Genomic DNA, 72089 nt, shown 5'->3' with positions numbered 1-72089 from the left:
TCATGGCATTGGCAGTCCCACAATACACCATGGCCAGCCGCTTTTATTTCAGCAGACGAGCCGTCCCTGCCCTGCAGAAACATGTGGAGGCAAACATAAAACATGCGCTACTAAACGCCGTCAGTAGCAAGGTCCACCTGACCACTGATGCGTGGACCAGTAACCATGGACAGGGACGATACCTTTCCCTCACTGCCCATTGGGTCAATGTTGTGGAGCCAGGTACAGATCTGGAGAGTGGCGCTCTACGTGTTCTGCCAACTCCACGGATTGCAGGAATCCAGTCTGTACATATTGACTCCTCCTCCTACTCAAGTTCCTCTGAAACAGCGCAGCAGGAGCCTGTTATGACCGATATGAGCACAGCCGTGGCCAAACATCAACAGGCCGTACTGAAATTAATTTCTTTGGGGAATCGAAGCCACACAGCGCTGGAGCTCTGGAATGCCATCAAGCAGGAGAGCAACATGTGGTTTGTGCCAGCGAATCTCCAGCCGGGCTTGGTAGTGTGTGACAATGGCCGAAATCTGGTGGCAGCTCTTGGCCTAGGCAACCTCACTCACATCCCATGTCTGGCACATGTGCTTAAAGTATAGGAGTAACCCCGGCACACTAATAACATTAAAGTAAAGTCTTCTCAACGACAGTCTTTAATTGTTGTGATTTTATTGATTATGAAAAAAAAGGGTGGTGTTACAATCCAAAAAAGGGTGGTGTTACAATCCAACGTTTCAGCTCTACATCTCGAGCTTTCATCAGGGATATGACTACAATATATACAATAAAAGAACAAAAATCAATAAATAAACTTTATAAAGTATTATAAAACCAAAAATCTAGTGATAGGTGATACATAAGGTGGGGACAGTGTCATACATCCTTTGTGAAGGTGTGTATGGATCTATAATGATGTGAGGCCAGTGAGTATGTATTGTGGTGTGATACGGTGAACATGTGAGAGGTTGAACAGAGGAATAGAGTGAAGGTGTAAGGAGTTGAAAAGCATGAATGTGTAGGTAGTGTTGAGAAAGGGCATTAGGGGACAGTGAAGTGGAGTGGGAATAAAGGTGAGGTCATCTAAGGAGGCAGTGTGTAAGGGGTGCTCTTGGAAATGTTAAGGCATAAAGTATAAATACCTAGATCCTTGGATTTGAGGTGTGTGTATAAGTGGTATAGGTTTGCCTTTGTAATCCAGCTGCTGGAACGGTACCTATAGTAACCACTGAGAAAGGGTATAGGTTAAGGAATAGCAAGGTATATAGAAAGAAAAGATATAAAAGAAAGTTTTAGGGGTCATATACCGATGTGTAGGGTCAGCACGTGACTCCCGTCCTAAGGACAAAAAAGCAGGTCAATAAGCTGAGATGGAGAAAGGAAACCCAGTCTATGAAGACTGTAGGGCACCATTACCTTGTGTCCTAAATCTAGTCAGGTGTGGAGGAGGCCGGAAGTGCATGTGGCTTAGTGCAGTGATGTTAAATACTGTCAAGCACTTCCTGATTGGGTGGGGAAGGGGCGGGAATGGGGGGAAGGGCCATCGCCATCTTAGAGAGGTCAAAAATGTCTGAATGAATGTATTGAGCATGTGCAGGGCGGGGATAGAGAATGAGCATGTTTTGATTTGACAGGAAGTGATGTTGGCAGTCGCCATCTTGGTGAGGTCAAAAAATGTCAGAATGAATGTACTGAGCATGTGCAGGGCGGGGATAGAGAATGAACATGTTTTGATTTGACAGGAAGTGATGTTGGCAGTCGCCATCTTGGTGAGGTCAAAAAATGTCAGAATGAATGTACTGAGCATGTGCAGGGCGGGGATAGAGAATGAACATGTTTTGACTTGACAGGAAGTGATGTTGGCAGTCGCCATCTTGGTGAGGTCAAAAATGTCAGAATGAATGTACTGAGCAGGTGCGAGCCATCCAGGAAGTGAAGTAAAAAAGGGAGGGTTGTGAGGAAATGTCACATGCATACAGGCGGCCATTTTAACGGTGGGACTGTGCTGAATTCATGCACGGTGATAATTTCAGTGCTGGTTGTGCCTATCAGGTTTCAGAGAAACTTCCTTTTCCTGCCTAAAAACAAAGAAAGGTAATTAGAGCAAGGTTTACATACAAAGAGTAATATGGCGTTCATATTAACACACTTATGTCAGAAATATCTCCTATAAACCAAAAAACGTTGTGTAGGAAAAGAACTTATTTGGTAGTGATTTTAAACTCCTGATGAAAAACAAAACTAATTCACTATGAAGTGGAATTTAGAAGGGATTAATAATACATTTCAGATTCTCTATTGAGACCGTGTGGATGGAGGGTATTTAGGTGATACATCCAATACGCTTCACGCTCTTTGAGCGTTTGGATTCTATTACCCCCTCGTCTGGGTACAGGGATTTGTTCGATAACTTGAAATTTCAGTTGGCTTACAGAGTGTCTATTCTCCACAAAATGGGCAGGAATTGGTAAAAGTGTGTTCTCACACCGGATGGTTGATTTATGTTTGGAAATGCGGTCTTTCACATGCTGGGTGGTTTCCCCAACGTATCCTAGGCCGCATGGGCATTTGATTAAATAGACGACAAAATTTGAGTTGCAGGTAAAATAGCCATTGATCTTGTACCGTTTGCCGGACCTCGGATGGGTGAATGAATCGCCTTTACTAACATTCGTGCATTGTGCGCAACCCAAACAAGGGAAGGTTCCGTTGCGCACCGTGCTAAATGTCTTCTGCCTGAATGTCTTGAAGTGGGAGCCCACGTCGGCTCTAACCAAAGTGTTTTTTAGGTTCTGAGCCCGCTTATGGCAGATGAGAGGAGGATTTTAGAAATTTTCAATCCCCGGGTAAGCCTTTTCTAGTAGGGGCCAGTGTTCAAGGACTGCTTTTTTGATCAGAGGAGAGAACGGGTGATAGGTGTTGATGAACTTAACCCTATTCTCTACATCACAGTCACGTTGGGTAATTCTGGTTTGTTGTTCAGCGTTAATTTTGGGGTATCCTCTTGTTTGAAACTTTTCAGTCATCTCGTCATGTCTCATTTGCCTGATATCAGGTGTTGAGACTATGCGGTCAATTCTGTCATGTTGGGATTTAGGTAGAGCTATCTTCACGTGTCTTGGGTGACAACTGGACCAGTGTAGTAGACTATTACGGTCTGTAGGTTTGACGTAAAGGTCACTTGTAAGGGTGCCAGAGTCAGTTTTAGAGATCATGGTGTCAAGGAAACTGACAGACTGTGTGTTGGAATGTGAGGTAAAGGTTAGGTTCGGTATACTCTGGTTGAGGTCATGTGCAAAATCTGTGAGGCTATTGGTGTCACCTGTCCATACACAAAAGATGTCGTCTATGTATCTGAGCCAGGTAAGAGCATGTTTTCTATATAGATGATGTGTGTAGACAAAGTCAGCCTCAAATTTACACATGAAGATGTTAGCGTAACCTGTCAATAACCTTGGAAAAGATCCTCACTCCACTAGTACCAAAAATTCCATCTTATCTCAAAGACACCGGTGATTTTCTGAACCACGTTAGAACCCTCCATGACATTCCTTCCTTTTGTTTATTAGCCAGCCTAGACGTCAACAGCCTATATACTAGTATAGATCACGATCTTGGCATCGAGGCTGTCAGATGGTTCCTAGATTTACAATCCTCTCTTAGCGAACCCCAGAAATTGTTCTGTACCGATACACTCAAATTGGTCCTCAACAACAACTATTTCCTCTTTGAGGACCAATTCTACCTTCAGGCACGGGGTACCGCGATGGGGGCGAATGTAGCCCCCCCGTACGCTAACATCTTCATGTGTAAATTTGAGGCTGACTTTGTCTACACACATCATCTATATAGAAAACATGCTCTTACCTTGCTCAGATACATAGACGACATCTTTTGTGTATGGACAGGTGACACCAATAGCCTCACAGATTTTGGACATGACCTCAACCAGAGTATACCGAACCTAACCTTTACCTCACATTCCAACACACAGTCTGTCAGTTTCCTTGACACCATGATCTCTAAAACTGACTCTGGCACCCTTACAAGTGACCTTTACGTCAAACCTACAGACCGTAATAGTCTACTACACTGGTCCAGTTGTCACCCAAGACACGTGAAGATAGCTCTACCTAAATCCCAACATGACAGAATTGACCGCATAGTCTCAACACCTGATATCAGGCAAATGAGACATGACGAGATGACTGAAAAGTTTCAAACAAGAGGATACCCCAAAATTAACGCTGAACAACAAACCAGAATTACCCAACGTGACTGTGATGTAGAGAATAGGGTTAAGTTCATCAACACCTATCACCCGTTCTCTCCTCTGATCAAAAAAGCAGTCCTTGAACACTGGCCCCTACTAGAAAAGGCTTACCCGGGGATTGAAAATTTCCAAAATCCTCCTCTCATCTGCCATAAGCGGGCTCAGAACCTAAAAAACACTTTGGTTAGAGCCGACGTGGGCTCCCACTTCAAGACATTCAGGCAGAAGACATTTAGCACGGTGCGCAACGGAACCTTCCCTTGTTTGGGTTGCGCACAATGCACGAATGTTAGTAAAGGCGATTCATTCACCCATCCGAGGTCCGGCAAACGGTACAAGATCAATGGCTATTTTACCTGCAACTCAAATTTTGTCGTCTATTTAATCAAATGCCCATGCGGCCTAGGATACGTTGGGGAAACCACCCAGCATGTGAAAGACCGCATCTCCAAACATAAATCAACCATCCGGTGTGAGAACACACTTTTACCAATTCCTGCCCATTTTGTGGAAAATAGACACTCTGTAAGCCAACTGAAATTTCAGGTTATCGAACAAATCCCTGTACCCAGACGAGGGGGTAATAGAATCCAAACGCTCAAAGAGCGTGAAGCGTATTGGATATATCACCTAAATACCCTCCATCCACACGGTCTCAATAGAGAATCTGAAATGTATTATTAATCCCTTCTAAATTCCACTTCATAGTGAATTAGTTTTGTTTTTCATCAGGAGTTTAAAATCACTACCAAATAAGTTCTTTTCCTACACAACGTTTTTTGGTTTATAGGAGATATTTCTGACATAAGTGTGTTAATATGAACGCCATTTTACTCTTTGTATGTAAACCTTTCTCTAATTACCTTTCTTTGTTTTTAGGCAGGAAAAGGAAGTTTCTCTGAAACCTGATAGGCACAACCAGCACTGAAATTATCACCGTGCATGAATTCAGCACAGTCCCACCGTTAAAATGGCCGCCTGTATGCATGTGACATTTCCTCACAACCCTCCCTTTTTTACTTCACTTCCTGGATGGCTCGCACCTGCTCAGTACATTCATTCTGACATTTTTGACCTCACCAAGATGGCGACTGCCAACATCACTTCCTGTCAAGTCAAAACATGTTCATTCTCTATCCCCGCCCTGCACATGCTCAGTACATTCATTCTGACATTTTTTGACCTCACCAAGATGGCGACTGCCAACATCACTTCCTGTCAAATCAAAACATGCTCATTCTCTATCCCCGGCCTGCACATGCTCAGTACATTCATTCTGACATTTTTTGACCTCACTAAGATGGTGATGGCCCTTCCCCCCATTCCCGCCCCTTCCCCACCCAATCAGGAAGTGCTTGACAGTATTTAACATCACTGCACTAAGCCACATGCACTTCCGGCCTCCTCCACACCTGACTAGATTTAGGACACAAGGTAATGGTGCCCTACAGTCTTCATAGACTGGGTTTCCTTTCTCCATCTCAGCTTATTGACCTGCTTTTTTGTCCTTATGACGGGAGTCACGTGCTGACCCTACACATCGGTATGTGACCCCTAAAACTTTCTTTTATATCTTTTCTTTCTATATACCTTGCTATTCCTTAACCTATACCCTTTCTCAGTGGTTACTATAGGTACCGTTCCAGCAGCTGGATTACAAAGGCAAACCTATACCACTTATTCACACACCTCAAATCCAAGGATCTAGGTATTTATACCTTATGCCTTAACATTTCCAAGAGCACCCCTTACACACTGCCTCCTTAGATGACCTCACCTTTATTCCCACTCCACTTCACTGTCCCCTAATGCCCTTTCTCAACACTACCTACACATTCATGCTTTTCAACTCCTTACACCTTCACTCTATTCCTCTGTTCAACCTCTCACATGTTCACCGTATCACACCACAATACATACTCACTGGCCTCACATCATTATAGATCCATACACACCTTCACAAAGGATGTTTGACACTGTCCCCACCTTATGTATCACCTATCACTAGATTTTTGGTTTTATAATACTTTATAAAGTTTATTTATTGATTTTTGTTCTTTTATTGTATATATTGTAGTCATATCCCTGATGAAAGCTCGAGATGTAGAGCTGAAACGTTGGATTGTAACACCACCCTTTTTTGGATTGTAACACCACCCTTTTTTTTCATAATCAATAAAATCACAACAATTAAAGACTGTCGTTGAGAAGACTTTACTTTCATGTTATTAGTGTGCCGGGGTTACTCCTATACTTTAGTCTTGTTTTTTCCCAGAGCACCTAAGTTGGGGTTTGAGCCTGTCATATCTACTTTATATGGCACATGTGCTTAACTTGGTCATGCAGAGCTTTCTGAGGGACTATCCGGATCTTGATGCACTGCTGCACAAGGTCCGCATAGAGTGCGCTCACTTGCGTCGTTCCAGCACAGCAAGATCGCGCCTTGCTGCTCTGCAGCGCCGATTACGCCTTCCGGAACATCACATCATATGTGACCTACCCACCAGGTGGAATTCTACGTTACATATGTTGGAGCGGTTGTGTGAGCAGCAGGCAGCAGTCATGGAGTACCAGCTGCATCAGGCGCAAACAAGTCGCAATGTGCGCCGGTCACACTTCAGCACCACTGAGTGGGCCTCTATGAAGGACATCTGCTTCGTTTTGCGTGCCTTCGATGATTCCACGCAGATGGCGAGTGCAGATGATGCACTAGTCAGCATGACTGTCCCGCTTATCTGCATGCTTCAAGAAACACTGCAAGCACTAAGGGATGAGGTTTTGGAAGAGGTGGAGGATGAGGAGTCCCAAATGCCATCTGCTTCTGGACAGTCTGCACTACGTGCTTCTTCACAAAGGCCTAGGCAGGGGACACTTTGTGAGGAGGATGAGGAGGAGTCGATGGAGGAGGAAGACATCTCTCCACAGGAGGGAGGTACACAAAGCTCTAGTCAGTATGTACAGCGAGGGTGGGGTGATGCAGAGCAGGCAGAGATCATGCCTCAAGCAAGGGACAGCGGTTCTTTGGCAGTTGGGAGTCTGCAGCACATGGTTGACTTCATGCTGCAGTGCCTGAGAAACGACCGCCGCATCGCCCACATTCTCTACACGGCTGATTATTGGGTGTACACCCTCCTAGATCCTCGCTACCGGGACAACTTGCAAACCCTCATACCAACGTTGAACCGGGAGCGTAAACTGCAGGAGTACCAAGACACACTGGTGCAGTCCATCATGTTTTCCATTCCACCCGACAGCAGTGGTGCTAGTGCTTTACAAAGCACCTCTGTGCGTCGAGCCAGTGGAGGAAACTTGGCACAAAGAGGGAGCAGAGGCAGCGCCTCAGCACAAGGCAAGACCACTATGGCCCAAATGTGGCAAAGTTTTGTGTGTCCGCCACAATTGTCTACACCATCACTGACTGCTCCAGTCAGCAGGAGGCAACGTTTCCGTCAGATGGTGACAGACTACATGTCTTGCCCTGTGAGTGTACTGGCTCTTCCCCCTTCAAGTTTTGGGTCTCTAAGCTGGATACATGGCCAGAGCTTAGCCAGTATGCATTGGAGGTGCTGGCTTGCCCTGCTGTCAGTGTATTATCGGAACGCGTCTTTAGTGCCGCAGGTGGTGTACTAAACAGACCGTTGCACGCGACTTTCTTCCGATAACGTCGACCGGCTTACTTTTCTGAAAATGAACAAGGCCTGGATCTCCCCAGAATTTGCCAGTCCTCTTCCCGACTAAATAATTGGTTGGCAACTGTATCCAGGTATCCTGTTGTGTTCATGTTTCTACCACCTGAACTATAATCCCTGGGCTTCAACACAGCCAGTTGTCGCTCAGATGTGTCATCTGCACAGAGAAAAACACTAGCTCCTGTGTTAGTGGGGTTCAGTAACGCCAGCTGCTCCCCTGCTGTGTGGACGGCAAAGTCTCCTGCTCCATCCACATTCAAACTACTACTGATTTTTAACCCTGCTCCACTTAGGCCTCTGGCTCCACTGTCTCTAGTATTTCCCCTGGCCTCCAATCCCGCCAGTGACAGCTCTTAAGTGGCGTCTGCATAATCCACACTTGTTTCAGTGTTACTTGGCCTCAGTCACGTCAGTTGATCCCCTGATGTGTGTCCGGCAAGGTCTCCTGCTCTGTCCACATTCCCATTACTAGTAGTGTGAATGAGGAAAGAGCAGGAGACCTTGCCGGACACACATCAGGGGATCAACTGATGGGACTGAGCCCAAGTAGCACAGGAACAAGTGTGGATTGTGCTGATGCCACTTCAGAGCTGTCACTGGCGGGGTTGGAGGCCAGGGGAAATACTAGAGACAGTGGAGCCGGAGGCCATAGTGGAGCACGGTTACAATCAGTAGTAGTCTACTACCTCTATAAAACGTGCTGCAAGTTGTCCTCAGCCAGCTCCATGCCTCATCCTGGGCTCCAACAACGTCAGTTGGTGTTCAGAAGTGCCGTCTTCGCAGAGAAACACACACTAGCTCCTGTGTTAGTGGGGTTCAGTATTGCCAGCTGTTCCCCTGCTGTGTAGATGGCAAAGTCTCCTGCTGCCTCCACATGCCAACACCATCAGGCCTCAGCCTGCTCCATGCCTCATCCCGGGCTTCAACAACGCCAGTTGGTGTTCAGAAGTGCCGTCTTCACAGAGAAAAACACACTCGCTACTGTGTCTGTGGGGTTCAGTAATGCCAGCTGTTCCCCTGCTGTGTAGACGGCAAAGTCTCCTGCTGCCTCCACATGCCAACACCATCAGGCCTCAGCCTGCTCCATGCCTCATCCTGGGCTCCAACAATGCCAGTTGGTGTTCAGAAGTGCCATCTTCGCAGAGAAACACACACTAGCTCCTGTGTTAGTGGGGTTCAGTATTGCCAGCTGTTCCCCTGCTGTGTAGACGGCAAAGTCTCCTGCTGCCTCCACATGCCAATACCATCAGGCCTCAGGATGCTCCATGCCTCATCCTGGGCTCCAACGCCAGTTGGTGTTCAGAAGTGCCGTCTTCACAGAGAAACACACACTAGCTCCTGTGTTAGTGGGGTTCAGTATTGCCAGCTGTTCCCCTGCTGTGTAGACGGCAAAGTCTCCTGCTGCCTCCACATGCCAACACCATCAGGCCTCAGCCTGCTCCATGCCTCATCCTGGGCTCCAACAACGCCAGTTGGTGTTCAGAAGTGCTGTCTTCGCAGAGAAAAACACACTAGCTCCTGTGTTAGTGGGGTTCAGTAATGCCAGCTGTTCCCCTGCTGTGTAGACGGCAAAGTCTCCTGCTGCCTCCATATGCCAACACCATCAGGCCTCAGCCTGCTCCATGCCTCATCCTGGGCTCCAACAACGCCAGTTGGTGTTCAGAAGTGCCGTCTTCACAGAGAAAAACACACTCGCTATTGTGTCTGTGGGGTTCAGTAATGCCAGCTGTTCCCCTGCTGTGTAGACGGCAAAGTCTCCTGCTGCCTCCACATGCCAACACCATCAGGCCTCAGCCTGCTCCATGCCTCATCCTGGGCTCCAACAACGCCAGTTGGTGTTCGGAAGTGCCGTCTTCACAGAGAAAAACACACTCGCTACTGTGTCTGTGGGGTTCAGTAATGCCAGCTGTTCCCCTGCTGTGTAGACAGCAATGTCTCCTGCTCCATCCACATGCAAACTACTACAGATTTGTAACTTTGCTCAACTTAGGCCTCTGGCTCCACTGTCTCTAGTATTTCCCCTGGCCAACAACCCCGCCAGTTACAGCTCTGAAGTGGCGTCTGCACAATCCACACTTGTTCCTGAGTTACTGTGGCTCAGTCCCGTCAGTTGATCCCCTGATGTGTGTCCGGCAAGGTCTCCTGCTCTGTCCACATTCACATTACTAGTAGTGTGAATGAGGACTGAGCAGGAGAGCTTGCCAGACACACATCAGGGGATCAACAGACGGGACTGAGCCACAGTTACACAGGAACAAGTGTGGATTGTACAGATGCCACTTCAGAGCTGTAACTGGCGGGGTTGTTGGCCAGGGGAAATACTAGAGACAGTGGAGCCGGAGGCCATAGTGGAGCACGGTGACAATCAGTAGTAGTCTACAACCTCTATAAAACCAGCTGCAAGTTGTCCTCCGCCTGCTGCATGCTTCATCCTGGGCTACAACACAGCCAGTTGTAGCCTGGAAGTGCCGTCCGCACAGATATAAACACTCGCTCCTGTGTTAGTGGGGTTCAGTAACGCCAGCTGTTCCCCTGCTGTGTGGATGGCAAAGTCTCCTGCTGCCTCCAAACTCGCACTACAATGCTTTTTCTCCTCGCTCCAAGTAGGCCTCAGCCTGCTCGGAGCATTGATCCTGGGCTACAACACAGCCAGTTGTAGCCTGGAAGTGCCGTCCGCACAGATTGAAACACTCGCTCCTGTGTTAGTGGGGTTGAGTAATGCCAGCTGCTCCCCTGCTGTGTGGACGGCAAAGTCTCCTGCTCCATCCACATTCAAACTACTACTGATTTTTAACCCTGCTCCACTTAGGCCTCTGGCTCCACTGTCGCTAGTATTTCCCCTGGCCTCCAACCCCGCCAGTGACAGCTCTGAAGTGGCGTCTGCACAATCCACACTTGTTCCTGTGTTACTTGGCCTCAGTCACGTCAGTTGATCCCCTGATGTGTGTCCGGCAATGTCTCCTGCTCTGTCCCCATTCCCATTAATAGTTGTGGGAATGTGGACAGAGCAGGACACCTTGCCGGACACACATCAGGGGATCAACTGACGTGACTGAGCCCCAGTAACTCAGGAACAAGTATGGATTGTGCAGACAACACTGCAGAGACAGTAGAGCCAGAGGCCAAAGTGGAGCACGGCTACAATCAGTAGTTGTGTACAACCAATATAAAACTCGCTCCAAGTTGGCCTCAGCCTGCTGCATGATTGACCCCTGGGCTTCAACATCGCATGTTGCTGCTCAGAAGTGTGTTTGCCATGGGTACTCCCTCCTGCCCAGCCGGGTTCCAGCACAGTCAGCTGTTTCTCGGCAGAGCCTTTGGCCTAGGTGCCTCCTTCTTGGTATCCGAGTTCCAGCAACGTCTGCTGGTCCTTGGTAGTGCTTTTTAGCACAGGTAACTCCTGCTTAGAAACCGTGTTCCAGCACCGTCAGCTGGTCCACAGTTGTGCCATTGGCTCTTGTTCCTTTTGCTGCCCCTCCGGGTTCCAGCACCATCAGCTGGTTCTCGGCAGTGTCTTTGGCATGGGTACGCCCTCCTGCCCAGCCTGGTTACAGCACACCTGCTGTTTCTGGGTAGTGTCAACGTCACTTTGCCACTGATACGTTGTCCTGTCGTGTTGCGGTCGGGTTAGCCGAGTCTATGGTGCCTGCAGTTTCAGTGAATCCTATGTGGGCTGTGGGTTCTGGTAACAAAGGCTGGCTCCATAGTGCCAATAGGAAAAGCAACCCCTGTAGGACTGTGGGTTTCGGTAACTGCGGCCGGCTCGCGGCCTTGCAACTTTTTTTTTTTCTTGGGTACCTTCTGCTACCCATCCAGGTTCCAGCACCTTCAGCTGGTTCTCGGCAGTGCCTTTGGCTAAGGTGCCTCCTTGTCGGTATCCGAGTTCAAGCAATGTCTGCTGGTCCTTGGTAGTGCTTTTTAGCACAGGTACCTCCTGCTTAGAAACCGTGTTCCAGCACCGTCAACTGGTCCACGGTTGTGCCATTGGCTCTTGTTCCTTCTGCTGCCACTCTGGGTTCCACCACCATCAGCTGGTTCTCGGCAGTGTCTTTGGCACGGGTACTCCCTCCTGCCCAGCCTGGTTACAGCACACCTGCTGTTTCCGGGTAGTGTCAACGTCACTTTGCTACTGATACGTTGTCCTGTCGTGTTGCGGTTGGGTTAGCCGAGTCTATGGTGCCTGCAGTTTCAGTGCTTCCTATGTGGACTGCGGGTTCTGGTAACAAAGGCTGGTTCCATAGTGCCAATAGGAAAAGCAACCCCTGCAGGACTGTGGGTTTCGGTAACTGCGGCCTGCTCATGGACGCGACACTTTGTTAATCATGGGTACCTTCTGCTACCCATCTGGGTTCCAGCAACGTCAGCTGGTTCCTGGCAGAGCCTTTGGCCTAGGTGCCTCCTTGTCGGTATCCGAGTTCCACCGTCTGCTGGTCCATGGTAGTGCTTTGTAGCACAGGTACCTCCTGCTTAGTAACCGTGTTCCAGCACCGTCAGCTGGTCCACGGTTGTGCCATTGGCTCTTGTTCGTTCTGCTGCCCCTCCGGGTTCCAGCACCGTCAGCTGGTTCTTAGCAGTGTCTTTGGCACGGGTACTCCCTCCTGCCCAGCCTGGTTACAGCACGCCTGCTGTTTCTGGGTAGTGTCAACGTCACTTTGCCACTGATACGTTGTCCTGTCGTGTTGCCGTCGGGTTAGCCGAGCCTATGGTGCCTGCAGTTTAGGTGCTTCCTATGTGGGCTGCGGGTTCTGGTAATAAAGGCTGGTTCCATAGTGCCAATAGGACAAACACCCCCTGTAGGACTGTGGGTTTCGGTAACTGCGGCCGGCTCACGGCCTTGCAAGTTTGTCTTTTTCATGGGTACCTTGTGCTACCCATCTGGGTTCCAGCACCGTCAGCTGGTTCTCGGCAGAGCCTTTGGCCTAGGTGCCTCCTTCTTGGTAACCGTGTTCCAGCACCGTCAGCTGGTCCACGGTTGTGCCATTGGCTCTTGTTCCTTCTGCTGCCCCTCCTGGTTCTAGCACCGTCAGCTGGTCCTCGCTAGTTTCATTTCCTCTTGCAGCTTCTGTTACCCATCCGGGTTCCAGCACCGTCAGCTGGTTCTCATCAGAGCCTTTGGCCTAGGTGCCTCCTTCTCGGTATCCAAGTTCCAGCAACGTCTGCTGGTCCTTGGTAGTGCTTTGTAGCACAGGTACCTCCTGCTTAGTAACCGTGTTCCAGCAACGTCAGCTGGTCCACGGTTGTGCCATTGGCTCTTGTTCCTTCTGCTGCCCCTCCGGGTTCCAGCACCGTCAGCTGGTCCTCGCTAGTTTCATTTGCTCTTGCAGCTTCTGCTACCCATCCAAGTTCCAGCACCGTCAGCTGGTTCTCGGCAGAGCCTTAGGCCTAGGTGTCTCCTTCTCGGTATCCGAGTTCCAGCAACGTCTGCTGGTCCTTGGTAGTGCTTTGTAGCACAGGTACCTCCTGCTTAGTAACCGTGTTCCAGCACCGTCAGCTGGTCCACGGTTGTGCCATTGGCTCTTGTTCCTTCTGCTGCCCCTCCGGGTTCCAGCACCATCAGCTGGTTCTCGGCAGTTCCTCAGCCTTCTTGTACTTTCTGCTACTTTTCCAAGTTCAAGCTTGTGGAATTGTTTTTTGATTCTCACTCTGGATCTCCCTGACAATGACCCTGAAGATGACCCTGAAGACCACACCGAAGAAGACCAAAAAGATGACTCTCAAGAAGATGACCAAGAGGACAAAGAACATGAAGACAACCACCAAGATGCAGAACAACAAGAGACAGAAGACCAAGAAGCATAAAAACCAAAAGCAGAAGAACATTAAGCATAAGACTAAAAATCTGAGCAAATGAGATTATCAAATTTATAAGCAGAAGAAGACTAAGCAGTCTATGGGGGTGAGTCCGTTCCTCCTCGTGGTGCCCCTGGAAAAGGCCTGCTGCTGCAGGCCAAACTGAACACGAACAAATCTTGTTGTAAATCTTTTGTGACAGGCTGAACGGAAGGTGTAATCTTCAAACTTTTATAGATAACAACTACAGGAATGCCTGACACAAATAAGAATATGATGAAGAAGAATAGGAAGAATATGAAGAAGTAGAATATGAAGAAGAATAAAAGAAGAAGAAGAAGTAGAATATGAAGAAGAATAGAAGAAGAAGAAGAAGAAGATACTGCTGCTGCTGAAGATGATGAAGGAGAAAGTGTGGGAGAAGTAAAAAAGGTGAAGAGCATGGAAGTAGTGAAACATACATATCTGACAAAAAATGAAAGACTTTAACATAGTCAATATCTTTGTAACTACGAACGTCTTTAAAAAAAAAAAAAATCCTGCTATTCCATTTGATTGGGCTAAACCTCTATGGCTTTAATGTCTCCTCCACCTCCCACAATACATTCTACATTATTATTAGTTGTTTTTCTTCATGTAGAATTAACCTACAGGAAAAGAAAGGTTTTTTTTTAATTCCGATATTTCTGTTCCATTGACTTGAATGGGACTTCCGGGATCGGAATCGGCGATACCCGATACTTTTTTTAGATCGGCCGATCCATTCCGATAGGATATTTTTCAGTATCAGGTGGTATCGCTCAACACTAATGCTGACACTATGTGAATGGCCAGATGCCAGTCATATACAATGTATGGCGACAAATTGCCCAGTAATTATCTGTACATTACCTATAATAGGCGGCGCGGTAGGGGGTCGCGGGGGTCTGAGTGTCTGCCCCGACGTGCGTTTCGGATGCTCGTCCTTCATCAGGGGACATGTATACAGTAAAAAGCGGGAGCTTTAAAAAGGCAGTCGGCCCGGAAGATGGGAGGCGTGGACCGGAAATGACGCATCCGCAGTCATGACGACCGGGGATGCAGATCAGCGTCTAATAGCGGGAGCCAGGGCGTTGCTGACGCCATAGCAACTCGCCGAGGGCAGACACCAGAAGCCGCGCTGCAGCCCGGACCATGACGCGCATGCGTACTGGTCAAAACAACATCGCCAATGCCATCTAATATAACATGGGGCAATTAGAGGCCAAACCATAATGCTATGGAACAATAATGATGTGAATCTTATAATTTGGCATTGGCACCGGGAAATAATAATCACCAGTACAGATGTAGAACACCATTGTGTAACAAATATCAAAACTGATCCATAGATAGATAGATTCAACATTAAGGTACCTATATACAGATAGTGTCAAGACAAATGTCACATTAAGCAGAGACATATTGAACTCCATCAAGATCCCTAATAGCAAATAAATGTGACACATTGCTTAATGATACGGGCCATATACCCACTTAGAAGATCAGACGTTTGTGAACGAATGGGAGGAGGCGTGCAACACTTGTTCTAGTGGTTTGATGCAGTTACTAATCAATTTAAACACAATTGATTGGTGACTTGGATAAGAATATCGTCTCCACATTGTCTGAATTGCGGTCAGGCGGTACTGGAGAACGCATAAAGACGTTTGAGATTGAATTAGAGAAAACCATTGACGGTGTGGTCAAAAAAAAGTAATGACTCACAGACCTCCAAGATTAATAGAGACATGAAGGACTATCAGTCCAATAATGTCTATTATTGGAGAAAGGCACCCACTGATCCTCGCCCAATACAATGTACAATACAGAGTTTCTCGGTGTCCTCTTTAAGCGCCCAATCTGACGTCTCTACTTCTTCAATGGTAACACGGTCAGGAACAAATAACAAGCGGGCAAGGAATCATGATTATTATCCATAGAAGAGACATAAGACTCGATCCCATGAGAATGGTCATGGAGACAATAAGGTAATCAACCTAAGCCACCATGTCCTTTCTGATATACACTCACTGGCCACTTTATTAGGTACACCATGCTAGTAACGGGTTGGACCCCCTTTTGCCTTCAGAACTGCCTCAATTCTTCGTGGCAGAGATTCAACAAGGTGCTGGAAGCATTCCTCAGAGATTTTGGACCATATTGACATGATGGCATCACACAGTTGGCGCAGATTTGTCGGCTGCACATCCCTGATGCGAATCTCCCGTTCCACCACATCCCAAAGATGCTCTATTGGATTGAGATCTGGTGACTGAGGAGGCCATTTGAGTACAGTGAACTCATTGTCATGTTCAAGAAACCAATCTGAGATGATTCGAGCTTTATGACATGGCGCATTATCCTGCTGAAAGTAGCCATCAGATGCCTGTTCTTAGCTGAGAGGAGTGGTACCCAGTGTGGTCTTCTGCTGCTGTAGCCCATCTGCCTCAAAGTTCGATGCACTGTGCGTTCAGAGATGCTCTTCTGCCTACCTTGGTTGTAACGGGTGGCAATTTGAGTCACTGTTGCCTTTCTATCAGCTCGAACCAGTATGCCCATTCTCCTCTGACCTCTGGCATCAACAAGGCATTTCCGGCCACAGAACTGCCGCTCACTGGATTTTTTTTCTTTTTCGGACCATTCTCTGTAAACCCTAGAGATGGTTGTGCGTGAAAATCCCAGTAGATCAGCAGTTTCTGAAATACTCAGACCAGCCCTTCTGGCACCAACAATCATGCCACGTTCAAAGGCACTCAAATCACCTTTCTTCCCCATACTGATGCTCGGTTTGAACTGCAGGAGATTGTCTTGACCATGTCTACATGCCTAAATGCACTGAGTTGCCGCCATGTGATTGGCTGATTAGAAATTAAGTCTTAACACACAGTTGGACAGGTGTACCTAATAAAGTGGCCAGTGAGTGTAGATTGCTCACTATTACATAGGGGTTTATCTTTTTCTTCATCTGCTGGCCCTGATATATTCTCTATAGTTAACGATCTGCACATCTTTGCACGATCGCTGCTATTTAAACGTTTTTTCTTCAATAATCTGCATAAACTCTTTCCTACAGAGGATGAACAGGCAGCGTTGAGGGCACTGGAGGAATTATCTGAGGAACACAACACAGCTGAAGGAGGTAAGATACCTCTGTTGTGAGTTCATTTTTCCCTTCAACACTGAGGCCCGAGGAACTCCCTCTTCTGGTAAGGAAAGGTAGTGAGCCTGATTATCAGGCATCTGAGACTAATGATGATGACTGGCTGAGTGGAGTTTCTGACTGGATATAAGGCTGTCGACGCCCTTCTGCCCTGTGGGTGATTTCTCTGTGGGATCCTTGGAGACCTGTCTGAATTCCTGCTCTTCTAAAGCTAAGCTTTCTGCTCTACTTTTGCATTTGTGCTTTGAGTTCGTTTTCTTTGTTTTTCTGGATTTCTGCCATTCCCTGCTGGGGTGAGCTGAATTCCTTTAGCTCTGTCTTCTGAAAATTCCTGAGTGCTGATTTAGTTTTTGAAGCCTAGTTGCTTCAGGGCCTTTTTCCATATCAGCTGGTTGGCTTTTGTCTTTTACAGGGTTTTGGCAGATTGCAGATAGTAACCTTCCTTTCCTGTCCTGTTTAGATTAGTTTGGGCCCCATCGTTTGCTCAGCCTATCTTTCTATCTGTGTGAGTGTTTTTTCATCTTGCTTCACCGTCATTATATGTTGGGGGCTGTCTTTTACTTTGGGGTCTGCTCTGGGGCAGTTTAGATTTCCTTTTCTGTCTTTAGGCTATGTAGCTCTCCGGCTGTGATCGAGGGGTCTAGAGCATCGTAGGAACCCCCCACGGCTACTGCTAGTTGTGTTGATAGGTTCAGGGGTCTGCAATCTGATAGTTGCCAACTTCTCTGGTTTTCTGGACGTAGCTCCTATTTTTGTGTCTGCCTCCTACGGTGACTCTATCATAACAGAATCACCCGCCATACCGCAGATCCTAGGGTACTCAATAGCAGGAAAGAATTGTAAAAAAAAAAAAAAAAAGGTGTGTATATTTTTTCCTCTATATCTCTGAGGCCGTAGGGGGAATTTTTTTTTCTCTCAATGGAGATAAAGCAATTGTCTGATTGTGTGGAGCAGCTCACTGCGGAAGTGCGGGGAATTTCCGCCTACCTTCCTCATTCACATGCTGCTGAACCAAAGATTCCTACACCTGATGTATTTTTTGGGGATCGGTCTAAATTTTTGAATTTCAAAAATAATTGTAAATTATTTTTTGCCTTGAAGCCTAACTCTTCAGGGAGCTCCGCGCAGCAGGTTAAAATTGTCATCTCTTTGCTGCGTGGCGATCCCCAGGATTGGGCTTTTTCTTTGAAACCAGATGATCCTATTCTGACTAATGTGAACGCATTCTTTCAAGCCTTGGGATTGTTGTATGACGAACCTAATGCCATTGATCAGGCGGAAAAGACCCTGCTGGCATTGAACCAGGGTCGAGATTCTGCAGAATTGTACTGTCAAAAATTCCGAAAGTGGGCGGTACTTACTACCTGGAATGATAATGCCTTGGCTGCTCTCTTTCGGAAGGGTTTGTCAGAAGCCGTAAAAGATACTATGGTGGGATTTCCTGTCCCCTCTGGTCTTGACGATTCTATGTCATTAGCCATTCAGGTTGATCGGCGTTTGCGCGAACGCAAAACTGCACGGGAGGTGTTGCCAACTGTTGAACAAATGTCTGAACCTCTGCAATGTGATAGAGTTTTGTCCAGAGAGCAGCGTCAGGAGTTCAGAAGGCGTAACAAGTTGTGTTTTTTCTGTGGAGATGCCTCGCATATTATTTCTGTCTGTCCTAAACGAGAGAAACGCTTTGCACACACGTTTTCTGTTGGTGGTGTTCAACCTAAGTTTCTTCTGGCTATTACTCTGATCTGCTACCTGTCCACATTTTCCGCCAAGGCTTTTGTGGATTCGGGGGCAGCCCTAAACCTAATGGACTTGGATTTTGCTAAATGTTGTGGATTTCCGATGACACCTCTGCAGACGCCTATCCCTTTGAGGGGGATTGATGCTACTCCTTTGGCTAAAAATAAACCTCAGTTTTGGACCCAGGTGGTAATGCGGGTCGCCCAAGACCATCAAGAAAATTGCAGATTTTTGGTGTTGCATAATCTGCATGATACCATTGTTGTGGGGTTTCCCTGGTTACAAATTCATAATCCAGTTTTGGATTGGAAATCTGTGTCTGTGGTGAGTTGGGGTTGTCGGTGTGCCTTTAGTGAGGCTCCGGTGTTTTCCACCTCTCCTCAGTCGCATGATGTTCCTGATTATTTGGCGGACTTTTATGATGTATTTAGTGAGAATGAGTCTGCGTCTCTGCCTCCTCATAGGAGTTATGACTGTGCTATTGAGCTGAGCCCGGGGTGTAAATTTCCCAAGGGTCGGCTCTTCAATTTATCTGTACCCGAGCACGAGGCTATGCGATCCTATATTAAGGAGGCGTTGGAGAAGGGTCATATTAGACCATCCTCGTCACCCTTAGGTGCCGGTTTTTTTTTTGTAGCCAAAAAGGATGGATCATTAAGACCTTGTATTGATTATCGTGCCCTCATCAAAATTACTGTTAAATATCAGTATCCGTTACCCCTGATTTCGGATCTATTCTCCAGAGTTAAAGGTGCTTGCTGGTTTACCAAGCTTGACCTCAGGGGGGCGTATAATCTTATTCGCATTAAGCATGGGGATGAATGGAAGACGGCGTTTAATACTCTGGAGGGACATTTTGAGTACCTGGTGATGCCTTTTGGGCTCACTAATGCCCCTTCTGTCTTCCAGTGTTTCATGAACGATATTTTCCGAAATTTTGTCGATAAATTTTTGATTATCTATCTGGATGATATTTTGATTTTCTCCAAGGATTGGGATTCTCATGTGGAACATATTCGGACTGTGTTCCGGATCTTGAGGGAGAATTCCCTGTATGTCAAAGGATCTAAATGCCTTTTTGGAGTACAGAGGATTTCTTTTTTGGGATTTATTTTGTCTCCGTCAACTATTGAAATGGACCCGGCCAAGGTACAGGCCATTTACGATTGGGTTCAGCCCACTTCTTTGAAGGCCCTCCAGAAGTTTTTGGGTTTTGCTAATTTTTTTCGGAAATTTATAGCAAAATTTTCTAGTATTGCCAAGCCATTGACTGATTTGACTAAGAAGGGTGCTGATGTGTTAAATTGGTCTCCGGAGGCTGTTTCTTCCTTTCAGGAGCTGAAGCGAAGATTCACCTCCGCCCCGGTTTTGCCGCAGCCTGATGTCTCACTTTCATTCCAGGTAGAGGTGGATGCTTCTGAGATTGGTGCAGGAGCTGTTTTGTCCCAAAAGGATCCTGTAACATCTAAAATGAATCACTGTGCTTTCTTTTCCCGAAAGTTCTCTCCATCTGAACGTAACTATGATGTGGGGAATCGGGAACTGTTGGCCATGAAATGGGCATTGGAGGAGTGGAGACATTGGTTGGAGGGAGCTAAGCATCAAGTCGTGGTCCTCACTGACCACAAGAATTTGATTTACCTAGAGTCGGCTAAGCGCTTGAACCCTAGACAGGCTAGGTGGGCCTTGTTTTTTACACGTTTTGATTTTGTGGTTTCTTTTCTTCCTGGAACTAAGAATGTCAAGGCTGACGCCCTCTCTAGGAGCTTCTTTGCTGATTCTCCTGTGGTGACCAAGCCTGCTACCATCTTAGGCGAAGGGGTGGTTCTTTCTGCCATCTCGCCCGATTTGAGATGTGCTCTGGAAGAGTTCCAGGAGGACAAACCTGAGCGTTGTCCCAGTGGAAAGTTGTATGTTCCTGACCAGTGGAAGAAGAGAGTGATGTCTGAAGTTCATTGCTCTGCTTTGGCTGGTCATCCAGGTATTTTTGGTACTAGAGATCTGGTGAGTCGGTCCTTTTGGTGGCCCTCCTTGTCTCGTGATGTCAGGAATTTTGTGCAGTCCTGTGGGACGTGCTCCCGGTCTAAATCGTGTTCTCGCTCTAGTGGGTTGTTGATGCCTTTGCCTGTCCCCAAGAGGCCATGGACCCATATTTCAATGGATTTCATCTCTGATATGCCTGGCTCTCAAAGGATGACTGTTATTTGGGTGATTTGTGATAGGTTCTCTAAGATGGTTCATCTTGTACCACTCCCTAAGTTGCCGTCCTCTTCTGAGTTGGTGCCCCTGTTTCTTCAACTGGTGGTTCGCTTGCACGGGATTCCTGAGAACATTGTATCTGACAGAGGAGTTCAGTTTGTGTCTAGATTTTGGAGAACTTTCTGTTCCAAGCTGGGAATTCAGTTGTTCTTCTCCTCTGCGTTTCACCCTCAGACCAATGGGCAGACAGAGAGAACAAACCAGACCTTGGAGTCATATTTGAGATGTTTTATTTCCGCTGATCAGGATGATTGGGTTTCATTTTTGCCCTTGGCTGAATTTGCTTTAAATAATAGAGCTAGTTCTGCCACTTTGATGTCACCTTTTTTTTGTAACTTTGGGTTTCATCCTCGATTTTCTTCAGGGCAGGTGGAGCCCTCTGCCTGCCCAGGTGTTGACACTGTGGTGGAGAGAATGCACCAGATCTGGGACCAAGTGGTAGATAAGTTATCTCTCTCCCAGGAAAAGGCCCAGCGGTTTTCCAACCGACATAGGACCATTGGTCCCCAGTTTAAGGTTGGTGATATGGTGTGGTTATCATCAAAAAATATTGCTATGAAGGTGGCTTCTCCTAAGTTTAAGCCTAGATTTATTGGACCTTACAAGATTTTGGAGATTATTAATCCGGTCGCTTTTCGTTTGGCTCTTCCTGTCACATTTAAAAAACATAATGTGTTCCATAAGTCTTTGTTGAAGAGGTTTGTTGAACCTGTTGTTCTGGGGGTGGCACCTCCAGATCCTGTATTGGTTGAAGGTAACATGGAATATGAGGTAGAGAAAGTACTGGATTCCCGTCTGGCTAGACGGAGACTCCAGTATTTGGTTAAGTGGAAGGGTTATGGTCAGGAGGATAATTCCTGGGTCTCTGCCTCTGATATTCATGCCAAAAGATTGGTGCATGCCTTTCATCGGGCTCACCCTGATCGCCCTGGTGGCGTGGTTGAGGGTTCGGTGACCCCTCCTCAAGGGGGAGGTACTGTTGTGAGTTCATTTTTCCCTTCAACACTGAGGCCCGAGGAACTCCCTCTTCTGGTAAGGAAAGGTAGTGAGCCTGATTATCAGGCATCTGAGACTAATGATGATGACTGGCTGAGTGGAGTTTCTGACTGGATATAAGGCTGTCGACGCCCTTCTGCCCTGCGGGTGATTTCTCTGTGGGATCCTTGGAGACCTGTCTGAATTCCTGCTCTTCTAAAGCTAAGTTTTCTGCTCTACTTTTGCATTTGTGCTTTTGAGTTTGTTTTCTTTGTTTTTCTGGATTTCTGCCATTCCCTGCTGGGGTGAGCTGAATTCCTTTAGCTCTGTCTTCTGAAAATTCCTGAGTGCTGATTTAGTTTTTGAAGCCTAGTTGCTTCAGGGCCTTTTTCCATATCAGCTGGTTGGCTTTTGTAATATACGGAGTTTTGGCAGATTGCAGATAGTAACCTTCCTTTCCTGTCCTGTTTAGATTAGTTTGGGCCCCATCGTTTGCTCAGCCTATCTTTCTATCTGTGTGAGTGTTTTTTCATCTTGCTTCACCGTCATTATATGTTGGGGGCTGTCTTTTACTTTGGGGTCTGCTCTGGGGCAGTTTAGATTTCCTTTTCTGTCTTTAGGCTATGTAGCTCTCCGGCTGTGATCGAGGGGTCTAGGGCATCGTAGGAACCCCCCACGGCTACTGCTAGTTGTGTTGATAGGTTCAGGGGTCTGCAATCTGATTGTTGCCAACTTCTCTGGTTTTCTGGACGTAGCTCCTATTTTTGTGTCTGCCTCCTACGGTGACGCTATCATAACATACCTCTGTCCATTAGGCCGCGCTCCAGGCGGTTCCCCCCACTATCGAACTGTAGCCCTATTGATTTGTCAAGGTCGTATCTAAGGAATTGTGCAAAATTCCACGATATATCCAGCACGACAACCTGAATAAGGGTGAGCGGACTAGACTTAAATATTTACGTGGTCTCCCTGATGTTGTCATCAAGCTGGCAGACAAGGGGGGTAACATCATCATATGGCCTAAAACTATGTACGAGAAAAAGGCGTTTCACCAATTATCTAACACCACTTTGTTATAAAAAGCTTACTTTTAACCCCTTGTCTGCCTATGGTGCTCAACTCAGGGAGATTGTGTCTAGGGCTATTGTTGCACACACCTGATACTCTTTTATAGAGCAATCACACCTGTTAATTAAACACGTGCACAAACTAAGGTAACCAGAGTGCAATGACCCTAATGGCCACCGGGGGGAAAACTACAACTGAAACCACCACAGTGCAATGACCCTAATGGCCACCAGGGGCAAAACCACCTTTGGCACACATTTGCCTTGACACTATCGGTATATAGGTACCTTAATGTTGAATCTATCTGTGGATCAGTTTTGATATTTGTTACACAATGGTGTTCTACATCTGTACTGGTGATTATTTCCAGGTGCCTATGCCAAATTATAAGATTCACAACATTATTGTTCCATAGCACTATGGTTTGGCCTCTAATTGCCCCATGTTATATTAGATGGCATTGGCGATGTTGTTTTGACCTGTACGCATGCGCGTCATGGTCCGGGCTGCAGCGCAGCTTCTGGTGTCTGCCCTCGGCGAGTTGCTATGGCGTCAGCAGCATCCTGGCCCCCGCTGTTAGACGCTGGCGCCGCTCTGCATCCCCGGTCGTCACGACTGCGGATGCGTCATTTCCGGTCCACGCCTCCCAGCTCCTGGTATTAACTGTATACACGCACCCTGACGAAGGACGAGCATCCGAAACGCGCGTCGGGGCAGACACGCAGACCCCCGGGACCCCCTACCGTGCCACCTATTATACGTAATGTACAGATAATTACTGGGCAATTTGTCGCCATACATTGTATATGACTGGTATCTGGCCATTGACATAGTGTCAGCATGTTTAGATAGGGCCGGTAGTTTTATGGTTTAACGTGATGAGTATAAGGCAGCAACTGTTTTAACCCATTGTGGTGATATGTTGGATAAGATTTTGCTGTATTGGGACTCAATCATTGTTAGGAGTCTACCTTGATATTATACCTCAATACATACCTGGGTTTTGGGGATCGCAGCGATTTTCCCATCATTGACGCAGGTTTGTCCGTTTCATGCACTTTTCGGCACTGTTATTGTCTGTTCCTGCATAATTGTCTAATAAAGATGTACTATTTTAATATTGGATCTGTAGTCATTCATTAGTGGTTTTTCCACCACCCTTTGATTAGAAACACAGGCAGTATAGGCTCACCCTGATTTATCAACAGGAAAATACATATACTGTGCACTATACATTACATACAGTGGGGCAAAAAAGTATTTAGTCAGTCAGCAATAGTGCAAGTTCCACCACTTAAAAAGATGAGAGGCGTCTGTAATTTACATCATAGGTAGACCTCAACTATGGGAGACAAACTGAGAAAAAAAAATCCAGAAAATCACATTGTCTGTTTTTTTTTCATTTTATTTGCATATTATGGTGGAAAATAAGTATTTGGTCAGAAACAAGCAATCAAGATTTCTGGCTCTCACAGACCTGTAACTTCTTCTTTAAGAGTCTCCTCTTTCCTCCACTCATTACCTGTAGTAATGGCACCTGTTTAAACTTGTTATCAGTATAAAAAGACACCTGTGCACACCCTCAAACAGTCTGACTCCAAACTCCACTATGGTGAAGACCAAAGAGCTGTCAAAGGACACCAGAAACAAAATTGTAGCCCTGCACCAGGCTGGGAAGACTGAATCTGCAATAGCCAACCAGCTTGGAGTGAAGAAATCAACTGTGGGAGCAATAATTAGAAAATGGAAGACATACAAGACCACTGATAATCTCCCTCGATCTGGTGCTCCACGCAAAATCCCACCCCGTGGGGTCAGAATGATCACAAGAACGGTGAGCAAAAATCCCAGAACCACGCGGGGGGACCTAGTGAATGAACTGCAGAGAGCTGGGACCAATGTAACAAGGCCTACCATAAGTAACACACTACGCCACCATGGACTCACATCCTGCAGTGCCAGACGTGTCCCACTGCTTAAGCCTGTACATGTCCGGGCCCGTCTGAAGTTTGCTAGAGAGCATTTGGGTGATCCAGAGGAGTTTTGGGAGAATGTCCTATGGTCTGATGAGACCAAACTGGAACTGTTTGGTAGAAACACAACTTGTCGTGTTTGGAGGAAAAAGAATACTGAGTTGCATCCATCAAACACCATACCTACTGTAAAGCATGGTGGTGGAAACATCATGCTTTGGGGCTGTTTCTCTGCAAAGGGGCCAGGACGACTGATCCAGGTACATGAAAGAATGAATGGGGCCATGTATCGTTAGATTTTGAGTGCAAACCTCCTTCCATCAGCAAGGGCATTGATGATGAAACGTGGCTGGGTCTTTCAACATGACAATGATCCAAAGCACACCGCCAGGGCAACGAAGGAGTGGCTTCGTAAGAAGCATTTCAAGGTCCTGGAGTGGCCTAGCCAGTCTCCAGATCTCAACCCTATAGAAAACCTTTGGAGGGAGTTGAAAGTCCGTGTTGCCAAGCGAAAAGCCAAAAACATCACTGCTCTAGAGGAGATCTGCATGGAGGAATGGGCCAACATACCAACAACAGTGTGTGGCAACCTTGTGAAGACTTACAGAAAACGTTTGACCTCTGTCATTGCCAACAAAGGATATATCACAAAGTATTGAGATGAAATTTTGTTTCTGACCAAATACTTATTTTCCACCATAATATGCAAATAAAATGAAAAAAAAAACAGACAATGTGATTTTCTGGATTTTTTTTTCTCAGTTTGTCTCCCATAGTTGAGGTCTACCTATGATGTAAATTACAGACGCCTCTCATCTTTTTAAGTGGTGGAACTTGCACTATTGCTGACTGACTAAATACTTTTTTGCCCCACTGTACATCATACACTACAGATACACTAATACATATACAAGGATCATCTGCAGTATACCCGTAAACACTCATTTACAAACAAGTTAACACATATACTGCACACTATATATTACATACACTATATACACATACTACCATACTCACACTATTATGTCTATGCTACAGCAAGGTCTTCACCACCTGCCGCATCATCCCAGGACAGCAGACAGCCAGGGCAGACATCAGTAGGAAGAGTCCACAGCACAGCAGAAGACTTAGAGGGGCTGCTTCCTCTTCCAGTGGACACTTGTGATCCACCTCCCCCTCCCCTGGTCCCAACTGCAGCTGGTGATGTGAGTACAGGGAGACTTGTACACTGCAGTTTCCTCACCAGTATTTTTCTTAATGAGGAGACAGTGTAGTGTAATGTAGTGTAAGTGCAGTGCTGGCAGCTTGATCCCACAGGAATAGTGGGGCCCAGGCATCCCACCTGCAGCCCAGTGAGAAGCCCTAGTTCTGGAGCCACTAGGAGGCAGTATCACAGAAATGCTGACCTTTTCTGGCTCCAGTCTCTTCCTGCTGATGTGCTTGTCATGTTCCGGAGTAGGACGATGAGAGAAGATGGAGGCGGAGCCAGTGCTGGAGGCGGCACCAGGCTCTGCACAGAACTAGTGCAGTGAGGACCTTGTGTGTAGCATCTGCTACACTGAGTGCGGCGACATCAGAGAGGAGCCATGCAGTTAGCCCATAATGCCACTGGTCCAGCAGGAAAGTGCCACCCCTGTACCTGGAGCCTGATGAGCAGGAAGAAAAGAGGTGGGGCCCGAAGTGTGTGAGACATTCTGCCAGCCTGTCTCAGTCAGTCCGGGACCCTCCTCCTTGCCTCTGCTGATCGGGCCCCATACACAAGTATAGGTAGTAGTGCCCTGATGGCGGCCCTGGCCACGACAGCACCACGAGAGAATTACAGAGGTGTAAAGAACCTAGGGAGGGACAGCTGCCTCAAGCATCTTTCTCCCAAACGTGAGATCGGAGGTGTCACCCAAATTCAATCTATGGTGTTTAAAGAATGTAGATGGAGAGGACCACGCAGCTGCCTTACAAATGTCCTCAATGGATACTTCCGACCATTCTGCCCATGATGTCGCCACGGCTCGAGTGGAGTGTGCTCTTATGCCTTCCGGGATTTCCGCGCCACCTGCTGTATAAGCCAAAGAAATTGCCTCCCTAATCCACCTGGCTAGAGTGTTCTTGGACACTCTAAGCCCTTTCCTAACTCCCTGGAAGGATACAAATAAGGAACTGTCCCTTTTCCAAGAGTCTGTGGCCGAGATATAAGCAAGGAGACATTTCTTATGTCTAGGGAATAAAGTTTTTCCTCTGACTGGCTAGCAGGGTTTGGGTAGAAGGACTATCTCTTGTAATATGTGAAACTTTGAAGCAAGGGCAGATACAAGGGGTCTGGTTTTAGTACGACTCTGTCTTCCCTAAACTGAGTATATGGGGGAAGTCTAGAGAGAGCCTGCAGATCACTAACCCTCCTAACCGATGTTAGCGCAACCAGCAGGGCAGTTTTAAAGAATAGGATTCTAATGGGGGCAGAATCAGTAGGCTCAAACGGGGCTTCTGTTAAAGCTGATAGCACCAAGTTCAGATCCCATGGAACTAGCTTCTTTTTAATGATGGGCCTGGACCTAGCCGCTTGCCCACTAGGTTATAGTTGTATAGTGCCCCTAGGGCTGAAACCTGGACTCTAAGCGTGTTTGTGGCTAGACCCATCTCTAACCCCTTCTGCAGGAATTCCAATATCTGGTTAATGCGAATTTTCTGACCAACCTCCGCCCCCGAGGCTGACAAGAATTTTTTACAAATTCTGACATAGATATTTGTTGTGGAAGGTTTTCTGCTTTTCAATAGGGTGCTGATTAGCCCCAGAGAGAAGCCCTTCCCACTCAGTAGTGCCCCTTCAAATTCCAAGCCGCTACATGTAGGTTGGACACTCGCGGATGGAATACTGGACCTTGGGAGAGATCTGGGAGCTCCGGCAGAATCCATGGCTGAGTCACAGACATCTTCCTCAGCCAAGTAAACCACGGTCTCTTGGGCCAGAATGGAGCTATCAGGATTATGCGAGCCCTGTCTTCTCGAATCTTCCTCAGCACTATCGGTATTAGATTCAGTGGGGGGAAGGCGTAAGAAAGGCCGAAGTTCCACGAGATCTGGAGAGCGTTCACTGCGTACGGGTTTCCTCTGGGATCCAAAGTACAAAACTGATGTAGTTGTCTGTTCTTTCTGTTGGCAAACAAGTCTATTTCTGGGGACTCCCACATGTGCACGTTCTGTTCGAAGATGGCCCCGTTCAGTACCCACTCTCGTTTCAGCTTGTTGCGGCTTAGGAAATTGGCCGTGATATTGTGTTTCTCTTTTATATGGAGGGATATAAGGGATAGTAGATGAACCTCGGCTATCTGATTGTCTGAGAGAAGCCTGACGTGTCGGCCCTGTAGGGACATAAGGAAACCACTTAGGGCCCGCTCCACAGCTAGTAGCTCTTTTAGATTAGACAAATAATCTTGCTCAGATGGTGTCCATACTTCCTGGACCCACATATCCCCCATATGCGCCCCCCAGCCCCTGGGACTAGCGTCCGTGGTTATGACTCGGGAGATATGATTTACCCAGGGAACTCCTCTACACAGGTTTGGTATGTGTGTCCACCATCATAGTGATTGTACCGACTCGTAGGATAATGTAAATTTTCTCTCTATGTGACCTTCTAGCCGACAAGTGTTGTGCAATATGTCCCACTGGAGGGTTCTTGTGTGGTATTGGGCCCAGAGAACCGCGGGTATACATGAAGTGAGTGAGCCCAGAAGCGACATTGCCCCCCTTAGAGTGACTGAAGGGTTATGCATTGCCCTGAGTGCACAGACCCGAGGAAGAAAAGGCCCCAGTGCGTATACTCACCGGTACGTGCGGCGCCGGTCCCCTTAAAGTCATTCCCCCCCTGGAGGGTGCTTTATCCTGCTGCCGCCTCACCATCAGTCCCCCTGCCGTGGGTGCCTCCAGGACATCGGACAGGCCGAGGTAGGGGCCCTCCCGCTGCCTGAGTTGACCTGCCAGGTCTGGGAACATCTTCGATCTTCTGCAGGTATGTCTGAAGAGGCTTCCCTGTCAGGGACAGGAAACCAAACTGAGGCGAGGGACAGGGCCCCCTTTTTGTGTCTGTAGGTTTCCTGTCCCTGAAGGGCGGATCCCCTCTCTCGTAGTGCTGTCGTGGCGACTGAATAAAAAGAAGCATGGGTGCTTCCGACCTTGCATGTCCTTCTGGAACAGGACCGCTCCAGCACCGATGGAAGAGGCATCCACCTCCAGAATGAAGGGTTTATCTACATCGGGGGCGATATAGAATGGGAGCACTAGCGAAATGGGACTTAATGAAGGAGAAGGCCATAAAGACAGGTTCTGACCATAACTTGGGATTCGCTCCCTTCTTGGTGAGGGCCACCAAGGGAGCTCCTAAAGTCGAGAAGTGGGGGATAAATTGTCGTAATTTATGAACCCCATAAAGCGCTGCACCGCTTTAAGAGAATGGGGCTCCTGCCAATCCATCACCGCCTGTAGTTTGGCAGGATCCAAGGCCGATCCCTGGGCGGAGATGATATAGCCCAGGAAAGGCAAGGACTCCTGCTCAAACACACTCTTCTCTAACTTTGCATACAGGGAGTTTGCCTGCAGGAGATAAAAATCTTTGCAAACATCTCTCCGGTGGGAGTCAATATCTGAAGAATAGATGAGTATATCATCCAGATAGACGCCTCCGACGCCCTCTTGAAGAACACATCTGCATACTGTTGATAGTGCGTTTGGAGAGAGGAAAGATCTGCGGGGTCTTCGGTGGAATCAACCTGAACGCACTCCCTCAGACATCTACCCTCATAGGCTTTACCCCAACCGAGAATCCTCCCCGAGGCCCACTCTATATGGGGAGAGTTGAACCATAACCAAGAAACCCCTAAAAGGACCTGATCGATACCCTTGGACATGACGAGGAGGAATATTGTCTCCTGATGAGACGGGGACACAGAGTATCAACGGGACAGTCTGGTAGAGTTGCGCCGTTCACCACCCTAACGGTGACTGGCTTGGCCATCATAACCAGAGGTATTGCGTGCCTTTGAGCGAAGGCAGAAGACATGAAATTGCCCTCCGTTCCAGAGTCCACGCAAACTTCCACCGCCAGAGTGGATGAACCAACCTCAAGTGTTCCTTTAAAGGTCAGCTTGGAAGAAAACGCCGCTGATTCTAGCGAGTCCCCTCCTATGACCACTAGAGGCGAGCATTTTCCCGACCGTTGTGGGCATCGGTTGGCAAGGTGACCAGGCTGCCGGCAAACATGACATACCACAGGTGCTCGAGCGGATCGGGGCCTGGATCCCACAAGAGCCCCTCGCGGCTTGGACGCCTGATCAGGAGATTCCAGAGATTTAGCGAAACCGGGTGCTAACCTAAACCTCTGCCTACACTGGGACCACTCCAACCTTCGCGCAGAGAAGGTCTATACGGGTGGAGGTGGTGAAAAGCTCCTCCAATGTGACAGGAACCTCCCTGGTGGCCAGGGCGTCCTTCATATGGTCAGCCAAGACTCTCCAGTAAGCTGGAATGAGGACCTTATTTGGCCACTCCAACTCAGAGGCCAGCTTCCGGAACTGGATAGCAAAGTGGATGACCATGGACAAACCCTGTGACATAGCCAGCAGCCGGAGCGCGGTGTCATGGGTGACTCGCGGTCCCAAGAAGACCTGCTTCAGAGTGGCCAAGAACTGTGAGGCACTCAGCACCACATGATCACCACGCTCCCAAGGCAGTGTGGCCTACTCCAAAGCCCTGCCTGACAAGAGGGAGATGACAAATCCCACTTTAGCCCGCTTGGAGGGGAATCATGCAGCCAGCAACTCTAGCTGTATAGCGCACTGACTCATGAAACCCCTACATGAGGCACTATCGCCCGAGAACTTCTCGGGCAGCGGGAGGTGGGACAAAGTCGGAGCAGGGATGGCAGTGGTTACATGGGAGACAGCCTCTGTGGCTGCATGGAGCGCAACTGCGGTAACATCAGGCTGAACACTCAAGAGCCGCCAACCTGCCCTCCAGCTGCCGGATGTACTCATGGAGTCGCTGTTCGTCCACCATTAGAGCCAGACTCTGGCGCTAATATACTGTTAGGGTTGGCAGAACGCAGCAAATAAAATATAATAATTTGCGTTCGCAACCCGGAATCCACCATGCAGAGATGGTAACTGTTGCTCGGTAATGGCGGACACAGACTGAACACCGGCGGGGTAACCGCTGACCCGGTGTGTACAGGAGCGAACTCTGTTACTGCACAGAGCCGCAGAACACAAGTGCCAGAGCCTGGTAACCTCACAGGACTCGGCAGGGTGAACACTACTGAAGAGACACAGGACTCTGCCCCAAGGACGCAGGGTTAGAGCCCCTCTGGTCACTAGCGCTCGACACCGCCACTGCAATACCTGAACTAAATAAAATAGTCGCACCACGTGCGCACTGCACCATTTCAGCGGATGCCACTAACCACCCAGAGCAGGGAGGGAAGCGCTTGAGTTGCGCACGGTGCCGCTGCGAGGAACCCTGCTGCACGTGCGGTCCAGAGGTGCCTTGTGCTGAGAGGCGCTAACGCTCATGTGGAAAGCGGGATGCTCTGTGGTACATAGTGTAAGGGACGGCAGAATGCACTAAATATAAATAATAGGAAGTGTTTGCTGCCCGGGGTCCACCGTGCAGTAGGTGTAACAACCGCTGCTGAGTAATGGCAGACTCACTATATGGCGGTATACTGTGCTCGGGTTAAACGTCACCCGAGGTGCGGAGAGCGGACTCTGTTAAACTCACAGAGGCGCTTTAGTATAAGTAAAGCATAAACGCCGAGCCTGTTAGCTTCACAGGCATCAGCTGGCATGCACACACGGTATATGGTCACAGGACACGGCCCAAGGCAGAGGTCGGTGTCCGTCTTAGCCTACAGTGCGTGCGGCGTCACTACTGCGGACACCAGTAAGTGCTGCTAACTGCAGCGCGGCGGTAACTACTGCCGCTGTACGACAGTGCCGTGAGGCATCACAGTATCAGACGCTAGTGTAGCGGTGCGGTATGCACCGTGGCGTATGGCTTGCCGCTGACTATATCTCTAATTCCCTATCCACATGCGTAATATCAGAGGGAAGGGGTTTTATAATGAGTCAGTCACCAGAATCATACATCCGTCACCATTCACACATAATAAGTAATGTCTATACTAGCGCATGGCCGAGCGGCCATGCAGGCCTGTTATAGCCATGCCCTCCGGGACCTTCCAGACCTCTGAGATGGGCCAATCAGATCAGGACAAGGACCTGAGCACGTGACCCCCGATCTCCACTGGGAGATAGTCTCGTGGGCATGCCCAGTAGCGCGACGAGAGGACTTAGCCTCTGGAGTGGTTTCCTGCAAAGCAGGTTGCGCTACCCCACGGGCATGCTCAGTAGGCTGCAAAACGGACTTATCCTCTGGAGCTGCTGCTAGTGCGGATTGCTAAAGCTGGAGCAGAGGTGGCAGCAGCAGCCAACCTGCCCGCACTCGCCTGAGCAAGACGCCGGGAGCGAGGCCTCTGCTGAGCAGCCTCCTCTGCGGCCGGCACTGAAGGGGAGAGCACAGAAGGCGAGGCCGGGGATTCCTCCTGTGCCGGAGCCCGACCCCTCACACGCCTTCCTCCATGACAGGCGGTCTGCCGCGTCTGAGGGGGCGCCGGGTCTAGTGAGCGGAGGCGCTCGCTGTGCACAGACCTGTATGGGGGACGCAATGTGACCCCGGCCTTATGGAGACAAGGAGGAGCCGCGCAGTGTGAGGAGAGAGCCGGGAATGTGGCGCCTCCTGGTGGCCGGGGGGGATCCTGCAGCCCTCTCTACACACAGCAGTCAGCGCTGAGGAGGGACAGAGCGGAAGCCCTCACTATACAGCGCCCACAGGGAGCCCCGCACACTCCCGGGGCAGCGCCATGTAACAGCAGCCCCACGCAAAACACAGCGCCCCCACATAGACCCACACGCAGCGCCCCCTGCAGAGTCTATGTGCAGCTACAGGAGGAACTGCGGAGCGGCCGCCACTGAGGGAGAAGCGGAGCCCAGCGCGGACTGCAGCAGAGGAGACACAGGCCCCGCCCCTTCACCGCATGTGATCGGGTCACATGGGCATGACGTCACCACAGGTCCTTCACCACTTCTCTCCTGAGCCCCGCCCCCTGGTCACATGACGGTGACGTCACCACAGGTCCTTCACCACATCTCTCCTGAGCCCCGCCCCCTGGTCACATGACGGTGACGTCACCACAGGTCCTTCACCACATCTCTCCTGAGCCCCGCCCCCTGGTCACATGACGGTGACGTCACCACAGGTCATTAACCTCTTCCCTCCTGAGCCCCGCCCCCTAGTCACATGACGGTGACGTCACCACAGGTCCTCCCGCGCTCAGTGCAGCCGCTCCGTCCCGGGTGTGCGCAGCTCGTGTTCTCTGGGGTCAGCCAGCAGCAGATTTCCGGTTCCCGCCATTCCGGTGAGATGACAGGAGGGTTTGTGGTGAATCTGTGAGAGGAGAGTGTGGGGGGAGATCAGAGCTGTTCCTGTGGAGGCTCCTGCTCCATGTGACTGCGGCTCCTCAGTGTTGGGGACGGGCAGCATTGTATGGGGGATGTGCAGCGTCTCCTCCTCACCTCACGGCCCCCGCTGGAGGTGTAGTTACCACGGTGACCGTCCCCCGCTGGAGGTGTAGTTACCACGGTGACCGTCCCCCGCTGGAGGTGTAGTTACCACGGTGACCGTCCCCCGCTGGAGGTGTAGTTACCACGGTGACCGTCCCCCGCTGGAGGTGTAGTTACCACGGTGACCGTCCCCCGCTGGAGGTGTAGTTACCACGGTGACCGTCCCCCGCTGGAGGTGTAGTTACCACGGTGACCGTCCCCCGCTGGAGGTGTAGTTACCACGGTGACCGTCCTCCGCTGGAGGTGTAGGATTTTGCATACCTCCCAACTTTTCAAGTAGGGAAAGAGGGACAGGGGTTGCGGGGTGCGCAGCGGCAGACTTTAGGCCACGCCCCTGACCAGTGTCGCAGTTCGGTGCCATGGGCCCACCAGTAGCAGTGACTTTGGGGGCTTTCACTTTTCACCTGCATACAGATGTTACACTCCCCTCGCTCACAAATTCCCCTCTGTCTCCATTTAATAATGAGCTGTAGAGTTTGGTGAATGATGAGGAGATGCGGCGTTCTGCCAAGTCCTGTCCATAGAGTGGGGATGGGACACCAGATCTGCAGCGGGGCCCACCGGGGGATTCCCCTGTTACCCTACGGGCCGGTCCGAGCCTGACCCTGACCACACCCATTTAGCGCTGCTGATCGCTGTTCATAAACAATAATTATAAAGAGAAAAAAATAAACTTATTTACAAGTAATGAATTAAAGTATTAATGCAAACATGGTAATAAGCCGCACAATCCATCACAGCTCCGCTCTATGAGGCCGGGGTCACACAGGGGAGAAACTCGGACGAGTCTCACATCTTAACACCCGGCACTCAGGAGCGGAGCGTGCGGCCCCGCGTCTCTCTGTGCGGCCCCCGCGTCTCTCTGTGCGGCCCCCGCGTTTCTCTGCAGCCCCGTGTGGCTCCGTGTACATCGCGCTGATCCACTTCCTGAATTTGGAACCGAATTCATATTTTTGTAAAGATGCAGATAAAAATGACCACTCAGGAGAATCGAAGGCCTTAGGCCTCTTTCACACTTCCGTTTTTGACAATCAGTCAAAATCCACCAGGTTTTGAAAAAAACGGATTCGCAATTTTTTTTTGCGGATCCGTTTTTTTCCCCATTGAGTTGCATTACTGGCGGATCTTGACTGATGGTCATCCGTCGGATCCGTTTTTGTGAGGATCCGCCAAATTTTTTTCATCCGCCGGCATGCCTGGCCGGACAATGCAACTTTTTTTTGTGGTTGGATCCGCATTTTCCAGTGCGCATGCTCGCTCTTTCTCTCCTCATTGTGCGGATCCGTCAAAAAACGGATCCTGTGGCATCCGTTCACATCAGTTAGGAACAGATCCACTTGTCCGCCTTTTTGGCGGATTTTAACTGACACAAAAAACTGAAGTGTGAAAGAGGCCTTAGCCGCATCCAGCGAGGCCAAGACCCATTCATTGTCTGGCACCAGGGAACTGCACTGGACACTGACTGAACTCTCCTAACATTAATAGATGTATTTGTCCCGGACATGAAACCGGTCTGGTCTGGATGTATTATTCCTGGTATCACCGAATTTAATCTAGAGGCCAGGATTGTAGTGAAGATCTTATAGTCCACATTTACCAACGATATGGGGAGGCACCTCACATTTATCAATAGGAACTTACAAGTCTGATATTTGGCAACAGAAACTAATTTATTGTCATTGATCTTTACAGGGGTTCTCTGGGCATGTGATATTGACGTCCTATCCAAATCTGTGAGGGTCCGAAACCTGGCACCCCCAACAATCAGCTGTTAGCTCCGGCCTCCTGGGTGCTTCAGAACAGCCACTGTTCAGTGTCTGATATTGAGGAGGATAGGTTATCAATATCATACCGCTATAAGGTGCACCTGTCCTCGACCACCGCTGATGCACAGCAGAGGTGGACGGTGACTTTGACAACCAGCAGCAAATTATAGAATTAAAAAATCCTTCCGTTACTGAGAACCAAGCAGATTTTTAATAAGAGGTAAATGACAAATGTTGTGACATGATCAATATTCCCCCCAAATATAGACATTACCCATATGCAATCAGGTATAGGCAACTTCCATCCTCCTGCACACCCCCACTTTCCCCTTTCCGATTCCCACTCTATACTTACACCCGCAGAGACTTGTACAACATGTCCCCGGGTCACCACGACTGTAGCAGACCCAAAATCCACCAATACCTACAGCGTGGAACGCACACAAGTCTACTTCCGCCCGTACTCTTTCCTGATGGAACAATCAGTATCACGTGATAAATCCTTTTCCTGTTCAACATCTCCTGGGAGTTGTAGTTTGTTTGACATCGCAATATTATAAGGGTAACGAATAAAAACTACAATTCCCATAATGTACTACACAGCGCACAGGCAAAATTGGATTTTCTGTATATAGCATGTGCAGTGCGAGAAAAGTAAGATCCTGACCGGGAAAGCGGGACAGAGTCTCAAAATCGGGACTGTCCCGCTGGATCCGGGACGGGTGGGAGGTATGATTTTGGGTGGTGAGCGGAGAGGTGACTGCTGGGACAATTTACAGGACAGCACTGGAGGATTCTGGGTGATGAGCGGAGAGGTGACTGCTGGGACATTATACAGGATGGCACTGAAGGATTCTGGGTGATGACCAGAGAGGTGACTGCTGGGATATTATATCTGAGAGCACTGGAGGATTCTGGGTGATAACTGTATCATTGTTGTCAGGTTTCTATAAGGTATCAGGACGTCGCTGTCTATATCTCCATGGAGGAGTGGAGTATCTAGAAGGACACCAGGATCGGTACCAGGCCGTGATGATGGAGGAGCGCCGGCCTCTTACACCACGAGGTGAGCAGCGAGGCTCCTTGTTGGCTCCGGTGGATGTGATGACGTCTCTCCGGCGTCGTCCTGTAATAGATGAGTTATCTCCACACTTGCTCTGGTTTTCTCTACATTTTCTCCGTCTGACAACAGCTTTCATTTCCCTGATTATTTCCTTCTGATGTGTGGGTCGCGGTTTCTCCGCTGTTGTCATGTCTTCATTAGAGGTGGACGATCCTGAACACTGACTTCTCCCAGAAGTCTGTGTTACTGTTTGGGATTGGGAGCCGAACATAGCTTGTTGTATAGCTGTAACGCAGCCAGTCAATAAGCTTTTCCTGTGGGGGCACTTCCAGCCCCATCACAGCCATGTCAGGTATTGGCATGGCTGTGATTGGCCGGTGCACTGTGGAAAATAAAAAAAGAGACGGGGTAGGTAAAGCAGACAGCTGGGGGCTGGTATTCTCAGGCTGTTAAGTGGCCATGGATATTTAGCCCTGCCCAGAAAAGGCACATCCATTAGATGCGCCAATAGTTCTGGCTGCCGGTGATAGTTTTGGGGTTGGTGTCAGCTGTGTAATATCGGCTGACATTAAGCCCGGATTTCAGTAATGGGGAAGTGTCTACCCCACTGGTACCCCATAATCAAAAGGAAGAAAGACACACACAGAAACAAATCAAAGACATTGTCAGCTGTCTGCCGAGAATCCATCATGATGATGTCCCACGACGAGCCAGAACTCTGCTACATCTGGTTGCATTTCTGAGCGATGACACCGGTAATGTCAGCCCTGAGGTCAGTGTGAGAACGAGGCTGCGTGTGATTGGATAGAAACTGTCCTCAGCCTGTGCGGAGCAGAAATGTGTGTCACACTGTATATTGTGTTACTGTATATGTGTATATATAACCACACACACGTTACACAATATACAGCGTAACTCACATTTGTGCTCAGGCTGAGGACAGTTTGTGCAGTTTATTCCAGCAGCTCCGCGGCGTCCTCCGGCCTCCAATACACCTTTCAGGCTGTTGAGATAGATGTTGAATCTCCTCCGTCAGCTACAAAGGTCGTCTCCTGCTTTACTCTGCGCGCTCTGTCTCCTCCGCGCGCTCTGTCTCCTCCGCGCGCTCTGTCTCCTCCGCGCGCTCTGTCTCCTCCGCGCGCTCTGTCTCCTCCGCGCGCTCTGTCTCCTCCGCGCGCTCTGTCTCCTCCGCGCGCTCTGTCTCCTCCGCGCGCTCTGTCTCCTCCGCGCGCTCTGTCTCCTCCGCGCGCTCTCTCTCCTCCGCGCGCTCTCTCTCCTCCGCGCGCTCTCTCTCCTCCGCGCGCTCTCTCTCCCCCGCGCGCTCTGTCTCCTCCGCTCGTCCTGTCCGGTTTGGTGGCAGGAAAGCGCATTCACGATACCTGACAGGACGCTGCCCTCACCCGACCTCTCGAGCAGACGTCTTTACGCAGCCCGTCCTACAACCTCACAGCTGGGAAACTGCTGGGAGCGGGCATATTTAACCACTTAACGACTGGAGTTACTTTCCTTTTTGCGTTTTCGGTTTTTGCTCCCCTTTTTCTCAGAGCCATACCTTTTTTTATTTTTCTTCAAAATGGCCATGTGAGGGCTTGTTTTTTGCAGGACGAGTTGTGTTTTGGAACGACACCATTGGTTTTAACATATCGTGTACTGGAAAGGGGAAAAAAATTCCAAGTGCGGTGAAATTGATAAAAAATACAATTCTACAGTTGTGTGGGTTTTTTTTTCTCACACCATGTTCACTAAATGCTAAAACTGCCCTGCCATTATGATTCTCCAGGTCATTACGAGTTCATAGACACCAAACATGTCTAGGTTCTTTTTATTTAAGTGGTGAAAAAAAAATCCAAACTTTGGTTAAAAAACAAAAATGGCGCCATTTTCTGAGATCTGTAGCGTCTCAATTTTTCATGATCTCGGGTTGGGTGATGGTTTATTTTTTGCGTGCCGAGCTGATGTCTCTATTGATATCATTTTGGTGCAGATACGATCTTTTGATCGCCCGTTATTGCATTTTATTGCAATGTAGCGGCGACCAAAAAAACGTAATTCTGGCGTTTTGAATTTTTTTGAAGTTTTGGTCGATATTTTTTGCATTTATTTATGTAAATAACAAAAATTTGTAAATTTTCAAACCTTGAATTTTTTTGCCCTTAAGGCCTCTTTCACACTTCAGTTTTTTGCCATCAGTCAAAATCCGCCAAAATTTGAAAATGGCGGATCCGCTAAAAATGTGTAAAAACGGATGCAAGCTGATGGAACGGATCTGTTTTTTTTAAGGATCCGCTATACCGATTTTAGTGCGGATCCTCAACAAAACGGATCCGTTCCATCAGCTTGCATCCGTTTTCACATCCGTTGGATCCGTTTTCTTGCGGATCCGTTTTTCCACACCTCCAAAATGGGATGCTCCCAAATATGATTTGCTCTTGGAAAATGCTCTCAAATGTGATTGAATACTGGAAACTAGGGAGAAATATATCTAGGGTGTTGTGATACAATTTCTTTGAAAGGTTTTAGAGCTAGTGGCAGCGATGGAAGGAGTTATTGCGAGTATTGACAGCTTCTGTGTGGAATTGGATCTTCACTTGAATCGGTTGGTAATTATTGCTCTCGAGAGGGAGAAAAGAAGACTGCGGATCCTGCGTCTGAGGAGACGGTGCCAGTGGATTCATCCCATTAATGCGCAGAGGTTCACCCGTGGCGTTTTTTCCACATTGTACCTGGAATTGAGGGATAATCCGCACAAGTTCTTCAACTACGTGCGCATGAGGCTGGAATTCTTTGAGATATTGGTGGATCGTGTTGGAGAACAAATCCGGAGAAGGGACACACAAATGCGGTTTTCTATATCACCGGCGGAGCGTTTGATGGTGACCCTTCGGTAAGTTGTCTACCTTTTAAAATGTTTCAGATTCTGCAGGATTTTATTGTTATGTTATGGCTTGTAGTTTGTATTAATTTTACTGTTTCAATTTTTTTAACAGATTCCTGGCAACTAGAGAATCCTTCACCTCCCTCCATTTCCAGTTCCGGATTGGGATTTCCACTATTGCTGGAATTGTACAACAGACCTGCCGGGCATTGTGGGATTCTCTACAGGAGGAATACATCCCACAGCCAACACAGGAGAGGTGGCTGGAGATTGCCGACAAGTTTCAACAAATCTGCCAGTTTCCAAACTGCATCGGTGCCGTGGATGGCAAGCATATCAGGATTGTGAAACCTATGGGATCTGGTTCACAGTTTTACAACTATAAGAAATACTTTTCTATTGTGCTGATGGCCATTTCGGATGCAAACTGCAAATTCATTGCCATGGACATCGTTGCATACGGTCGTTCTAATGACTCTCAGGTATTCAAGATGTCCGCCATGGGCCGTCGCTTGTATGGAGACAATTTTAACTTCCTATCTCCTAGACCACTCCCTGGAACAACAGGCCCACCAATGCCTTCTGTGTGCGTTGGCGGCTCCCGGTTTTCCACCTCACGGATGAGGTCATCAGTATCAATGACCACACCCTCCTCCAGATGTCTCCGGGGGGCACGCTGTGAAACCTGTGAAGATAAAAAAAAAAAAAATTACATTCTATTTAAACATATGATGTTCATTTAAACAATTATCCAAATAGGGTTACTTACCTTTTGCCGACCAACAGACGCATCACCTTGACGACCCTGGGATGTCCTGGGAGTCACTCTAGTGCGGGCACCGGATTCTGAAGACTGTGGGAAAAAAAAAAATTTTGTTTGGATGGATGCGTAGTTATGGTGTGTGCACTGTGATGAATGTTTGTGTTGGGTGTAGCATTATGTATCTGTGTATGTGCTAAACTTACACTCTGCGCACCCCCTCCTTGCGTCTCTCCACCCTGCACGTCTCCTCCTGGAAGCTCCTCTGAATCAGCTTCCTGTTAAAACATAATAGGATAGTGTTTTTAACCCCCAAAAAAAAATTAGTTTAAAAAAAAAAAAAATAATTGAAGGTGTGTAATTGCTGTGTATACCAGTGTTTGCATTCCCTCAAACTCTCACCGAGAGTGTAACCAGTGATTGAAGGTGTTACCAAGTGTAACCAGTGATTGAAGGTGTGTGATTGAAGGTGTGTAATTGCTGTGTATACCAGTGTTTGCATTCCCTCAAACTCTCACCGAGAGTGTAACCAGTGATTGAAAGTGTGTGTAACCAGTGATTGAAGGTGTTACCAAGTGTAACCAGTGATTGAAGGTGTGTGATTGAAGGTGTGTAATTGCTGTGTATACCAGTGTTTGCATTCCCTCAAACTCTCACCGAGAGTGTAACCAGTGATTGAAAGTGTGTGTAACCAGTGATTGAAGGTGTTACCAAGTGTAACCAGTGATTGAAGGTGTGTGATTGAAGGTGTGTAATTGCTGTGTATACCAGTGTTTGCATTCCCTCAAACTCTCACCTTGAGTGTAACCAGTGATTGAAGGTGTTACCAAGTGTAACCAGTGATTGAAGGTGTGTGATTGAAGGTGTGTAATTGCTGTGTATACCAGTGTTTGCATTCCCTCAAACTCTCACCGAGAGTGTAACCAGTGATTGAAGGTGTTTAATTTGTGTATACCCACACTGTGTCTGGATGTTAATTCCCTGAAAAACTCAGCTGTGTATACCCAGATTTTCATATTGCAATCTCACTTTTAACCACACTTGTATACCAAAAATTTAATGTACCTTTATGGTAACTTAATTTTACCTTTTTTTTAAATGATACAAAAGGAGATTTTTTCAAAACAGTTTATTATTTTTTTTTTCCAACAAATAGGAGCTCCTCTGCTCTTTATTTTAAATACCTCAATAAATGAAAAATAAAAAAACACCAATTTACAACAGATACATTAATAACACCACAATTGCAAATCTGAAAATAAAATAAAAAAACCCACACAAACACGCATAACACACAGCCAGGCCACACACACACACACACTCTTGCAGGTGGAAGTTTTGCAGCTGAGTTTGATAGGCTGGTGTTTGATGTCTGGCTCGGTGTCTTCAGTGTGGCTGTTGCCAGATGTCTGGGCCCAATTACGCCACATACAATACCAGTTAGGCCGGTTTCACATTTGCACTTTATAGCGCAGCGATGGCCTGCACACGGCCGCCGCTAATCCCCGTTCCATCCGGTCATCGCCGCCTACTAGCGCACATGGACGCTTGGGATCTGCGCACCCTATGTTTAGTATGGGGTGCGCAGATGGTGCGCTGGCAGGATTTTACAGTGTGCTGTGCACTTTTGAAGGTGTGCCCTTGTGCGCCAAATGCAGCATGTTGCATTTTGTCGCGCATGGCACACCTTCAAAAGTGCGCAGCACACAGTAAAATCCTGCCAGCGCTCCATCTGCGCACCCCATACTAAACATAGGGTGCGCAGATCCCAAGCGTCCATGTGCGCTAGTAGGCGGCGATGAACGGATGGGACGGGGATTAGCTGCGGCCGTGTGCGGGTCTTCGCTGCGCTATAAAGTGCAAATATGAAACCGGCCTTACACCACACAATCACAGCATAAAAAATACAATATAATTACAGTTGTATGAAAATAAAATGCAGTACACATGCAACAGAAAAAAAATAAAAAATGCATTACACACACATGCACGCATCCACACACACACGCTCCAGGGGTCTTGCAGGTGGTAGACTTGCAGCTGGGCAGGCAGGTTTTATAGCTCTAGTTCAATCTTCTATCAGTCAGGCTGCAGTCAGATATCTTGCTTGGTGTCTTCAGTGTTGCTGGTGCCAGATTGTCTGGGCCCAATTACACCACATTCCATACACCACTCAATCACAGCATAAAAAATACAATATAATTACAGTTGTATGAAAATAAAATGCCGTACACATGCAACAGAAAAAAAAAGTATGAAAAAAAAAAAAAACATGCAACACTCGCAGACCACACATTAGCAGGCCATACACACACACACACAGAAATGTCATAAATAGGTATACTCACACTTGTAGGTGAGCTGCTACTGGCAGGCTTGGTGGGGGTCCTCTGGCAGAGGCTTGGTGGGTGTCCTCTGGCAGGCTTGGTGGGTGTCCTGTGGCAGAGGCTTGGTGGGTGTCCTCTGGCAGGCTTGGTGGGTGTCCTGTGGCAGAGGCTTGGTGGGTGTCGTCTGGCAGGCTTGGTGGGTGTCGTCTGGCAGGCTTGCTGGCTGACACTGCATGTCTGGGCCCAATTAGCCCACCTTATATAGTTTTGGGACTGTCTGGAAAAGTATCTTTTTTTCTGGGCATGCCCAGTGCGATTTTGCGGATCCTGCCCACGCCTATTAACTAGTTAAATGCCACTGTCAAACTCTGACAGCAGTATTTAACAAGCGCTCTCAGCCATCCGGCCGGAAATGCGCTCACCGGTGACCCCGTCACGTGATCAGGGGTCATCGGTTCGTCGGCATGACCACCAGAGTTCTACTTGAGACCTCTATGGTTGTTCATGCCAGATTGCTATGAGCACCACCCTGTGGTCAGCGCTCGTAGCAATGCAGTAAATCTGCTACATAGAGGGGATCTGAGCATTGCCTCTATGTAGCAGAGCTGATCAAGCTATGGCAGCTTCTAGCCTCCCATGGAGACTATTGAAGCATGCCAAAAGTAGAAAAAAATCTTTTAAAAATATGAAAAAAATAAAAAAAACAAATGTTCAAATCACCCCTCCTTTCGCCCCATTCAAAATAAAACAATAAAAAAAAAAATCACACATACAGATATTAGGTATCGCCGCATTCAGAATCGCCCGATCTAGAAATAAAAACAAGGATTAACCCGATCGCTAAACGGCAAAGTGAGAAAAAATATCAAAACACCAGAATTACGCTTTTTTAGTCGCCATGACATTGCATTAAAATACAATAACGGGAGATCAATAGATCGTATCTGCACCAAAGTCATATCATTAAAAACGTCAGCTCAGCACACAAAAAATAACCCCTCACCCAACCCCAGATCATGAAAAATGGAGACACTACGGGTCTCAGCGCAATTGTTCGTTTTTTTATTGTGTTTTTTTTTAGCAAACTTTGGAAAAAAATTTCATCACTTAAATAAAATAGAACCTAGACATGTTTGGTGTCTATGAACTCGTAATGGCCTGGAGAATCATATTGGCAGGGCAGTGTTAGCATTTAGTGAACCTCGCACAAAAGCCAAACAAAAAAAACAAGTGTGGGATTGCACTTTTTTTGCAATTTCACCGCCCTTGGAATTTTTTTCCCCGTTTTCTGTTACACAACATGGTAAAACCAATGATGTCAATCAAAAGTACAACTCGTCCCGCAAATAATAAGCCCTCACACGGCCATATTGACGGAAAAATAAAAAAAGTTATGGCTCTGGGAAGAAGGGGAGCGAAAAACGAAACCGCAAAACCGAAAAAGCTCTGGTCATTAAGGGGTTAAACCAAATAGTTAAACATTTCCCACATGTCTACTTAATATCAGCACCATTTTTGAAACTTTTTTTTTTGTTAGGAAGTTAGAAGAGTTGAAACTTTATCAGCAGTTTTTCTAACAAAATTTACAAAACCAATTTTTTTTTTAGGGGCCACATCCCGTTTGAATTGACATTGAGGGGCCCATGTGACAAAAAATACCCCAAAGTGACACCATTTTAAAAACCACTCCCCTCAAGGTGCTCAACACCACATTCAAGAAGTTTATTAACTCTTTAGGTGCTTCACAGTAATTAAAGCACTGTAGAAAGAAAAAATGACATTTTTGTTTTTTCCTCACAAAAGTATTGATTTATCTCTGATAAGAACTGAATGAGTTAAATGAATTCTGCTGAACTTTATCTTTTCTTTGAGGAGATGTCTCAGACATCTCCCTTGTGAACCAAGGTCAAATATTTCCTGCTTACATGGCAAAGCTGTTGTAGAAGTAACTATTTTTCTTTTCTTTATTGCACATGTCTGTAGATATCTAAATTCTTTGCTATAAAAGATGGAAGCCTAACTGATAAGCCAGAGGCGCGCAGCAGGCATCCCGAGTTGTATTATACAGCTTGTGTCTGTGTTATTCTTCTCGACGGAGCAATCAATTAGAGACATATGGTGCCTTACACCCAAGAACATCGGTCCTTCAGATGAAAGAGATATCTGCATCTCCAAATTTTTAATTTTGGAAAGGATCGAAAGTGGACCGTCCAATTTGTTGTGCAATTTCTCTTGAGTGCGCTGATACTCCATCTGTGATGGAAAACCACTGTTTGGGCGCATGGCAGAGCTTGGAAGGGAAGGAGCGCCATTCGTCTTTTGGAGCTCAAAATTGGCTGGAATAAATAGTGGACCTCATGTCGTATTTGTACGTCCTTGATAGGCCTAAACAGTGGAAACCCTCCACAAGTGACCCCATTTTGGATACTACACCCCTCAAGGAATGTATCTAGAGTTATGGTGAGCACCTTGAAACTGCAGTTGCTTCACAGAATTTTATAATGTAGAGATGAGAAAATCACATTTTTTCCTAGAAAAATGTTTTGGCACCGAAATTTTCATTTTCATAAGGGTAACAGGAGAAAGTGTACCCCAAAATTTGTTGTGCGATTTTCCCGAGTGCTCCAATACCCAATATTTGATGGAAAACTACTGAGCACACGGCAAGGCTCGGAAGGTAAGGAGCACCAATTGAGTTCTGCAGCACAATTTTGTCTGCAATGGATTGCGGGTTCCATGTCACATTTGAAGGGTCCCTGACATGCCAAAACAGGAGGAACCCCCACAAGTTACCCAATTTTGGAAACTATGCCTCCTGAGGAGTTCATCTAGGGGAGTACTGATCATTTTTTTTAACCCTCAGGCAATTCACAGAATGGTGTTATTACTGAACACATGGAGTCAATAGTCCACCAATAAGTATCATAAGGTATTTTATTAAATCATAACAATAAAGCGTACACTTCACTCCATCAATAATTAAGGAAAAAGTCAGTAGCGATTACAGCAGGGCAGTCGGGTATTAGTGGCATGTACTCCCACATTAATATAGAGGTGGGAGGCATATACATGACTCAATTACCATAAAGTGCTAGAGCTTCAAAGTTAATAGTTTTAATAAAAAATGCTGAGTGCTGATCAATTGATAGAAATCAATACCAGTTTCCACACAACAATAATCAGTGCATACTGAGTGAGGTCTGAAATATAGTGCTACTCTATGCTAGAAACCACATGTACATTGAAAGCAAATATCCAGAAAAAAAGAGTATTACTTATTTACCCATATTACCCCTGGTGAAATACCACAATGATAGTCTCCCAGAAGAAGCACACGTGAAACGCGCGTTGGGGCTGCTGGCATGTGTTTGTTTTTTTTTTGCTTTAATTGTTGATGGATTGTTGTGTATGCCTTTCTGTTATTACGAGTTAATAAAATAACTTCTGATACTTATTGGTGGACTACTGACTCCATGTTTTTAGTAATAATTTCATATTGGTAGTGTCCATTGTGCTAATTTACATAAGCCCCCCCAGTGAAGGTATGGGGTTGATTTTGATACATTTATGATTATAATATGATTTATGTTCTGATGATAATGTTTTGATTCACAGAATGATTCAAGATTGGGCTGAGTCAATGAAAAATTACTATTTTTTTTCCCCACTAAATTGTTGCCCCAACTTTACAATTTTCAAAAGGGATGATGGGAGGAAACTAACAGTGTAATTTGTTAACACAATTTCTTCTGAGTGCACCAATACCCCATATGTGGTTGAAAACTAATTTTTTAATGCCGGCGAATCTGCATGCCTCCGCTACTACCCTCGGACAGGGACACCGACTTGCTCTCCACAGGTTGCCTTGCCGCTTTTTCAGTTCCAGGTCCTGTGTTCTAGGCCTTGTGCGCACCAGGCAGGTTTCCTGGGGGCGTGCTTAGTGCACCTGTGGAAGAGCTCCAGTGCACACACTCCTGATGTGTCCCCAGCCAAAAGCTGGGAAGCACTAGCTGGGAGGCACTTAGTACTGAAGGCACCTCCTTCTGTTGGGCGGTGCCTTAGCAACTTAAGGCTCTTTTACATTTAGCGATGCACCAGCGATCTGACCAGCGATACGACCCGGTCAGGATCGCTGGTGCATCGCTAAATGATCGCTAGTGAGCTTCCACACAGGAAGATCTCAGCGATGCAGCGGACGATACCTTTCACACACAGCGATCCAGACGTCCTCCTGCCCGCGTCCAGCGTCGCTCGTCTCACACAGCAGGAAGCCGACGACGAGAAATGGAGCCGCCTGATCTCGCGCAATGAGCGACAGACAGCAGGGGAGCCGGTCGGAGATAAGTATCACACATAGCAATATCGCTAGCGATATCACTGCTGCGTCACCAAATCGGTGATGCTTTAGCGATATTGCTAGTGATATCGCTATGTGTAAAACCCCCTTTAGTTGATCAATGTATTCATGTCTATTTGGTTTATTGTCCCTGTACTCCAGCTTCCTGAACCTGTCCGCCCTATCAGTACCTGATCCTATCCGTGTTCCCAATCCTCCCATCCTGTTGAACCTGCTCCTGATTCCGTCTGGCCTAGTCCTGATTCATCTAGTCATAACCCATACCCTGACCTGTACAGCCTAACTCCATCTTAGTGGCCATCCTGTCTATCCTGAAGCTGCATAGTCTGAACCCATCCCAGTGGCCATCCTGCTCTGTTTGGCACCCTCTCCGAACCAGCATCCCGGACCGTGGGTCAGCTGCCATGGTACTGGGATCTGTCTCGTAGTAGCATCTGTGTATTGCAAAGATTGTAACACTGAAGTTTGGATATGGCTTTAAGGAAGGCTACTACTTGCGATATAACGCAGTTTTATTTCAAAGTGCAAAATTAAAGGAATAGTATGATTGTGTACACTTTTGTATATTTTAACATCCAAAGATTAAATGCATATAAATAAATAGATATAAAGATTAAGTACATAAACTCACATCTTCACCAAGGAGCTTTTTAAACATCATCCGTCTGGAATATCGGAGAAGCAACCACCAAGACAGAGAACTACTAGAAAATTCACAACACTGCCTGGGCGTCACTACTTATGCAGGTATCACAACACTGTACACGTATAAGTACAGGTACCCAACTTTCTGCTTCTATCCAAGTCATGTTTCTCTGGCCTTATATAGTGATTTACACTGTGTCCGGGCTGATACAGACAAAGCTAAGCATGGTAAGAAGAAGGGTGGTGGGCTGATATACATTAATAACAGATGGTGTACCCAGCAGCATATTACTATCAAGGAAAGTCACTGCAGTAAAAACATTGAACTCTTAGCAGTTGGCCTTAGGCCTCACTATCTACCTAGAGAATTCTCCATTTGCATAGCAGTAGTCATGTATAACCTCCATTCCCCAGGCAAGAGGCAGTGAGGAAGTGTTGTCAGGGGTGTTAGCTCTCCTTCAGACAAAGCACCCAAACTCGTTAATTGTAATCTCTGGGGATTTTAACAGAGTCATGATCTCAAAGGTTCTTCAAAAGTTCTATCAATATGTTAAATGTGCAACTAGGGACAACAGTATATTGGATCTCCTCTATGCAAATGTTAAAGATGCCTATTCATCATCTGCACTACCTTCCCTGGGGAAATCTGACCACAACCTTGTACTATTGTCTCCATCTTATCAACCAGGTGTCAGCAAACAACCAGAGACTAAAAAACTAATCAGGAGGTGGTCTCCAGCAGCTGAGGAGGCTCTGCAAGACTGCTTTGACCTCACAGACTGGGAGGTGATATGCGACAGGGGAGAGCATGATGATGTAAATGATATTGTCGGGAGAGTGATTATATAAATTTTTGTACTGATACTGTAGTACCAGTTAAAAAGATTCGATGTTATGCAAATAACAAGCCTTGGATTACAAAAGAATTGAAATGCTTACTAAACAAGAAAAAACTGGCATTTAAAATGGATACAAAGAAACTGAAATTGATACAAAGGGACTTAAAAGGGAAAATTAATAATGCCCGTGAGGCGTTCTGAATTAAATTAGAAAATAAATTGTCACACAACAATTCCATGGAGGTGTGGTCGGGCATGAAGCAGTTAACTGGGTTTAAGGCAAGGCCGCAGCGTGGGGAAGTGGATCTGCCCATGGCTAATGAAATGAACAAGTTTTTCAACAGATTCACCGACACATGCGCAGCATAATCATGAATGATGGATGGAGCAGGGGAAAAATCGGCAGCATTGACATTGTGGGATAAACTGTCTGCTTTCTCTGTCTCCCCAAGCGATGTGAGGAAACAATTTAGTAAACTAGTCATACAGCATACAGTCTAGATCACGTGAAGTCATTATTTCCCTCTACTCCTCTTTGGTCAGACCTCATCTGGAATATTGTGTCCAGTTTTGGGCACCACATTTTAAAAAAGACATCAACAAACTGGAGCAAGTTCAGAAAAGAGCGACCAGAATGGTGACCGGTCTGCAAACCCTGTCTTATGAGGAAAGGTTGCATGATTTGGGAATGTTTAGTTTGCAAAAGAGAAGACTGAGAGGAGACTTAATAGCTGTCTACAAATATCTAAAGGGCTGTCACATTGTAGAAGGATCAACTTTATTCTCATTTGCACAAGGAAAGACTAGAAGCAATGGGATGAAACTGAATGGGAAGAGACACAGATTAGATATTAGAAAAAACTTTTTGACAGTTAGAGTGATCAATGAGTGGAACAGGCTGCCACGAGAAGTGGTGAGTTCTCCTTCAATGGAAGTCTTCAAACAGAGGCTGGACAGACATCTGACTGGGATGATTTAGCGAATCCTGCTTTGAGCAGGGGGTTGGACCAGATGGCCCAGGAGGTCCCTTCCAACTCTACGATTCTATGATTCTATGATTCATTGGCAAAGCAGCTGGGCCTGATGGCCTCTGTCCACGTGCCCTCGGAGTGTGTGCAAACCAACTGTGTACTGTCTTCCAACTCCTGTTTAACAGGAGCCTACAATTACAGAGAGTGCCAATGCTGTGGAAGACCACCTGCCTGGTGCCGGTCCCCAAGATCACTTTTCCGACTTCGCTAAACTACTATCGTCCAGTGGCCTTAACATCGCATGCTATGAAGTCATTGGAGAGAATAGTACTTGCCTACTTGTGCCCAAGGGTGAGGGCCTAGACCCCCTACAGTTTACATACCAGCAGAGATTGGGGGTGGATGACGCGATAGCGTCTCTGCTCCATACAGTACATTCATTCTTGGACAATAAGGGAACTGCAGTGTGAGCCATGTTCTTTTCCATCTCAAGTGCTTTCAGTACCTTACAGCCGCCCCTACTACAAAACAAGTTGACTGATATGACGGTAGATGAGGGGATGTTGAACTGGATAAGCAACTACTTGACGGACAGGCCGCAGTTTGTAAGGATGGGGGAGGTGGTATCTGGCAGTGTACGGAGCAGTGTTGGAGCCCCTCAGGGAACATTGCTGTCGCCCTTCCTCTTCACATTGTATACAGCTGACTTTCAGTATAAATCAGATCTGTCACCTCCAAAAATTCTCAGATGGCTCAGTGATTGTAGGGGGCATTGTGGGGGACCGGGGGGAGGAGGAATATAGAAGGGTGGTTTCTGACTTTATGGATTGGTGCCAGACTAACTGTCTAGAACTAAATGTGAAGAAAACCAAGGAGATGGTGGTGAGTTATAGAAGGAAAAAGAATGATTACTTACCGATCACTATTGCTGGCCAGGAGGTGGAGATGGTTGAGAGCTACAAATATTTGGGGTCCACCTTGATAGCAAACTCGATTGGAGGTGTCATAAGGAGGTTTTCAGGAAGGGAATGAGCAGACTGTACTTTCTACAGAAGTTCAGGTCATTCAATGTGTGCAGTAAAATACCACAAGCCTGAGCTAGACGCTGGGACCGACGTCTATGCTGAGCAGCACCCGCAGCGGCCGAGCCCGACAAGGCTTCGGATCTTCCCCGTGTGCAGGAGAATCCCGGCACCTAACATTACAGCCACCCCCGCTTGCATCCCTCCCGGCAACGTTCGCCACACTCTTAAGCCGCAATAAGCTGGGGGGCACGAATGTGCTCGGTAGGTTCCCAGGTCCTATCCTCAGGTCCATGACCCTTCCAGTTAACCAGAAATTTTTATTTTCCACGTGCCACCTTAGACCCGACAATGGCATTGACCTCAAAATCGTCCGAAGACGCATCTGAATCACCAGCAGGACTCCCAGAAAACCGGGCCATGTACTCTGGCTTTAGAAGAGACCCATAAAAAGTGTTGGTGATCCTCAGCTGCGGTGGAGGACTGAGACGGTAAACTACAGGTTTTACCTGCTCAAGGACCTTGAATGGGCCTAAATAGCGGGTTAGCAAATTTAGTGGACTCCCGGGGCGAAGACTAGAGTGGGACGACGATGCGTGTCAGTGAAAGCCTTCATCCTCTCCTTCGACAGTCTGATTGCATCCTGCATACGCTCCCAGATGTCACGAGCCACCACCGCCCAGTCCACCACTTTTGGGTCGGAAGACGAAACGGGCATGGGAACAGGAACCCGCGGATGTTGACCATAATTTAGGAGGAAAGGAGTCTGCCCCGTGGAATCAGAGACGGCATTGTTTAACACAACCTCCGCCCATGGCAGCAGGGACGACCAAATGTCTTGACTGACGGACACAAAATGCCATAGATAATGACCAAAGATTGAGTGGTCCTCTCCACCAGCCCATTTGTCTCAGGATGGTATGCAGACGACAAATTAAGCTCTATACTGAGCAGGCTGCAAAGTTCCCTCCAGAATCGAGACCCGAACTGAGGACCCCGGTCACTGCCTATCTTATCAGGCATCCATGAAGGCGAAAATCTGCTTGATAAATAGCAATGCCAGTGCTCGCGCGGAGGGTTACACGAGGCAGAGGCACTAGATGTACCATTTTAGAGAAATGATAGGTGACCACCCAAATGACTGTTATTATGGGACTTGGGCAAATCTACAATAAAGTCCATCCCGACCATCTTCCAAGGCTTATCTGCCACAGGGAGAGGATAGAGCAAACCCGCAGATCTCTGCCTCAAAGGCCGGTTCCTAGCACAGGAAACGGAGGGCTGCACATAGAGCTTGACATCTCGCACCATCCGAGGCCTCCAATAAGATCTCTCTAAGAGTTTAATGGTCCTCTTAGTGCCGAAATGACCACCTACTTTGGAGGTATGTGCCCACAAGAGAACTTCAGACTGTAAGTTAGGTGGTACATAAGTTTTGCCCAGAGGAATCTGCTCAAGGGACACCGGTGCAACCGTTCGAAGACTCTGCGAGGGGACAATTAGACGTTGTTCATCCCCATCCTCGGAAGAGACTACTGAACGAGACAAAGCGTCGGCACGTAAATTCTTCTCGGACAAAAATGTATGTAAAATCGAACCGCAAGAGGAATTAGGACCACTTGGCCTTGCGCAAATCCAGACGCTGAGCAGTCTGAACATATGTAAGGTTTTTATGGTCCATAAAAACCTTAAAAGGATACCGAGCTCTCCAGGAGATATCTCCACGCGGTAAAGGCCAATTTCATTGCAAACAACTCCCTGACCCCTCTGGCATAATTCCTCTCCGCTGGTGAGGTTTTGGAGAAGAAGAAGCAAGGATGCTTTCGACCTTGAGAATCCTTTTGGTATAGGACAGCTCCGGCACCAACGGAAGAGGCATCCACCTTTAGGATCAGGGTCGGATTGGCCCACCAGAGAACCAGAGGACTCTCCGGTGGGCCCAGGCATAGGCAGCTGCTGGCATACTGGCCAGCAGCTGCCTAGGGCCCCCACTGCTCCAGGGGCTCCCAGCCAGTGGACAGCTACTATGGGAACCCCCCGATGCCAGCGGAGCAGCATCGGGTGACAAGAAACAAGCCGGCTGCTGTGGCTAAAACCTGTACCCGCTGATAGAGAAATGAATATTCACTGCTCCCCAGGCCCCATGGGCGTGGAGAAGGGTGAATATTAATTTCAATTTAGCAGCGGGCACTGTTTGACGCAGTCTGCAAGTGAACATAAGTCACGTGTGCCAGCACCGCTCTCCCCTAGCAGTGACAGAAAAAGTCATGAGAATGCAAGAGCGCTCTGTTACGCTAGTTTCACACTAGTGTATGGAGGAGCTGTGGAGGGATGCGGACTTCTTTCGTGAAGCTCCGCCCCCTGCTGCACCTCCGGTCAGCTCCGTCGGTATGCGGCCTGCGTATCTTATCTTTAACATTAGGTACGCATTCCGTGCCGATGTATGTGGATGCCTCAGAATGCGTCGTTTTGACAGTGTGGCGACCTGCGCCGAACGCAACGTGTTGTATTTTGGTTCGGTCGCCGCACCGTCAAAACTATGGATGCAGAGGCATCCGCATACATCGGCACGGCCTGCATACCTAATGCAAAAGATAGGGTACGCAGGCCGCATGCCAACGGAGGCGGAGCTGACCGGAGGAGGTGTGGGCGGAGCTTCACGAAGGAAGTCCGCTTCCCTCCGCAGCTCCTCCATACGCTAATGTGAAACTAGCCTTACTTACAGTGTGCTGCAGTCTGCAGAAGCCGAACATGTCAGCTCTTATCAGTGACGCCGCACTGCTCTCTGACTGACTGGGAGGAGCTGCGAACAGGACATCCTCCCAGCGTGACGTCACTACTTCTTGCGGCTTCGGTGCTCAGAGCTACTCAGAGAGCAGTGCAGGCGTCACTACTGAGAACACGGCTGACAATCGTTTTCAGCTGCTGCAGACTGCGGCACACTAAGTAACAGCGCTCTTGCGTTCTCATGACTTTTTATGTCACTCGCCACTCTTCTCTGCGGGAAGGTTAAGCAGCTCTTGACAAGGCTAACTGTTATGATTGAGTCACCGTGGGAGGCAAAAACAGAAATGCAAGCTAAGTCCAGAAAACCAGAGAGGTTGGCAGCTATCGGATTGCAGACCCCTGAACCTATCAACACAACTAGCAGTAGCCGTGGGGGGTTCCTACGATGCCCTAGACCCCTCGATCACAGCCGGAGGACTAGATAGCCTAAAGACAGAAAGGGAAATCTAAACTGCCCCAGAGCAGACCCCAAAGCAAAAGGCAGCCCCCCACACATAATGACGGTGAAGCAAGAAGAAAGAACACAACACAGACAGACTGAGCAAAGACGGGGCCCAAGCTAACTAGATAGGAAAGGACAGGAAGGCTGCTGTCTGCAATCCGTGAAAAACCCTATGAAAATAAGAGCCAACAGACTGACAGTGAAAAAGGCCCTGAAGACGCTAGGCTTCAAAAAGACTACGTCAGTACTCAGGAATATTCTGTAGACAGAGCAAAAGGAGATTCAGCTCACCCCAGCAGGGAATGGCAGAATCCAGAAAAGCAGGGCAAACAAAAACCAAACACAAATGCAAAAAGGCAAAGCAGAAAACTTAGCTTTAGAGGAGCAGGAATCAGACGTGTCCTAGAAGTCCACAGAGAAACCACCCGCAGGGCAGAAGGGCGCCGGCAGCCCTATATCCAGTCAGCGACTCCACTCAGCCAGTCATCATAATTAGGCTCAGGTGCCTGATAATCAGGCTCATTACCTTCCTTCACCAGAACAGGGAGCTCACCAGACCTCAGTGACGAAGGGGAAAATGAACTCACAACAGCTAACAATGATTGGCCCCAGCGCAGCCAATCAGTGTTAGCTTTGTTTGTGTCCTCTTCTCCCTGGCCATACAGCACAGCTCAGGTAATGAGCTACTGTCATCTATAAAGCGCGTTCTCCCCCACAGTGTAAGCAGCAGCAGAGGGAGATGGAGGACTTCCTGCTACAGCTACAAATGTTGAACAAGAGCCCCCCTGCCAGCCTAAAAGTAAGTGTAAATGGGGGTCTTTAGTCTGGGGTAATAGAGGGGGAGGGACCAAATTACTTAGGGATAAATGAGGGCCCAATTACCTCATCTCTCCTTTCACTGACTGCACCCCTCCCCCGTATCACCCCTGACTGAGCCCCCTCCCTTGTATTACCCCTGTCTGCACCCCCTCCCCCGTATCACCCCTGACTGAGCCCCCTCCCTTGTATTATCCCTGACTGCACCTCCCGTATCACACCTGCTGAATCCCCTTGCCCCAAAATCACCCTGACTGAGCCCCTCTACCCCTGTATTACCCCTGACTGCGCCACCTCCCCCGTATCACCTCTGCTGAACCCCCTCGCCCTGGAATCACCCTGACTGAGCCACTCTACCCCTGTATCACCCCTAACTGCACCCCCTCCCCCTGTATCACCCATGACTGTGCCACCGCCTCCTGTATCACCCGTGACTGCGCCACCTCCCCCTGTATCACCCCTGACTGCGACACCTCCCCCTGTATCATCCCTGACTGCCTGTGTTCCCTTCCCCTATATCACCCCTGGCAGTGCCATTTCCCTCTGTATCACCCTGACTGAGCCCCTCTCCCCCTGTATTACCCCTGACTGACTGTGTCGTCTCCCCCTTTGTTACCCCTGACTGACTGTGTCACCTCCCTCTGTATCACCCATACATAACACCGGAAGGTCTTTACGATTGTCGTCTTGCCCTTTGGACTACATGGGGCACCAGCCACATTCCAGATGCTGATGGACATAGTGCTAGAACCCCTTCGGAAGTATACGCCAGTGTACTTGGATTCCATCATCATCTTTAGTACTGTACTGGCTGGCATACCCACTTGTCCCAGGTACAAGCTGTAGTGAATTCGCTCAGATTCGCATGCTTGATGGCGAGACCCAAGAAATGTGCAGTAGGGGTCGAGGAAGTCCAGTACTTAGGATACGTGCTCGGCCGTGGGGTTATCAAACTCAAATAAAATCGAGGCCATACAGAACTGGCCCCGACCTGTTACCGCCAAACAGGTGAGAGCATTTCTCGGCAGCATTGGGTATTACCGGAGGTTTATACCTAATTTCTCTGGGAGAACAACACCCTTAACCAATCTCCTAAAGGGAAAGAAATCGGTAATGGTGCTGTGGAATCCTCAAACAAAGGAAGCCTACCAATCTATGAAGGTGACGCTGTGCGGACAGCCCATTTTCATCGGCCCCAACTTCAAGAGTGACTTCGTCGTGTAGACGGATGCCTCTAACATTGGCCTAGGAGCAGTCCTGTCGCAGGAGATGAACGGTGAGGAACATCCGGTCACCTACGTATGTAGGAATTTCACCCCGACTGAGAAAAATTATAGCGTAGTGGTGAAGGAGTGCCTGGCTATTAAGTGGGCCTTGGAGTCCCTACGCTATTATTTGCTTGGTCGACCACTTCGCTTGGTGACAGATCATTCACCCTTGGTCTGGATGAGAAATGACAAGGAGAGGAATGTTCGGGTCACCAAATGGTTTCTGTCTGCAAAATTTCGATTTCACCGTGGAACATCGTGCAGGGAAGGCTCAAGGGAATGCGGATGCCCTGTCCCAGGCACCCTGTATGGTGAGAAGGGTTCAACCCCACAAGTCTGAACAGAGGGGATTATGTGAGGCAATGAGGGGGATCATATTCGAGGGTCAATAGGTGTGCTCTAGGATGCGGACGGAGTCTTAAACATGCTGGAGTGCCTTGTGTTCACAGCAGGACGCCTGTGAGTCACAAAGCAAAGTAAAAGAGTGTATTGGGTCCAAGTAGTGACTCAGTCAGGTTTTTAGGGAAACCCGTTAAGGGCTTTTATTTTTAGAGGGATTTGCAGGTTTGGTAGTGGGGCGAATCCCTGTCTCCAGCCTGGCTTTTGGAAGTGGCTCTATGGCTACGATTCCATTTAACTCTGTCAGTTTTTGCCTTGAGTGTGTCAGTTTGGAGTTTGCAGGCTGCAGGGAAGGTGTCTCTGTGCAACCCAGGACTGTATGAAGCTAACATAGAACCAGGGAACTCAAGGCAGCTGATGCACGCAAAAAACATGGTGGTGCCATCATCCACGGCAACGGGTTTGGAGTTCTGGACTGTGTTTACGGTGACGCATCTGCGATCCGGACGACATCGCTCCTGTGTGTGAGTTTTTAGAGATTAAAGACATTTGCTTTGAACTTTTCTGTGGTCCCTGCCTATCTGTTGCACTGCAACAACCCCACTGCACTACAGCACGCTTAAAAAGATGGACACCACTGGATCACAGGTCAGACAGTGTGTACACAGTGTCTCCATCTGCCTCATTATAGGGAATCTTCGACTGGGGGTTTCAGCTGAATCACATATTTCAGAGATTTACACGGACATCCCGATGTAAGCGCTCAGCGTAGAGTGCAGGATAGATGTGAGCCGAGCCTTACTTCGATCTTTGGGAAGCAGAATTAACAAATTAACAGCAGGTGAAGAATTGGTTTTATTTATTTTTGCACTGTTTTTCGTACGGTATAAGTGATTAGACGACTTTATTCTTCGGGTCGGTGCAATTACAGCGATACCAGATTTATATCGGGTTTTTATGTCTGGCTTCTGTCGAAATCTAAAATACAAAAACTTAATTTAGTAAATAAAAAGTGTATCACCATATTTGGAGCGCTATAATTTTCCTAATTTTTTGGGGAGTTGGAATGAAGAAAAAAAAAGCAATTTAGGAAATGTTTTTTAAGTTTATTTTTTTTTCTCTTTTTTATGCTTTTCACTGAGTGGAAAAACAACTTTCAGTCAGTACCATTACAGCGATATGACATTTATAACTTTTTTTTTCACACAATGAAACTATTTTATAGTAAACATAATAGTTTTTGCATTGCTTTATTCTGAGCTATGCGTATGTTATTTCTCCACTGATGGAGCTGTATGGCAGCTTGTTTTTTTGCGGGACAAGATGACTTTTTAGCGATAACATTCTTATATACATTTGTCTTTTAGATCTTGTTTTATTCCACTTTCCGTTCAGTGATATGATGATAAAGCATAAAGGGGTTAATTAGTGTGACATTTTTATAGGTTGGGTCGTTCTGGACACTGCAATGCCAAATATGTGTACTTTATTTGTTTTTATATAAATGTCATGTTTTTTCATTTATTTTGTGATTTATTTTGCTCTTTTTACTTAGTCCTTCTATGGGACCTTAACTTATTAATCTGATTGCAGATATCATGCATTACACTGCACATGTACTGCATTGACAGAAGCCTCTTAGACTGTGCTCCTGGCATGGTCTAAACAGCCTGTCACTGGCAGATCCCGAGGTTGTCATGAAGATCTCGGGTTGCCATGACAACCATCGGCCCTCTCCCGGGCTCCTAAATGTTGCGATCGATATTAATTTATCGCTGCATTTAGGGTCTTAAAATGTGGAGCTTTCTCCATCTCTGTGGTTCCATCCCTGGTGGAGACGAAACTTGGAGAAGTTGTGTTTCTTAGTGCTGCTCCTCCATCTGACTGACGAGGGTCTTCTCTGTCCCTCTCCTCAGGGTCCTCATCCTCCGAGTGCAGAGTAGAGAGCATTAAGCTTTGGCCTTACTGATTGTCACTTCATACTTGTGGCCAATGTAATTTAGTCCCTGATACATAAACCAAGAATGACCACTTCTGTGAGACGTGTCTCATACAGTGGGTACGGAAAGTATTCAGACCCCTTTAAATTTTCCCCTCTGTTTCGTTGCAGCCATTTGGTAAATTCAAAAAGTTCATTTTTTTTTTCTCATTAATGTACACTCTGCACCCCATCTTGACTGACAAAAGAAATGTAGGAATATTTGCAATTTTATTAAAAAAGAAAAACTGAAATATCCCATGGTCATAAGTGTTCAGACCCTCTGCTCAGAGACTCATATTTAAGTCACATGCTGTCCATTTCCTCGTGATCCTCCTTGAGATGGTCCTACTCCTTCATTGGAGTCCAGCTGTGTTTAATTAAACTGATAGGACTTGATCTGTAAAGGTACACTCCTGTCTATATAAGACCGCACAGTGCACGTCACACCAAATGAGAATCATGAGGTCAAAGGAACTGGCCAAGGAGCTCAGAGACAGAATTGTGGCAAGGCACAGATCTGGCCAAGGTTACAAAGGAATTTCTGCAGTACTCAAGGTTCCTAAGAGCACAGTGGCCGCCATAATCCTTAAATGGAAGAAGTTTGGGACCACCAGAAGTCTTCCTAGACCTTGGCCGTCCAGCCAAACTGAGCGATCGTTGGAGAAGAACCTTTTTTTTTTTTTTTTTGATCAAATAGATTTTTATTAATCAGAATTCAAAATAAAGAATGTACAGTAAATCTTCCACAAACAGTAGATTTATAAATTGAACAACCCTATTCCCCCCCTCTCATCCCCCCCATGTAGACAGCATATATAACTCTTTTCTCCATAAGATTCCTCTTACACCGTAATTTAACATTAGTTATTTCCTCTTACACCGTAATTTACCATTAGTCATCCTCTTTACCCATATTGTCAATCAAACCATACAAAACAGAAATGTTCCTATGTTCGGGTATTAATGGTCTATCCACAACACCAGCATTGTAAAATATTGCATACTCCCATCAGTTAACTGTACCGTTTTGTAACCAGGGATTCCACAGCCTCTCATAGGTTTTAGAATTGCCTCTTTTAGCATATATCCTTTCCTCCAGCTGGATGATACAAGACACCTGTTTCACAAACTCTCTCCCAGAAGGTGGTTCTTTCCTGATCCAGTTCCTCGCAATCAGCTTCCTTGCTACATATAGTAGTCTGGCTATAGCAAGCTTTGCACTATTAACTATTTCAATTTCCTCCACATATCCCAGTACGCAGACCAGTGGGTTTTTGGCTATAACACTTCCCGTAAGCCCCTTCTATTCTGTTAATGACATTAAACCAGAACACAGATAGCCTGGGACAAGTCCACATCATATGAAGGATTCCGGCATCAGACCCCCCACATCTTGGACAGCCAGAGTTGTCCCTCAGCCCCATTTTAAACATCAGAAGTGGGGTACGGTACACACGATGGATCACATAAAGATGGGACAACCTAGCTGGTTCACTCATAGTGAGTTTGTGGACATATTCTAGGATGCTGTCCCTTACCTCGTCAGTCATCACCCTAATCTCTCCCTCACATTTGGATCTTGCTTTAAGTGGGAACCCCATTAAATGTGTATGCAATATATCTTTGTAGGTGTTAGAAATTATCCCTTTTGTAAGTCCAGCACCACCACATATATAGTCCAACACTATGTCACATTGTATCTGCAGGTTTCTGGAAAGTTTTTGAGCCGTAATGGCATGCCGTACCTGACAGTAGTGATACCATTCAGAATCCGGCAACTGAAACTCACTCTGTAATTGCACAAACGGTCTCAGCTCCCCGTTATCCATAATTTGAGACATTAACGTCAGCCCCCTACATTTCCAGCATTCCAGTCTCCCAAGTTTCCAAATCTCTGGGAGGTTACTATTATCCCATCTAACTGAATCTACTCAACCCGGTCACCCCTCTCGCCCTCTTTAGTCTGTTCCATAGGTCTTGTAAGAGTCACAGAGTGGGACACCCGTCTCCCATTACACCCATCGTCCCATCCTCTAGGCCAAGTATCAACGGGTTTATATTTAGTACGTATTCCAGCATTCCTGATGACGCCTGCCTTCTCTTGATTAGACCACCCTCTGAGATGTTGACTTTGGGCAGCTAAGAAATACAGTTCCGGATTTGGTAGTGCCAGTCCCCCCTCATCCTTTGGTCTTTGCAAGGTTTCAAGCCTTATTCTAGGTTGTTTCTTACCCCATACCAAGGCCCTAAACAGTGAATTCACCACTCCGAACCTTTTCTGCGGTATCCAGATTGGGGAGTTGTGTAATATATATAAAAGCTTGGGCATTAAAACCATTTTAAGTAGATTAATCCTTCCCACCACCGACAAGTGTAATTTGTTCCAAGTATCCACCTTAGTTCTTAGAATTGCCAGTAGGGGTACTAGATTAGTAGTAAGGTACTCAGTCACCGGTAGGGAAACCTGTATCCCCAAATATTTAAACATTTCCACACATTGTAGTTTATTGGCCCCTATGTCTTCCTGAGTCCATACCACCTCCTTGTCCACTTTTTAAATAGGCTTGATTTAGACCAATTTATGGTCAGTCCTGAGATCTCACCGAACTCCTCAATGGTCTGCACAGCATGATCCAATGAAGCCGAGGGGTCCCCTAGGAATAACAAAAGGTCATCCGCATACAGGCCACCTTTTCCTCCAAATCGCCATATTGAAACCCCTTTATTGCCTTGTTGCGTCTAATAGCAGACGCCAATGGCTCTATTGCAATAGCGAACAGGAGCGGTGACAGTGGACAGCCTTGCCTCATTCCTCTATGCAGCTGTATTTCCGTGGACATTACCCCATTAATCTTAACTCTAGCTGTGGGTTGAGTATACAATAGCTGAATCCACGCTGTAAATTGAGGACCAAAGCCCATACTATGCAGCACTCTCCACAGGTATGACCATTCTACAAAGTCAAGGCTTTATGGGCATCAAGTGAGGCTATCACCCTCCCACCTGGGTTATCGACTGGCAACTGCAGATTGAGATATAGTCTCCGTATATTGGATGCTGTTGATCTGTTGGGCATAAACCCCGATTGATCCATATGAATCAATGTATCTATAACACCAGTTAGTCGGTTCGCCAGCACTTTAGCCAGTATTTTCACATCAGCTGTCAGCAAGGATATTGGCCTGTATCAATCTGGAATTCCTGGATTCTTACCGTCCTTAGGAATCACCGCCTCCCGCATAGACGCAGGCAAAATCCCTTCTTTCATAGCCTCCTCAAACACTATTAATAGCTTGGGTAGCAGAATTTCTTCTAGGTGTTTGTATATTTCCTCAGGAAGACAGTCTGCTCCCGGGGCCCTCTCATTAGTCATGCCATGCAGAGCCATTTCCAACTCCTCTACTGTGATAGGAGACTCCAACTTATCCCTATCTTCCATAGATAGTGTCGGAAGCAGTCCTGCTCCTAGAAATGCCTCCGCCCCCCTTCCCCTCCCATTCTACTCGATGAATAGAGGTTCTGGTAAAAACCTGCGAAGACCTCCAGAATTTCGGGCGTCTCAGTAACCCTTGTCCCCTTTGCAGTATCCATACTATGTATAAATGAGCTGCCTCTCTGGGCTGCAGCTATAATCGACAATAGATGACCAACTTTTTCCCCTTCTTCATAGAATCTAATCTTCTGAAAAGCCTGCTTCTTAGTTGCTTTATCCAGTAGTAACCTATTGACCCTTTCATTTGCCTGCCTAAGTGTCAGTTGAGTGTCGGGTGTAGCGTGCTGTGCCATTTCTATTTCCGCCTTAGTTAGGGCTTCCAGACTATCCACCTCATCTCGCTTAGTTTGTGTCTTTCTCCTACATATATCCCTGTATAGAATTCCCCGGAGATATGCCTTCATGGCGTCCCATACCACCAGAGGGTGAGCACTATCATCATTATGGACAAAGAATTCCCCAATCTCCCGCATGATGCCCTGCATATTTATATGTTGTATCCAGGCCGGATGTAATTTCCACTCTCCCCTTATCCGCCCTCTCAAACGCTCCCGTTTAATGGACACAAGGATGGGACTGTGGTCCGAAATCACTCTTGGTAAGTATTGCACATCCCCCACCACTGCATTCATCAACTCATTAGCTAATGCCATGTCGATGCGAGATAGGGTATTATAAGAAGCTGAATAGCAGGAGAAGCACTGTTTCCCGTCATTTCTTACCCTCCAAATGTCCATCAAACCCATTTCCCGAACTAAATTGCCAAATGGGGTTATAGTGTCACTCAATACTCCCAACGGCCTCCTAGTCCTGTCCCAATAAGAGTCTATTACATTATTATAGTCACCCACTATCAAAAGAGGCAATACTCCCCCTCTTCCTGAGAATTCCCAAGTCTCCCTCAGCTTAGTACTCGAGTAAGGGGGTGGAATATAAATAGCGGCAATGCACATAAGGTGGCCAAATAGTTTACATTTGATGACTACACACTGTCCATCCAGGTCAATATGCACCTCTATTTCCTCATATTGTATTGAAGTATGAATTAGCACAGATACCCCCCTTGCGTAGCTAGAAAAAGTAGAGTGATATGCCCTCTGTATCCATCGCCTATTCAAGACTATCGTTGTGTTCGGTAAAAGATGAGTCTCCAGGAGGCATACCACCGATGGGCCCTGGTCTTGTATATATTTGAATATAGCTGCCCTCTTTGTTTTGTCAGATAAACCCCTAACATTCCAACTTAGTACCTTAATTTCCCCCCCCTCCATAGTGTTGATAACTGGAATTATTAATCGGTGCAGTTTTCCCCCTTGCTGTCTGAACCCATCCCTCCTCCCTCACCCTCCCCTTCACCCATCCCCCCCCTCCTCTTCTCCCCCTTCATAGTGCATATACTCTCAAAGAGAGCTGGGTAGTCTGGTCCCTGGCCCCCCTCCCCTCCCGCCTCCCCCACCACTATCCTTCTACATTCATCTAATTGCATACGTAGAGCAACTATCTTCCCAGCCCCCCCCCCACAGTCCTGTTGTGCAGGATAGAAGATCCCATTGTATAACATCAATAATATAATAAAACATATAAACAATTCAAATTTTGGAAATTATAACAATAGACACCCCCGCTGTGCCCAACATTGGCCAACCACTAAATCTCAATCATCTCGCCCCGCCAAAGCCTCAATCTCAACCATATGCCAGTGGATCTAAAGAAGATCATATTCAGGAGATCAAGAGGCGTATAATAAAAGGGCCAAAGAACCGAAGGCAAAAAAAAAAAAAAACAGACAGGAAAACCAGGAACAAGGCCAAAGCCTTCCAAAAATCAGTTCTTCGACAGGAAAAAAACAGTCAAGAATTCCTTGCGAGACACTGAAAGATGTAATATGTCCTCAGCTGACAATCTCAGGCATAGTCCTCTTGACTAATTAATCAATTCCAGCTCATGTCTTCCCCCGGAATTTATGCGCATTAATGTCAATCCATTGGTTAGCTTCTATCGAATCGATGAAAAATTGCACTTTGTCAAGCGCCACCACCCTTAGTTTAGCCGGGAAAATCATGGAGTACTGCACTCCCAGCTCTCTAAGACGCTTCTTCACTCCTCCAAATTGCATACGCTGTTTTTGGACTGCAATAAAAAAGTCTGGGTAAGTAGCTACTTTTTCACCATTCATGGCAAGATCCCCCATCTCTCTCGCCCTTCTTAGAATTATGTCTCTATCCCTATAATGGAGAAGCTTAGCAAGCATAGTGCGTGGTCCCCTACCCGGTGGTTGTGGCTGCATGGGAACTCTGTGTGCACGCTCCACAGCAAAAAACTTGGTCAGAGTATCTGTGCCAAATTTCCCTAAGCCACTCTTCCATAAATTCTGTGGGGTTTCTCCCTTCGGATTTTTCCGGGAGGCCAACAATCCTTATATTACGTCTAGAGCGATTCTCTAGATCATCATTTTTGCCCACTATTTCAGAGATTTGCTGAGCGAATCTTTTTTCTGCTTTCTGGAGTTTAGTGATGTGGTCCTCTGCTTGCCCCACTCTCTTTTCTACCTCTTCTGTTCTGCTTTCAGCTTTTTTCATATCTTTTTTAAACCAGCCACTTCAGATTGAATTCCCAGAACCTGCTGTGTCAGCGTGGTTAAGGCATTCTTACAGAAGGAGACCGCGGCAAATATGTCCTTCAGTGTGGGATTCTCATGATCCTCCCCTGCCTTCTAGGTCTCACCTGCGCCCATCACAGCTCCTCCATTTTGCGGCTGCTCCTCTTCCTCCCCCATCTCTCCCGGGGAATCCTCTGAATCATTCTCCTCCTCCTCCCCTCGTTTACCTCCAGATCGTAGGGAATCCTCAGTTCTAGCAAACTTCTTCAGGTTAGCTGCAGCCTCCATACGTCTCTGACATTCAGTGTTGGCTCTCTCCGCCTCCTTCCTTGCCTCAGCTCCATCTTGTGAGCAGAGTCCATCTCCCCCTCCTGCATCTTTCTGTCTCCGGCGTGTCATGGCTCCTCACCAGGGCTTCAGGATGCAGCTGCAGGTAGTCTCCCCCTTATCTATCTGATTGTCTGGCCAATGATATCAATGGTGTCAGCGGGGCTGCGGATTACTCCAGGCACCAGAGGGAGAAACAGACCCTGTGTCCTTTCACATTGCCTGCCAGGCCACGCCCCCCGTTGGAGAAGAACCTTGGTGCGAAAGGTAAAGAACCCCAAGATCACTGTGGCTGAGCTCCATAGATGCAGTAGGGAGATGGGAGAAAGTTCCACAAAGTCAACTATCACTGCAGCCCTCCACCAATCAGGGCTTTATGGCAGAGTGGCCCGACGAAAGCCTTTCCTCAGTGCAAGACACATGAAAGCCCACATAGAGTTTGCTAAAAAAACACATGAAGGACTCCCATAAGAAATAAGATTCTCTGGTCTGATGAGACGAAGATAGACCTTTTTGGTGATAATTCTAAGGGTTATGTGTGGAGAAAAATTGGCACTGCTCATCACCTGCCCAATACAATGCCAACAGTGAAACGTGGTGGCAGCATCATCAGCTGCAGAGACAGGACGACTGGTTGCAATTGAAGGAAACATGAATGCGGCCAAGTATAGGGATATCCTGGATGAAAACCTCTTCCAGAGTGCTCTGGACCTCAGACTTGGCCGAAGGTTCACCTTCCAACAAGACAATGACCCTAAGCACACAGCTAAAATAACTCAGGAGTGGCTTCAGAACAACTCTGTAACCATTCTTGACTGGCCCAGCCAGCCCTGACCTAAGCCCAATTGATCATCTCTGGAGAGACCTGAAAATGGCTGTCCACCAACGTTCACTATCCAGTAAGACAGAACTGGAGAGGATCTGCAAGGAAGAATGGCAGAGGATCCCCAAATCCAGGTGTGAAAAACTTGTTGCATCATTCCCAAGAAGACTCATGGCTGTACTAGCTCAAAAGGGTGCGTCGCGTCTACTCAACACTGAGCAAAGGGTCTGAATACTTATGACCATGTGATATTTCAGGTTTTTAACAAATTTGCAAAAATTTCTACATGTCTGTTGTTTTAGTTAAGATGAGGTGCAGAGTGTACACTAATGAGAAACAAATGAACTTTTTTGAATTTACCAAATGGCTGCAATGAAACAGAGTGAAAAATTTAATGGGGTCTGAATACTTTCCATACCCACTGTATATAGACAGATACACGGCAGGTCATGTATTCAGTCTTTGTGTCTCCACAGATGGATCCAGGAGGAGAAATCCACCAGAGAGATGTCCCCGTCCTCTGTATCCCCAGGACTGTCCAGAGGAAAATCACAACATCCTGGAGGATCATCAGGTAGATGACACTGAAGCCCCCACAACATCTGACCATGAAGTGATGGGACCTGAGCTCATCTTACATTTTACTATTTAGGGTGAAGATCTGATTAATATTAAGATTGAGGTTATACATGGAGCACAAGAGGCGATCGCAATATGGGCCGATCAGCAGGGTGAGCAGGGGAGACTCATGTCTGTTCTGTGGTCACCTACTACTCTATCTTCTCATGACACAATTTATTTCATCACTGTGTGTCTCCGCAGATGGATCCAGGAGGAGAAATCCACCAGAGAGATGTCCCCATTCTCTGTATCCCCTGGACTGTTCAGAGGAGAATCACAATGTCCTTGAGGAACATCAGGTAGACGGCGCTGGGCCCTTATCTGGATCTGTATATGGGGGATCATTTCTGATCAGTGTCTTAGATGTAATAGATTTTGGTGGTTTCTTGTATTGTGCTGATTGTTACATCTCATATATCAGGGGGAAGATCTGATTAATATTAAAGTGAAGGATGAGACAGAAGAAGAAGCGATGACGAGGGGGGATCAGCCATGTGTGATTGAAGTGAAGGAGGAGATTCCCGTAGATGTTTCCACTGGTGTGTAATAATGTCCAGCGCGTGATGATGACTGCGGTGTGATTATAATGATGCCTACCACTGTCTCCTACACTGAGGTCAGCATGTTGGTCTCTCTGCATCCAGGCCGGCCGCCCGGTGGCATGAAGAGCCCTGTGGTAAGTCAGTAAGTGCCATGCTATGGAGGTGTGGGTCAGACATACGGCTGTCGTTCCTCTGCCACTATGGAGGCCATCTTGGATGTAGAAGGACCAGAACATCCGGCCCCGTCGCCGCACCCTGGTGTAAAACAACCAGACCCATCACCCCCCCCCCCGTTACACACACCTCGGTGTATAGCATCCAGCCCCGTTGCCCTTCCCTCGGTGCATAACAGCCAGCCCTGTTGTGCCCCTAGTATATAACATCCAACCCCATTACCCCTTAGTGTATAATAGCATTATGACTCCTGAAAGGTGAGGATGTAAAATAATGAATAAAAAAATGGATCTGTGAGGCATATAATGTGGGAAATGTTTGTCACAAAAATCAACTATAGTTGTACATAAAAGAAGTCACACAGGAGAGAAGCCGTACTCATGTTCACTATGTGGGAAATTCTTTAGAGATTAATTAAGTCTTGTTAGACATGAAAAAGTCACACGAAGCAGTAATCATGTTCACTATGTGGGAAATGTCTTATAAACACAATACTTCATATTAATCTCTTAAAAGGGGTTTTCTGATTGTGAAAAACCACTGTCTCTCAGTAACAGACACCAATCCTGTGCTGTGCTCACTCTCCCCTGGTTCAGTGCTGAGTCTCCGCTGCTGCTATCAGTGTCTGCTATTGGCTGCAGTGCTGATATCACATTGACAGCGCTGCCGCCTTTTGAGGGAGCTCAGTGGTTTTGAGCGGCTGATGCCATTTATTCTGGCAGAGCCGCTGATCTCCGTTATTGGCTATAGTGCTCTCAATGAGACGTCATCACTGCAGACAACAAGACAATGATAATGTTATTTCAATACCGCCAACATATTCCGCAGCACTTTACATTTTAGAGGGGACTTGTACAGACAACAAAAGACCCCAAGACAGCGGGCATGTTGCTGGGGAGTTATGGTGGAACCACACACAGAAATGGCAATATCGTGCATGGGTAAGTTAGTGGAGGGAGGTGACACAAGGAGTTTTTGACAGTTTCAGATATAGGGAGCACTTGATGTTAGAGACAGTGGACAGACAATCACTGGTGTTTTGTAATAATCACCGAGGCAGGACCCAGTCTCCCTGAGCATCGCAATGCTTTGATGTGCGGTGAAACTCCGTCCACAGCACAGTCACTCAGGAGACTGGGTCCTGCCTCGGTGATGCCGCTTCAGCAAATCCGTGAGTTGTCGTGACATCACCGGACATCAGAGTCAGCGGCAGCCGGGGGTCACGTAATGGGGATAAGCGTACAGTGATAGCGCCGCTCACAGGCACATTTGGAAATGCAAGGTATTTGAAGAAAGCCTTATTTCCAATGTTTAAATTGATTTGCCCAGTACACATTGTAGTGGACAACCTCTAAGGTTGTGATGTCATTATGGATTGTATAAATGACGGCCTGTATTACTCAGCTTGTATTAGTCCGATGAAGGAGCTGGACCGGCTCCATAACACGTAGCTTAATAGAATAATTTTAATAAGATAAGAAAACTCTCCCTACATCCTTGGCAGCACTGTCGGAAGCCAATTTTTTACTTATTTTTTTATCCTGGTTCTTTCCATCTGGACCTCTTGGTGGAGGATCAGGCGGCACCGCTGCAGCCATGGAGGATCAATCATGTTAACACCAGGGTTGTGCCTGGAGCTGCACAGCTAATCCAGGGGAGTAGTAGCCACTCACCTTAACCCAATATTATCTGCTGATTCACACAAGGAGCGCTTTTTATTTGTTTTTATAAAGTAAATTTAGAAATCCCTTCTGTATTGTAGAAAAATTCACATCTAATCTATCCTTCATCCTTATAGGAAATCCTTGTGAAAATAACGGTTTGTCACTAAATTGTAAAAAAGAAGATATCAGGAAGCAGTCTAATGGAGAAAACCTCAATACCCTTCATGAACCTCCTGGACTTCACAGCACTTCACTTTCTTATACTCCTCCTAATCATGAGGAACCCTCTCCTGAGCAATCTCACATTGTTACCACAATTCCAGGTGACAAAGTGGATGCAAGATTTCAGTGTGACAAGCAACTTACTACAAGCTCAGATTTTTTAGCACAAAGAAAACACAAAGGAAAAAAGACATACTGCTGTTCAGAATGTAGGAAATGGTTTACATATAAATCTAAATATGTTGCACATCAGAGAATTCACACAGGAGAAAAACCATTTTCATGTTCAGAATGCGGGAAATCCTACACAGAGAAACAGAATCTTACTAAACATCAGAGAATTCATACAGGAGAGAAGCCATACTCCTGTTCAGAATGTGGGAAGTGCTTTACACAGAAATCAAACTTTGTTATACATAGCAGAATACACACAGGAGAGAAGCCATTTTCATGTTCAGAATGTGGGAAATCCTGCACAGAGAAAAAGTATCTTATTGCACATCAGAGAATTCATACAGGTGAGAAGCCATATTCATGTTTGGAATGTATGAAGGCCTTCATAAATAAAGTAAGTCTTATTAAACATCAGAGAATTCATACAGGAGAGAAGCCATTTTCGTGTTCAGAATGTGGGAAATCCTACACAGAGAAACAGAGTCTTATTACACATCAGAGAATTCATACAGGAGAGACTCCACCATACTCCTGTTCAGAATGTGGGAAATGCTTTACAAATAAATATCACTTTGTTATACATAACAGAATACACACAGGAGAAAAGCCATTTTCATGTTCACAATGTGGGAAATCCTACACAGAGAAAAAGAGACTTATTGCACATCAGAGAATTCACACAGGAGAGAAGCTGCATTCATGTTTGGAATGTGTAAAGGCCTTCATAAATAAAAGAAGTCTTATTAGACATCAGAGAATTCATACAGGAGAGAAGCCATATTCATGTTTGGAATGTGTGAAGGCCTTCACAAATAAAAGCGATCTTATTATACATCAGAGAATTCATACAGGAGAGAAGCCATTTTCATGTTCAGAATGTGGGAAATGCTTTACAGATAAAGGGAGTCTTATTAAACATCAGAGAATTCATACAGGAGAGAAGCCGTATTCATGTTCGGAATGTGTGAAGGCCTTCAGAAATAAAAGCGATCTTATTAGACATCAGAGAATTCATACAGGAGAGAAGCCATATTCATGTTCGGAATGTATGAAGGCCTTCACAAATAAAAGCAATCTTATTAAACATCAGAGAATTCATGCAGGAGAGAAGCCATATTGATGTTCACAATGAGGGAAATTTTTAGCGCTAATTCAAGTCTTGTTAAACATCAAAGAACTCACAAAAGGGAGAAACCATTTTCGTGTTTATAATGGGGTAAATGCTTTACAGGTAAATCACTTAATAAACATCAGAGAATTCACACAGGAGACAACCTGTATTTGTCACAATTTCCACTCTGCGTCTGTCTTTTTGTTACTCTATGTCGGGGCTGTCAGTCTGTGCTGGGTCTGTGCTGCAATCACCTGTGTTCATTTTCCTTAATCAGGCTTTTTCTTAAGCATGCTAGTTCCTCCCCCCAGTGTCAATCGTACACTTGCTGTTGCCTGTGTAACACTGATCGCTCTGTGCCTGACCCAGCTTGACTTGATTCTCTTCCCGGGCTCAGACCATTTGCTTGTGACATGTCTTTGCTCGTGCCTGCTCCGTTACCTGCTTTGTCTCTCTGGCTTTCCTGACCTCGGCTCGTGTATTGGACTTCGTCTCTGACTTCCCTTTGTCATACTGCGCCATTTCCTGGACCTGACCGCAGATTGTTTGACCTCCCTTTACTTACAGTAAGTAGTTTATATAGTTACTATTGTGACTCGCCTCACATTACGATTGACCGTTAAAATTTTTTCAGTTTCCCACCTATAGATCCGTTACATACTTTGTGTTATCATGTGGTGAATCTGACTCAGTCCAAGATTTAGCCTTGGAACAACACAAACTGGCTTCCTCTCATGCTCAGTTACAGGCCCAGATTTCTGGTACTCTTACAAAACCTACAAAAGACAAAATGAAAAAAAACCCTGATATAATTAAATAAGTAGAAAGCAAAAGTGCATTTAAATCATACAGAGTTCTCAGTAATACTGTATTTGATCAAACATAGCATAAAAGCCGTCCCACCATCAACAAGGTGACTCTGTGGTCGGGGCGGTCCTACACTGTCTAGTATTAATAACCTTATCATGTGTCAAAGTTGAGGTCTGTGTGAATTAAGGGCAGACCATTTGTGTTTTTTCTTTGTATTTTTGCATTCTGTGCAAGCTGGGGTGTGGCCTCCCTCTCCTGAGCTGGAAATTGTATTTAAAGGCTTTCCCTGACTGGTGTCCACTGGTTGGGACCCGATCCTTGTCTGCCCTTTTTCACACAGAGAGTTGCAAATTATTGTTTACCTTGCGCTCCCGGTCATCAGGGAATGAGTCACAGAGGGTGGGAATAATGCCACTTGTAGGGGGGGTCCTCAGACCTGGGTATTTTCCATTACCGCTCTTAATCCTAAACGTCTTTAAGTGGACACCTATTTTGAAGCTTTAGGACACATCTATGACGAACCTGACGGTCAATGTGGCAGACAAGGATCATGAACCTGACACAGGAGAACCGCACAGCAGAAAACTATTGTAATGAGCTTCGTCAGTGGTCTGAGGTCCTGTGGAATGACGCAACTCTCATGTCAATTTCTCAGAGGTCTTTCGGAGTCTCTTAAGGACACTGGCTCTACATGCTCCGCCTGGTTGGTGGAGGCCATTACTCAGACTATCCACATGGATTCAAGAATGCGGGAGAGACGCAAGGTGCAAGAAAAGGCTCCATTTTGTCCAACCGGCCCGGTTTGTGCACCTGAGGTGGAACTTATGGAGGTTGGTGCTAACTCAAGGATTAAAGAGAGGAGACGCCGTCGGGAACTTGGACTTTGTCTCTATTGTGGCCAAGCTGGACGTTTTTTAAAGGATTGCTTGGCACGACCTGCAGCTAACAAGCCGTCGGGAAACGAAAACGTCTGGGTGATTGACGAGGTCACTCAGACTTACGGGTACCCTTTTACTCCTCTGATAAAGTGTTGAATGCTGAACTTTTTCAAGATGAATGTCTGTTCACAATTGCCTTTATTGACTGCGGATCTGCTCCTAATTTCATAGATGCGGGACTGGTTCTGAAGTTAGCATTAGGGACAGTTAAGCTAGAAAGCCCCATTCAAATTGTGGCCATTGACAGAACAACGTTGCTTCAAAATCTGGTTCAGTTAGTTACGGTGTAGTTCACACTCAAGGTGGGGTCTCTTCATACAGAATTAATCTCCTGTTATGTTTTGGACAATTTACCTGCTGGAATTGTGTTGGGTATTCCTTGGTTGCGTACACATAATCTGATTATTGACTGGAATCTGAGAGATATTGTCAAATGGGGTTCTTATTGTATTGAAAAATGTCTTAAGCCTGTGCATGTTTGTTCCTTTAGTCTGGAGGTTCTTCCAGAATACCTAAAAGACTTTGGAGATGTTTTCTTGGAAAAAGAGTCTAAGATATTACCTCCTCACCACCCCTATGACTGTGCTATTAATCTTCCTAATGCCAAATTACCCAAGGCTTGCTTCTATAACTTGTCTGGCCCTAAGCGGACAGCCATGAAAGTGTATTTTAGCAAGAATTTACAAAAAGGTTATATTCGCCCTTCCTCATCACCGGTACCTGCCGGA

At 46.9% G+C, this 72089-nt stretch overlaps 1 protein-coding gene across 1 annotated transcript; it reads left to right on the top strand.

Annotated features, from left to right (window-relative positions):
- The first annotated feature begins 33278 nt into the window (after nucleotides 1-33278).
- LOC141073081 (uncharacterized) lies at nucleotides 33279-69792 on the top strand. Its single transcript, XM_073560410.1, has 7 exons — nucleotides 33279-33400; nucleotides 36315-36437; nucleotides 65582-65679; nucleotides 65758-65836; nucleotides 65928-66025; nucleotides 66148-66265; nucleotides 68241-69792. Exons 1-7 carry the CDS (start codon nucleotides 33283-33285, stop codon nucleotides 69620-69622), a joined length of 2016 nt encoding a protein of 671 aa, XP_073416511.1. The 5' UTR covers nucleotides 33279-33282; the 3' UTR covers nucleotides 69623-69792.
- Nucleotides 69793-72089: the final 2297 nt, after the last annotated feature.

The sequence above is a fragment of the Dendrobates tinctorius genome, unplaced genomic scaffold, assembly GCF_039654945.1.
Source record: "Dendrobates tinctorius isolate UK_male_01 unplaced genomic scaffold, ASM3965494v1 ptg000296l, whole genome shotgun sequence".
Classification (NCBI taxonomy): Eukaryota; Metazoa; Chordata; class Amphibia; order Anura; family Dendrobatidae; genus Dendrobates; species Dendrobates tinctorius.
Note: the sequence above shows the minus strand (reverse complement) of the source record. Positions and strands in the feature narration are given on the sequence as shown.

Coding starts and splice junctions, on each gene's coding strand:
- LOC141073081 (XM_073560410.1), top strand. CDS start 33,283: ATGACGGTGACGTCACCACAGGTCCTCCCGCGCTCAGTGCAGCCGCTC. Junction 36,438..65,581: donor CCGGCCTCTTACACCACGAG/GTGAGCAGCGAG, acceptor GTGTCTCCACAG/ATGGATCCAGGAGGAGAAAT. Junction 66,266..68,240: donor TCCCGTAGATGTTTCCACTG/GTGTGTAATAAT, acceptor TCATCCTTATAG/GAAATCCTTGTGAAAATAAC.